The 72,089-nt window shown below is 36.6% G+C and overlaps 1 protein-coding gene and 1 non-coding gene across 3 annotated transcripts; one reads left to right on the plus strand and one right to left on the minus strand.

Moving 5' to 3' along the window:
* Positions 1-22,611: 22,611 nt before the first annotated feature.
* Positions 22,612-22,718, minus strand: LOC120272765. Its single transcript, XR_005540302.1, has one exon. It is a non-coding gene; the product is annotated as a small nucleolar RNA R71 (small nucleolar RNA).
* Positions 22,719-40,342: 17,624 nt separating this feature from the next.
* Positions 40,343-44,926, plus strand: LOC120271832. Of its 2 annotated transcripts, XM_039278513.1 has the most exons (7): positions 40,343-40,531; positions 40,625-40,856; positions 41,401-41,515; positions 41,658-41,780; positions 42,556-42,724; positions 42,934-43,139; positions 44,104-44,926. In XM_039278513.1, exons 1-6 carry the CDS (start codon positions 40,418-40,420, stop codon positions 43,117-43,119), a joined length of 939 nt encoding a protein of 312 aa, XP_039134447.1. In that variant the 5' UTR covers positions 40,343-40,417; the 3' UTR covers positions 43,120-43,139; positions 44,104-44,926. The 2 variants fall into 2 exon arrangements, with proteins under 2 accessions (XP_039134447.1, XP_039134446.1); XM_039278512.1 differs by lacking the exon at positions 44,104-44,926 and having other exon boundaries at positions 40,344-40,531; positions 42,934-43,294.
* Positions 44,927-72,089: the final 27,163 nt, after the last annotated feature.

Raw genomic sequence — 72,089 nt, forward strand, 5'->3', positions numbered from 1 at the left:
AGAGTTTTCTTTCATTTTATAAAGCATCTCTCTTTTTCTTCTTAACCTAAGACGGCATCATGTTTTGCATTAGTCCATACTTTTGATCTAGATCTTTAAAGAGGAGTCCTCAATGAAATCCCTGTGAGGGTCAAAAGTCATGGGTGAGAAAACTCTTGAAGAAAAAGTCCATCTTGCATTAGACCTCAAAAAGAAAGAGAATTTTCAAGGACCTCCCTATGAGCGTCAAGTGGTAAAGGTGAGCAAACTCTCAAAAGAGATAATCTACCTTGCATTAGACCTCATAAGTGGGTCAAAAGAAGAGTGAAATTTTCATAAACCTCCCTGTGAGAGTAAAGAGGCAAAAGTGAAAAAACAAATCTTAAAATGACTTTTCACCTTGAATTGGACCTCATCAGTAGGTCAAAATCTTTACAGAGAGTTTTCAAAGACCTCCTGTGAGAGTGTTAAGAGTCAAGAATGAGAAACCTCTCAAAAGAGAGAGTCCACCTTGCATTGGACCTCATCAGTGGGCCAGAATAAGAGTGAAATCTTCTTAAACCTCCCTATGGGCGTCAAGACACAAGAGTGAAAAATTCTTAGAGAAAGTTTTCACCTGCATTGGATCTCATTAGTGGGTCAATGAAGGAGAGGATACTTCAAAGACCTCTCTATGAGTGTCAAGAGGCAAATTAAGAAACTTTTTAAAAGAAGTCTATTTTGCATTAGACCTCATTAGTGGGTCAAAGAAAAAGAGAAAACGTGAAAGTGCTCCCTAATTTTCTCTTTTTTCGTATTTTAACCATTCTTATTTTTCTATAAATTTTATTAATAAACTATAAAATTTTCACTTTTCACATTTTTCATCATTCTTGTGAATAAACACACCTTTCAATTTTTTCAAATTTTGCGGATGTGTTCTCAAATATTTCTCATTCATTCATAAATTTTTCAAATAAACTCCCATATTTGTACATTTTAATTTAATTTTTCTTTTTTATTGAATTTTGCAATAAATCCTCCACTTTTCACTAATTTACATTCTTCAATAAATTCCACCTGGTAACCTAAACCTTCCGCACCTTATATTTTTCATACCTTGTCTTTTACCTTAAACCTTCCGCACCTTATATTTTTCATACCTTGTCTTTGTACCTTAATTCCTACAAGTTTTTAATTTTTAAGTCCGGATTACTTCCATTGACAAGCCATATCTTTATTTAGCCTTATCATCCTACTCTATGGAGAGACTATAAAACCAAGGTTCTTGGGACTAGAGCTGTCAATTCGGGCTTTCCCCGCCGGGCCAGCCCACCCCGCCAATAAAAATGGGCGGGTTGGGTTGGTCTTTTATAGGCCCACCTGGAGGCAGGCCTAAACGGGCCAACCTGCGCGGGTCGCGGGTTGGGCGGGGCGGGTCGGCCCGCCTCTAATATATATATAATATATTATATATATAATATATATATATTGATATTGACATATTGTTAAGGATTTAAATTAAAAAATAAATAAATAATTTTAATGAAGTTTAATATGCATTTAATTATGTTTTAAAAGAAATATGGAGATAACAAAACATTTTAATGACTTGTTGATTTTGATGAATATTATGATTGTAATGGATGTTTTTATTTTGTGCTTTTGTTAATTTTTGTTAAATTTTTGTTGATTAGTAATGGATGAATGTTATAATTGTAATAGATGTTTTATCTTGTGGTTTGTTGTTTTTAAATTTTGTTGATTGTAAATTTATAATAGTGTTTTTATTTAGAGATTTTGTAATTATTGTTGATTTTGTTAGGTTTTGAATATTATAATGGATGTTTTTATTTTGTTAATTATTGCATGTTTTAATTTTTAATTTAGTTTTTTTTATGAATTTATAATGAATGTTTCAATGTTTTATATATTACAACATCTATAAAAATAAAATAAATTAATTATTTTGATTTTTTGGCTGGCCGTGCTCCAACCCACAACCCAAAATCGGGTCGGGTTGGCATTAAATGGCGGGCCGGCCCGCCAGTCAACCTGTTTTGACTGCTCTACTTGGGACTTCACATCATCATCCTATAATTGTTAAGATATATATATATATATATATATATATATATATATATATATATATATATATATATATATATATATATATATATATATATATATATATTAGAGGATTATATCCTATCTCCATTCGTTTTGATTGTCATGACTTGTGAGACTGAATAGGCCCTATTGTAGCCACTTGTTTTCCTAATACATGCTCATTTTTCAGTACACTTCGTCCACCATTACGAGCCAACAAATAAAGGTTGGCAGCATAATATACTTCAAATAATACTTCCATTCAGAAGATCAATGATCAACACTGCATGGTCGAAAATATACGGATAGAGTTGGGCATATTGGAAAAGGGAAAAGAGAATTAAATTGGGATTTCTATTAATATATGGATTGAGATCCAAGTGGTGTATTCATTGGAGATCTATCAATGGCCAAGCATTTGGATAAAGGGAGTTCCAAGTGGTGTATTAATTGAAGCCCCCTCGGCTCGGGCAAACCTACCCTTCGTAATGAGGGATATTCAAAAAATAAATGATTTTTTTTTTATATATTTAAATCATTGAAATAATATTTTGTATAGATATTTTAAATGTATAATGTGGTGTATTTGAATGGTTAGTGGGAATGATTGAGGGTTATTGACGTGCAAAGATTGAATTCTACGAGTAACTTTGGTTTTAAATTTAGTTTAAGAAAATACAGAAAATTCAATAAAAAATTTAAAAATTGCACATTAATTTTTTTTTTAAAAGTTTTAGTAATTAGAAAACTGCTTGCAAATTTGTTTTTAAATTTAATTTTTAAAATTTAAAATTTACTTTTAAAAAATTACAGAAAATCCAATAAAAATTTAAAAATTGAATGTTATTTTTTAAAAAAATTAATAATTAAAAAAATACATAAAAATGTGCGATAAATAACCAAAACCGTTGCATTAAGAACCAAATTGCCTCGCAAAAAAAATAACCATCCAAGAACGTCGTAAAATATGTCTCAAAATTTTGGGACTGGCATGTAATTGGTTTACGTCACATATTGCGATACAATATTTGCAATGATCTATTTTCATGTCACAAAATTTTGCAGTACTTGGCTTGCGACACAGATTGCTATTTGCAACGATCTCAAAGCTTAACAATAAAAAAATAATATTTTTCCTCGCCAAAAAGGTGGGTTTTGGTTTGTGGGTAATTGCAAGACAATGTTTTCCTAGACACCCTTTTTAACTTCCTTCACAAGTTTTGATGATTTTTTTGACAAATAAGCATGACTATTTGGTATTAAAAAGGATTTTTTTTGTGTCGCAAAAATGTTGCAAATAACGTTTTTTGTTATAGTGTGTCAAATATATTGCAAGTTTCAAAAATAATTTATAATTTGGTTGTTTATATTAAAAAGGATTGATTCTAGTTTTTTCAGAAAATACAAAACTTAGAAATGTAGTTACCCCTCACTTATATATCTCATATGATCGGCACCACAAATTGTTTTAGTTCAAATTGTGGTTTATGTTTATATAATATATATATATATATTCTAATTATTGTTATATTTTCATACTAATTTTAATTATTTTGTTGGGAATTTTTTTTTTTACATTATACCTTCAGTCCCCCTACTAATCAGTCCTAGTTCGGCCACTGAATATACATCCAGGACTGTAAACTTTTTGAGAGAACCATTAATTTTCATAAAAATCCTTCTCCTTCAAATGATTTACACATGTATGTTTTCCATGTGGGGAAGGATGCCATACCTTAGCCGGATTGTATTTCGCGCTAAGCTCTTTCTTTTAGTTTGTTCCTGTCTCATCCCCCGTTCATCCTTTTCTTTTCTTGTTTTTTTTCCGTAGTCCTCATCTCCTCGACCCTCTCCTTCTCTCTCTACCTCTGTTTTTTCCGTGTTCCCGACTTCCGAGATTTTTTTTTTCAAAAATTTTCCATTATCCCCTCGATTTTCTTTTTTTTTTATCATTATCTTTTTTTATTTAAATTTTTTATATTTTTTAAACCCTTATCAGTTCTTTTTTCTCATTTTTTTGAAAATTTTTCATCGTTATCCTTCATTATCTTTTATTTTATTTTGATATTTTTTTATTATCTTTATTTTTTTTAACCTTATTATTTTAAATCCTCCACAAAACACATATATATATATATTTTCTTTTTTGAGAAAGACGACAAGCGTCAGAACCCAAAGACGAACATGTGGGAAAGAGCGCTCACCACCGAACCATGCCCTCACCTTACGCGAGATGGGGATCGAACTCGGGGAGTCACGCTCGACACTCGAGACGAACATCCTACGCAAGGGACCAGATGCCAATAGACCAAATGGTGATTGGCATATATATATTTTTCTTTTTTACATTTTTTTTATTCCTACTTAGACAAGGTTTTTTTCTTTGTTTATTATGTTTTATTTCTATCTGAAACAAAATCATATTTCTTTTCGAATAAAAATAATTCAAGCTTATTATCTAGGGGGTGAAGAAACCTATATAAACAAAGTGCCTCTTTTTGTATCTTTCTCATATAGAATAGTTGAGTGAATAAGGTACAGGGACTTCAAAAATGTTCATCCAAGGTAATTATTCTATTTTGATTTTTTATGTTTTCTTATTCCAACTCCTCTTTTATTGTTATCTTTGCCATATATGATGTTTTCCTTTATAGATTCAAATAGTGATACTTATATAAGCATTATTTATTTCATAGATTTTTTTTAACAAAGGAAACATGGTTGTCATTTCTATCTCTTTTATTTCATATTTTTTTAATTTTTTTAATTATTATTATTATTTTTTGGTTTGTTTTTTTCCGATACAAACCATAGTCCTCGAAAACACACGGTAGCACAAAATCCACGACTAGCATGGACCGTCCCTTTTTTTTAGTTGTTTTTTATTTTTATTTTTGATATTTTTTTGCTAGCTATGTACTCATGTTGTTTGCTTTCAAAACATAGGCATTAGGTATATGAATAGCTATTTTATTAACTTTTCATTCAAGTTTTTTTTTCTTCTTAATTTTAATTTTTTTTTTTTTACATCAATGCCATCCATAAGCCAACATCTTTTTAATTTTTTTATTTTTCATGATAAGGGCTCTCTTGTTTTTTTTCTTTTCGAAATTCAAAATATATTTTTTTTAACATCCTCAAATTATTTTTATTTATAGATAGTTTTTATTTTATTTTGTTTATTCTTTTAGTTTTTCCATCAATGGCTTCAGCCATAGAAGGCCAACTAGTAGCACCTTTTTATGGGCCAAACAATGACCATACTAAAGCCTCAGATGAATTAGCCCTTCCAAGATATTACTTGTTTATTCCAAATGTTTAGGGAAACATATCCAATATCATGGTAGCAAGTTCAATGAATGGACTACTACACCAAAGGACATTTATGACCTTGGTAAACTTATACAAGCTAGTTTTGAGAGGAAAGGAAGCGATACAATAATTTTGTTAAACCCACACAAGTCAATGGCACTAAAACTTGACTTAGATACCCTTGGATGTCAAGTTAATGCCAATCTCACAACAGTCATATGGGTCGAGTGGTTCCGTTCGTCAAATATACTCCTTGCCCTGCAGCCTATGGGAAGATGGCGCTTTTAAAATCATAAGGAAGTCAATAGGTAAACTTAAACAAGTCAGTATCCTAGAAGGAGTCACAGTATCAGCATGATCCTACAATTTTGATCCGTCAATAATAAAGGGAATTGTGGAGATGTGGTGTCCCAAATTAATATCTTTATCATTCCTTTCAGTCAAATTGGCATCTCTCTATGGGACTTAAGATGCATAGGTGGATTACCTATTATTGGATCTCTTTATTAGGAGTACATCCATCCACAATGAACTTTATTCTAAAGATAATTTTACTATTTTGAGGGCTCTACTTAATGTTTATCAATGGATCCGCCATCATATCTAAAGGATGAATAACATAGTCACCTACTCTTAATAGACAAGCTTTTTTTTAGAGGATTGCATGCAAAGAAGACTCAACATTCACATATTGACACCCACTCCGCCTTTCCCATTACAGAAGAATGCAAGTTAGCCGTCTTCTTATCTTTGTGGTTGTGTCGCTTCATCATGCCACACAAAGGATTTTTTATGTCTAGAAAGCTTCATAATGACAAACAAATTAGCTCAAGGAAAGAGGATAGCTTTGGCCCCTGCAGTACTAGCATACATTTATACAAGTTTAGATGCATTGGTCTACTTACCATATTCTAGAGGACGATGTGGTGCTCCAATCTACCTATCATATCATTTCCTTTATGCATGGGTCGAGTCAAATTTCGAAGTGACATATGCTCCCCTTAATAAGCCAAAGGACTACATCATAAACATAAATGGGTCACTGGAAATCCAAAGCATAGCTTATATATCTAGCGTAAGAGCAAGCACCTTTACTCTCCAAAGAGTTAGAGCATACTAAGGGATGAAAAATACCTTAAATAGTGGCCATTCACTTGTAATGAGTTTAAGAATGAGGGTTGGTTTGAAGATCACAAGGACCCAAATGATAAAAATAGACTAGGAATGACTCAAATAGAATACTTTGTTGCCGTTCGTTAAAGTATAATTCCTTTTTGTCATGGGAATGACCTCTATGCTTAACAATATAATCCTCATAGATTTGCTTGGCAATCTGGCTATGATCAAGGGTTTCCTAAAGAGGTTCGAATACCTAAATGCCCTCAATTTGCTAGCCTTTTGGTAGGCTGCTGGCATGACTTTGGTTGGAGATAAATAATGTTAAGCTTTTACATCCCATCTCACAAGCATGACGGGCAACCTTTGTACACATATGTATGTTATTTGTCAGCCAATCTGCACATAACTTTGAACCCTATTTATGACTGCCTTAATGAAAATGATCAATCTGTACAAATTCTCAAGAATAAGGCTTTAGTTGAAAAAGAAGCTTCTCCTTAAATAAGGAAATTAGATAGTCATGGAATTCAACTAGGGAAAAACCACACCGGACTTTCTGAACACAATATCTTTTCACCAGTAGAATCAAGGAATTCTCCAAAAAGGATTCGAACTAGTACATCAGCAGGAACTCATTCTATACCATTGCATAATCCTCATCAATCACCTCCTCAAGGTTTGCACTTCATATATTATTTTTTTAATACATCTAAAACTTTATTAAATGTGCACTTTCTTTTCTATAGGAGATGTCCCTTACATAAGTGAACATGAGGGGTTTAAGCTAATAAATTACTCAACGAATATTTCTATCCCTTTTTTTTTTTTTTTTTTTTTTTTTTTAAATTATCAGCTTTATTTATTTTAGCTTTTTTCTACTATCGATTCTCATGGAGCTGCATCCCCAAAGGTGGGTCCTTTAGAGCATGACTCTATCTTCAAATTTCATAAATGATGATGACTACACACCAATCCTTGATGCTAATCCTCCCGTGGAAAGCCGTTTTATAAAATAAGCTTCAAAATCACCACAAGCCATATCTTCTTCTCAACATGCAAAAGAAGACTCTACTCCAAAGCTATATTTGCCGATGATCATCCTCAATCCAGAGAAGATTCAACCTCAAAGCTAATAATAGTCCTCCTAAACATGAGGAGAACTTATCTATAGGATTTGTGTCCATGAGTTCATTTCATCCTCAACTTGTTGGAAAAGACACTGGTTTGGAGCCTATTTTGGATAATAGGCTCCTTTAAAAGTTGAAATCATCACATCCTCATGAATATAAATATTTGAGGGAGGAAATTCCTTCTTCTCAACATACAAAAAAAGGCTATACTCCAAAGCTATATTTGCTGATGATCGTGCTCAATCTAAGATGATACAACGCCCAAGGCTAATAGTCCTCCTAAACATAAGGAGAACTTAACTATAGGAGTTAGGTCCATGAGCTCATCTCATCCTCAACTTGTTGGCAAAGACATTGGTTTGGAGTCTTTTTAGATAACTAGGCTCTCACAAAAGGTAAAATTATTAGATCCTCATGAATATGAATCTTTGAGGGATGAAACTAGAAAACTGCACGAAATTTTGATGATGCATGGAGTTAACATTTTGGTCACGAGGGACAAAATATATAAGGTGTTTGATATAGCAAAGATTACCCATAACTAAACAATGCAGGAAATAACCCCAATTTCAGTAGAAAATAAGGAGTTGATGAAGAAAGCAAGGAGTATTAAAGAAACTAAATTGTCCCTCACAGCAATGTCCCAACATGTAGATGAGGCTAATATGAAGCTCATTCAAATAAGGGTTAAGTTACTATAGTTGAGAGCTCAAGAAAAAGAACAAGAATAACTCATCTCCTCAGGGATGGAACCAGGGACGGAGGGACATGGGGGAGGGGGGCACCGGCCCCTTATCATCGACGGGGTCAGTGGATCCCGTTGCCCAAGATGCCCTCCACCCTCTTTCCCGCCCAAGCTATCCCCTTCCCTTGGAGGTCACTGTCCCTTCTATAACCATGTTGCTTCCCTCCTCTATTGATGTGTCACGCGCAAGTGAACGGGGTCGTCAAGTAATACCTCATGCATAAACACGAGGATCGTATTCCTCGAGGCCAAGGAGCTACTATTCCTCCTTCATCACTTATTTCCTAACCTAACAATCAATTGGTGAGATAATAATTAATTAACTAAAGAAAATAGTAAATGAAGGCCAAGGGGAGCTAACACAACGATGGAGGTAAGAAATCGATGGGAGTAAGAGGCCACGGATGTGGATCCCCTTGGGGGGTCATCATGCCACAAGGATGATACTAAAATTGGTGGTTTGGACTGAGAGACTTCTAATATAGATTAACCCCAAATTCCCTTGGAGATTACTCCCTAATCCCATGCAAGTATTGATCGGAATCCGCTCCGAATCAAATCCTCCAACAATGGCACTACACAAAGGAAGTCTCTAAATAAAATTGAACCTAATTCTAGGTCTAGGCCTAAAAGTCAGAGGGCTACCAACACCTGAATCCCTTAGTGTGTCGGTACAAGGAACCCCTTTTAATCTATCCAGGATCTAGAACAAGTGAGCATCCTGCATCTACAAGTACAATTCAAACAAGAATTATGAAGGTATACATATGTAATTCAAGGCATGAAAGCATGATAGATCAAATCACAAACCACTCAAATGCATTAGAATTAAAGAAATAATCCAAGATACATGCTCCCCCAAAAAGGTTCACCGACATCCAGTGGCCTTGGGGGTTTAGTGTGCCATAAATTGAAAATCACAAGAAATGTAAACAACACTACACAAATAAACCATAATGGAACTCCCTTGTTGAGTGATGATAATGGTGAGGAAGGATCTCTCTTTTGAGCCTTTGATGATGTCACCCAAGCTTCTCCTTGGAACACAGCTCTTCTTGACAATGCTTGAGCCTCTAAAGGTCATCGGTGTGGTTTTGGCCAAGGATATTCCAAATGATGCTTCTCCCCTTGAAGTTGAGAGCATTGGAGACTTAAAAATCCACGGAATCACCTCCAAATTGCGTTGCCATCATGGGATTTCCCTTTCTTCTTTGATGGCCAAAAGTCCCTTTTTAACCCTAACTTTCCGCTTTTATACCTCCCTACACCTTGTGGGCTGCAAAGAGGCCACAAGGAGGTCAATTTGGTTAGTTTAGAGGTCCAACCCATGCCTTACAGGTGCCTTGAAGGTGTATTAAAGGTCAATTTGATTTAGCTAAAAGTTTGGATATTTTTCTTGCGGTTTCCTTGTGTCTTGTGAAGAATCCTTGCTGATGCTACAGTACTGCTACAATAAAACGCTAAAGTATTGCACCTCCACATGACTTCTTCATGCCCTAAAAAGTAACTAACACAATATTAAGTACGAAACGGGAATCAATTCTATAATAATCACATGCAAAGTGCATGAAATTAAGTACATTTAGGCACTTATCACTTGTCTGCCCATCCGCCCCCCACCACAGAAATTTGTGACCCGTTCGTCGGTGGCAAAATCAAGGAGTGCTTTTGGGATTAATAAGGCTGACAATGGACAAGGGTGAAGAGTCTAATCAATTTTAAAACACCCAATGAAAACTGGAAACTTGGCATTTTAGTGGAGAGAAGTATCCTTTGCACTATTGCACACTTGCACTTACACATATCAAGTGCTATTAAATATATACATTAGATATATATATATATATATATATATATATATATATATATATATATATATATATATATATACAGTCAATCATATTAACATTTTTACACTCTTTCTCAATCCATTTTCATCCATTTTCAAAGAGTAAATAATTATTTATGATAAATAGGGCTTGCAAGTTCCAATCTCTCATCCATTTTCTTTATCGCAATTCAACGAAACTCGGACTTTTATGATCTTTCTCTGCCTTTGGCGAAGCTATGATCTTTCTAAGGAGGTGAAGCTTTTGTTAATCTTCTTGTTTATTTACTTATTTTTTGTCATTTGTGAAATAAGTTTTTTGGATGTTATTTGAGTAAATTTATTGAAGTGTTTGTAGATTGAGATTAATTAATGTAATATGTGGATTGATATCATTGATTATTTGATTTAGAGATGTTTAATTTAGAGATTTGAGTAGTATTAAATCAAAATTTGTGATTTACTAATAAATAAAAAGATTTTATTTGTAAAAAAACTTTAAATATAACTTATCAATTTCAAATAAAACTTCATCTATAATTAATAAGACCTTAAATTTAAAAAATTAATACAACTAAAATTTTCAAAATTATTGAAATAAATTCAGAAAAATTATTTAAAACATAGTCATTTAAATAACATAATTCTTCTAAATATTTTTTTAATTTAAAAAACTATTTATATTTATATAACTATAATTTATGTCCATAATAATGATAAAATGTAATTATTTCTTTTTTTTCCTTATTGAATGTTAACTCATCATAATTCTACTAAATAAGAAATTTTTTTAATTTTAAATATTATTTTCATTTGTATAACTAGCATAAGTTATAAATATACACGTGGATAAAAATATTTATTTTAAGATAATGATAAATTATGATTATGCCTTTATTTTATTGACTGAATTCTAACTTATTATTCTCCAAAATTTTAAATTTATACTATAGTTTTATTTAAAATAAACTCAAAGAGGGGGCGCTAGTTCTCCCTCTCTTAATAATATCTTTCGTATCTAAAGAAATTGAATAGCATAGTTATTTAAAATTAATGTTATAAGCTAACTAGTTATAGTATTTGCAAAACAAGTTGAAGTTATGATAAAGAACTTATAACCTCATATTTAGATAGTGTTATTTATCCATGTTTATCAATATATGTATATAACAAAAATTCTATTATGAGTTAATGTGTAAACCTAGTTCAATTTGTTGCCTACCTAGGGCTTCAAAAATAGGAATAAGAGATCAAGTAAAAAGAGAGTACTTGTTAATGAGTCCATATTAATCAGTTAGCCACAATTTTTATCAAAAACAACAAGGAAAAATTTGAGAAGCTTTAAAGAAGTGTGGTTTTAGAAAGTTGGAATATAGTGTGGAGAATGATGCAGCTTATTTTTTCTATTGTTATCTTTTTAAGCAGCCAATGGGTGATAAACTTGGGATTGATGTCTTCACGAAGACAGGGTTTAATAATTGGAAAAAGCCAATGGAAGTTTTCACTGAGTTATTGGTGGGGTTAATAGCAACCACAACAATGCAAGATGACATTGTGAGGATTTCAAAAATCAGAGGCAAAGCATGCCACATATATTCTCTTCTCATAGTAGAGAGATGTAGATTGCATATAGAGCTCGTGTCACTGTTGTTTTACGTGTTAGATTTCTTCTGTTGCAAGGTCTTATTTTTTGTGGATATGATGAATTTTCTAGTTCCACAAATAGGGGCACCTTTCTAGAGATGCTAAATTGGTATGGGACAAAAGTTGAAAGTGTTGGTCATGTGATGAAGGAAAATGCTCCTGGAAATAATCAAATGACTTCTCCACAAATACAGAAAGAGTTAGTAAGGGTTTGTGTAGAAGAGACCACGAGGGTCATTATTAATGAGATTGGAGATAATGATTTCTCTATACTTTTTGATGAGTCTCGTCACAAGTCAATAAAAGAGCATATGGCTGTGATTGTGAGGTTGGTGAATAAGTAAGGGCAAGTAATTGAAAGATTTTTTTGTTGTTGAACATGGTGTTCATACTTCAACCCCTTCATTAAAGATAGCTTTGGATGGCTTATTTCCTCATTATGGTTTATCCATTTCTAGATTGAGAGGGCAAGGATATGATGGAGCCGAAAATATGAAAGGGCAATTTAATGGGTTGAAGACATTAGTTTGGAATGAAAAACCATTTGCTTTTTATGTCCATTACTTTGCCTACCAATTGAAGTTGGTTATCCTTTCTGTTGCTAGGAGCATTTTGGCTCTTAGTGATTTGTTTAGCTATATCACTATGATTGTGAACTGAAAATGCCCCTTGTGTATGTCCCACAAGTGCACGGGTTTATCGAGTAATAAAATCCCAGGTGAGTGGGTATCGTATCCACAGGGAGTAGGGAGTAAAATACTTAAATTGTTTTTTATCCAAGTGAAGATGAATAATGATTATGTTGACAAGATGCAATGTAAACAAGAATAAAAGAAACAAGAGAGAAAAGCACAAGTAAGTGAGAGATAAGGCAATCTATATAAATGGGGTACTCGGATATTGTTCCGCCTAGGACAATCGCTTCAAGTGCAAAACTGACTATTATGCCTCCCAACTAATGCATTAATGAGTCATGGAAATCCTTTAATACACGGTCCCAAATCTAAGGTCAACCGTGACTAACTCTATACCATGTCCCGGAGGAGAAATCGAACAATCTTAACACCTCGCACTTAGATAGAATCGCATAGAGTTCTAGGGATTCCAAGTGATAAACCCTTTTCCTAGAAATAGACCTAATTCTTTGGTCCAGGTGAGAGGTCTCTAGTCACAATTAAGCCCTAGGTGCTAAAATCCCTTCAACGCTTCACTCCGTTGCCTCTACAACTAAGCCCCAGTGGAAGGTCATCCCTTAGACCATTCACTCTACTATGACCGCAAAGAGATCAAGGAAATGGAGGTAGGATAAATCATATTGGAAGGGAAAGGGGATGCTCCGCTACATCTCGAATTACCCTCTCGACCCTCTCCAAACTATCTTTGTCTAACCCTCGTGGTGTGTCACTCACTCACAAGGGTTACCAATATGAACTCATAATCCTAGTGTCACTCTAAGGAAGAATTCAATCAATCAAGCATTCAAGATTGGAACTCATATAAAACATCAATTGATGAAAGCATAATAGAAGGTTTAATGATACAAATACATCATAGGGTTCACAAATCCAAGTACCCACTAGGGGGTTTAGCTCTCCATGGAGCTAGTTACAATCAACAATGAAATCGAATGTAAAAATAAGTAATCCATAGAAAACCCCCTCGATAGTCGTGACAATGGTCTTGTGGAGAAGCCTCATCTCCTCCAAAGGTCTCCTTGTTTGGCCTAGGACACACCTCGACGGATCGCTGCCGACGAAAGCTCTCCCAATAACCTTCTTCCAAGTGGAGCGCGAAGTCAAAGCCGAAAAACCTCTCCAAAAACCCTATCAATACCTCTCAAAACCCTAGCCGTAGCCCCTTCTCAAGTTTGGGAAAGAATAGAGAAAAGAATCCTAAAATCGAGGCTGAATCGCGGCTTAAATAGGGCGGGAATCGGGCATCCACACGCCCCTGTGGATTTGCCATACAGACCTGTGGAATTTCCGCACAGGCGTGGATAATTTCCACATGCCCATGTGAATTCTCTGGAATTCTCTTTTTCAGCCTGCTGTGAACAGTACATGCTACAATAATTTGCTACAGTGTTTGCTACAGTACTATGCTACAATACTGTCCCGAAAACACTCCCAAATCCATGTTTTCATCGAGGTAACATCAACGGGAACACGTTCACGTCGTAGATCGCTTTGCTTTTTTTCAATAACCGGTCTCATTGGTGAAAATCTTGCTATCAATGCACAAGCCGGGATACTCGAATGTGACTGCCTTTGTGCCTCTCCAAACCATTGTGCTAGCTTGAGTATACTGAGGTTGGCACACATTCTCGCATCTTGAACCCGACTTATGTCTTTGCGTTTGACCCTTCTCAAGATTTTCTCCAAATAATGCGTTCACGATCTACATTGGCTTCTTTATTTAACATTCTGCTTCACAACCCTATATGCATGAAAGTAACACAAATGCACAAGTATTAGCGCTAAAACCTGATAAAAGTAATGCTCATCATAAGGAAAGAACACTTCGCATTCTTATCACACAAGCACTTATCATGAACATTGTGGGTGCTTCTTACAAAAAGAGAGTTATGTTCCTTCAAAAGCCCATGATAAGATTGTGAGAAATGTGAGATCTTTTTAGGAAGAGGTCAGCATCCAGAGACTAATCTTTTCAAGACTCGGTAATACTCTGTGGAACTCACATTATACATCTTTAATCCGCCTATTTACTATGCAATAATTAGTATTAGAGGTGTTAGAGGATGTGTGAAATAATGGAAATATTGCAGAACAAAGAGGCATTACATCGGGGTTGATACAAAGGATAGAGAGTTTTGAATTTTTATTTATCTTTCCTTTGCTGATCAAAGTATTGGGATTAACTTATGACTTGCCAAATGGCATGCAACACAAAGATCAAAATATTGTTAATACAACCAGGTTGATTGTTACTGTGAAATAACTTATGCAAGACTTGAGAGAAAATGGACATGATATATTTTTAGAAGAAGTCAGGAGCTTCTGCGTTGTAATGCCAGTTTCAATACCCAATATGGAAGATAGTATACCAATTCGAGGTCGTTCGAGATGTGTAGGGCAATCGGTTACTTATTACCATCATTATCATGTGGAGATCTTTATTGTTGTGACTAATTTACTTACTACTGAGATGAATACCCTGTTTAGTGAAACTTCTACAGAGTTATTAAAAATCACTTCTTGTCTTGATCCAAGAAAATCTTTTTCCAAATTTGATTATGGTATGCTTGTTTCACTTGCACAGATTTACTCTGATAACTTCTCTACATTTGATTATCTTATCTTGAAAGAGCAACTTCACATATATACTCATAATGTGAGAAGAAATTCTAATCTTTCAAGTTGTCATGATCTTGCAAGTCTTACTATGAAGATGGTTCAAACTAGTAAACATTTGACTTTACCATTGGTTTGTTACCTTATTGAATTGGCATGGATCTTACTAGTGGTAACAACAATAGTTGAAAGAGTATTCTTAGCAATAAATATTATCAAAACAAATTTGTGAAGCAAAATAGGCGAAGAATGGTTGAACAATATGATGGTATGCCATAATGAGCAAGAAATGTTTGCTAAAATTGATGAATAAATAATATTGCAATGTTTTCAAAACAATCTGAATTTATAAAAATTTTGATATTTGAATTTTTGTTTTTTTAAATTTGTATCTTGACCCCCCTACAATTTCTGGCTCCACCCTTGGAAGGAACTACTATATGATGCTCCTTCTATTAAGGAAGTGGACAATTCCCTAATTATTGTTCAGAAGATTAACTAACTTGGAGGAAGCCGCGATGACTTACAACCCTCATTGCCATTTGAAGGTGCCCTTGCCAACTTTGAGAGAGTGAAAGATCAACTTTAGGTATAGCTTATTTTATTTTCATCACTTAGTTTTAGACATTAACTATTCTAGTTAATTCATTCTTAGCAAACTGTTATAAATGGATCAATACTCCACATCTTTGGAACATTTTATTTTCTCTTTAGTAATAAAGTTTCTTTTTCTCATTTTTTTATGAGTATGCAGAACTTTAGGTATAATCTGCACCATTGTTATTGAAAAGAACTAATTTATAATTTTTGATAAAAAATTTCATCAAGATCAGAAAAGATTATACTATTTGATCATCAACTTGAATATGAACAATTAAAACAAAAATGATTAATAGATTCTATTCCCGATTTATGGATTTTTTTATGAGAGATAAATCAATTTAAAAATCAATCTCCACCATTCATATTGAAGAAAATTGCTTCATAAAAAAATAGAAAAATTTTCAAAAGCATCAAAGAATGTTTAATGCTTTGATCATTAGCTTGATGACAAGTAGTTGTGACAATGTAATCAGAAAATTTTACATTTGATTTACGAATTTATCCTGAAAATGGATGAACTTTAAACATGATCATGACCTTTAATTTCAAATTATAACATGTTTTAAGGCCTCAATAAGACTTTCAAGTCAATTGGAGAAGGTATCATTGTCTGATTAATGCTTTAATTGATGTTAGTCATAGAAAGATAAATTCCTGAATATTTCTTTGATGATTTAGCTTTTTTTCTAAAAATCATCTGAAATTCAAATTTAATTTCAACCATTCAGATTAAAGATTGACATGTGCTTGTACTTTAACTAAAATTTTCGGATGACCAGAGAGTCATTAAGTATCCGATGACTATTTGATTGATATAGAGATTGCAAGCAAGAATTGCTGATTTTACCTTCATGATCCACACCCTTTCTTTGATTTTCTTCTTTTAAACTTTTTTTTTTATGTTTTGATCTACTATATTTTTTATTCTTTTTATTTTATTTAGTTTTTGTGTTTTGGTATATGTTTTTAATGAAATAGGGAAACCAATTAATATTACAATGTAGTCAATCAACATGAAACTCATAAAAGCACTTGAAAATTTATGAAACTTGTCTTTATTCATAGTGAAACAACATAATGAAACTCATGTTTTGCCTCAATAAGCATATAAAATTCTTGTCCAAATTTCTCAAACAAGGGCACTAGACGTTCTGTTATAGACAAACACAAGCTTTTGAATTTTAACATACTTTTATATCATGAGTTACATATATCATGGATAATATTTCTTCAAAAACCTAGCGTTGATAGTGGCATATGACTCCTTCCATCTCAATTAGCTAGCTGATAAACTCCTCCTTCGTAAATGGCCACTATAATGTATGTGCCTTCCCAGTTTGGCTTGAACTTGCCCCCTGCATGCTTGTTGGTGATGATTGGTCTTATCAACACCCAAACCATCTCTCTTTTATCAAATGTTCCAATGCAAGCCATTTAATATTAAGTTCGTGCCATCCATGTTTTGTAGACTTTAAGGTTTTTTTGAGCCTCTAGCCTTTTCACATCTAAGGGATCAAACTCATCCAAATATAAGTAACCTCTATCTTCATTGGTGAGTTCATTTTGCAAGGTGATCCTCAAAGTTGAGATATGGATTTCAAGTAGTAGAACAACTTTTATACCAAAAACTAATTAGTATGGTGTTCGGTAAGATGTGCGGTATGCCTACAAAACTTCAAGGAGTCTTTCATGCCAATCCCTTTGACTTTTTAAACCTACTTTCTTCAGTAACTTCGATAATGTTTTGTTGAAGGCTTCTGTAAGGCTGTTAGCTCTACCATTATAGATGGAGGAGTATCTCCAATCTATTTTATGATGGTAGCAAATCTCCTAACTTTGAAACTTCTTAATTCTTATCTGTTATTGGAAATAATCCTTTAGGTGTTCCAAACTTATATTGTAGATGGTCTTTGTTAAAGTTGTTAAAGGAATAGCTTCTACCCAATGGGAAAAAAAGTTAGTGGTAGCTAATATGAAACAATCCCTTCGTGATGATGGAGGCTCAATCTGACCTATAACATTAGTTCTCTACATGTCAAAAGACCATGACTAGATCGTAGCATATAAAGGGTTTAGATGTTGATAAAATCCTTTTTAGCTTGAAATAACTTACACCATCTTGCATACTCTAGGAAGTCTTTGATCATGCTTACCCAATAGTATCAAATATGCTTGATCTATAGCCTCATCTTAGGTCCTGACTGGTGATCATTGCAAATACCAGAATGAACTTCATGCATCATTGCTTCGGATTTCCCCTTCGAGAGACACCATAATAATAGGTGATTATAAGATCTTCTATAGAGGACATCATTAACAAGGGTGAACCTCATCACTCTCTTCTTTAATTGCATCGCCAAAGACTTTTCTTCTCAATGCTCGCAGTACTTGAAACATTTACTAAAAGGCATCCTCAAGTCATTTTCAACCATTGTTAGAACTTGTTCTCTTATAAAATGTTTGGCCTCTAACTCTTTGACAAACGCCCTTTGCGTGTGAACCGCAAGTGCATGGGTTTGTCAAAGTAATAATACCCTGGTGAGTGAATAGTCATATCCACAGGGAATAGTGATCAGAAACACAAAGATTACTATTTAACTAGAATAAAGATGAATCAATAGTAGTGTGAAAAAAATCAATATAAAAAGAAATAAAAAGAACAAGAAAGAGAGACGGTATAAAAAATAAGAGGAAATGTAATCGATAGAAAGTGGGGCACCCGGACATTGCTCCCCCTAGGACTATTGCTTTCAAGTGCGAAACCAACTATTATGTCTCCTAACTGATGCTTAATGAGTTGTGAAAATCCTAAAATACATAGTCCCAAACCTAAGGTCAACCGTGACTAACCCTACACTATGCCCCGGTGGAGAGATCGCTCAGTCTCAACACTTCACACTGTACAAAGTTACTTAAAGCTCTGGGGACTTCAAGTGATAAACCCTATTCCCTAACATAGATCTAACCCTTTGGTACAGGCAAAAGACCCCTAGTCACAATTAATCCCCAGCACTAAGGATTAGTTCAATGCTTCACTCTATTGCTTGCGCAACTAAGCCCTAGCAGAGTTCCTTTCTTAGTACTTCACTATATTGTGACCGCAAAGAACTCTTGGAACACGGAGGTAGGATAAATCACACCAAAGGGGAAAGGGGACGTTCCGCTACCTTTCGACTCACCTTCTCGACCCTCTCCAATCTTGCTTTGTCTAATAGTTATGGTGTGTCACTCACTCACAAGGATTACCAATGTAGGCTCTCAACCCTAGTGTCACTCTAAGGGAAAACCCAATCAACAAGCATTCAAGATTGGAACTCAATTAAAGACATCGGCTAAAGAAACATAATAGAAAGGTGAAAGAAACAATATCATCCTAGGGTTTACAAGTCCAAGTACCCACTAGGGGTTTAGCTCTCCATGGAGCAAGATATAATCAAAAATGAAATCGAAAGTAAGAACATGCAATCCATATGTAAAACCCTCTTGGTGTTCGTGTCGATGATCTTGTGGAGTGGCCGTGTCTTCTCCAAAGGTTCCCTCGTTAAGCCTAAGGCACACCTCGCCGAATTGATGGCGATGAAAGCTTCCCCCAATTACTCTCTTCTGAAGGAACGCGGTGTTGAAAGCCGTAGAACCAATCTAAAAGCCTTGCCAAAACCCCTCTAAACCTTAGCCACAAGCGCCTCCAAAGATGGTGATGAGATGGGTAAAAGATAGGAAAAAGATTCTCTAAACGGCCTGAAATCATGACTTAAATAGGGCTGGAATCAGGCATCCACATGGGAGTGTGGAATTTCCACACGCCCATGTGAATCTGCAGGAATTGATTTTTCAGCGGCTGTGAAGATTAACTTCTACAGTTATTTACTACAGTGACCTGCTATAGTACTCTGCCAAAATACTGCCGAATTCTTACTTTTTTAGAGGCCACATGAATGGGTACACATTCATGCAGTAGATCGCATTGCTTCTTCAATAAAATCACATTTGACGACAATTTTGCTAGCATTGCACAAGTCAGAATACATGAGTATGATTGCCTTTGTGCCCCTCCAATTTGTATGTTCATTCAAGCACAACAGAGGTTGGCACATACTCATATTTTTTTGAGCACAACTTGTGTCTTCACATTTGTTCACTCTGAGATTTCATCAACGAAGTGCATTCACGATCTACTTTAGCTTCTTTCTTCCATACTTTTCTCCACAACCCTACATACACAAAAGTAAAACAAATACACATGTATGAGCGATAAAATCTGAGAAAATTAATCCTCATTATAAGAAAATAATACTTAATATTACTATTACACAAGCACATATCAAACTCCCCACACTTAAGCTTTTGCTTGTCCTCAAGCAAAAATAAACATTGAAGCATAAAAGAAGGCAATATTGAAAGTGCTAGAAATTTTTTTTCTCACTTCAAATTGGTTAGCCAAATGAGAAGCAAATGAGAATAAGAAAGAAAGAAGAAGAATGAAAGAAGGCCGAAGAAGATTCTGGACGCTACAGTACCAGGGCTGGCATAGTAATAGGCTGCTACAGCTATAGTGTCAGGAGGCTACAGTACGGGAGATAAGTGTCTAAATGTATGTATTTTAGTATATATATTTGATACCTCTAGCATGTATTTTTATAAGAATTGATGCCCGTTTCATGTTTAATCATGTATTATTTGCTTCGCAAGGCATGAAAGAGCTATGGAGGACACTAAGATATGATTTGGGCGAAAAAGAGAAGAAAACCAGGTCGCAGTAATGTAGAGTAGTCACTGTAGTTGATTACTGTAGATGGAATACTGTAGCATAAGTAATGTAGTTTCAACACTGCAGCAAGATCACTGTAGCACCTAGATGATTTTCGAGTCAGGAATTGATCCAAGGCATACGGCCGTAATGCTGCCCTGGATTGAGCCCGGGATAGGTACTGTAGCCAGAGAAGAAAAGAGCTTGTTTGAAGGCATACTGCCTCAATGACTCCCTCATTGGGGCAGTATGAACCCCCTCATTGACCCAGTATGGACCCCCTCATTGTGCCAGTATGGACCCGGTATGGAAGGCTTTTAGTGGGTTTTTGAGTCTCATTTTAAGCTCATACGGCCTCGATTGGGGGGAATATACTTGCGGGTTATAAGAGAGGATTTGGGGATTTCTTGGAGACTTTTTTGGGTAGCCAACACATAGGGAAGAAGAGGAAGAACGAAGACATCTTGGTAGAGCTTGGCTTGAGGCTTGGAGGTGATCAAGAGCTTGAACTTCAAGGGGAGAGCTTCATCATCATGGGAGGAGGAGCATTTGGCATTCCTTGGGCTAGAGGAAGCGTCATTCGGCTGGCATTGTCCTTCTTCATCATCATTCGGACTAGGGAGTGCCTCTTATGCATTTGCTTTGTGTTTTGCTTGAGTTTGTTATACTTGTTTGTTTGATGGCACACTAGACCCCCAAGGTCACCGGATGTAGGTGAACCTTGGGGGGTTCGTCATGTATTTTGGATGCTAAACCTTTATTTGAGATGCATTTGGGTTTATTTATGTCTTGGCTCATTGTTCCTCATGTCTAGAACTATAAAATGAAGAGATCCTTAGTTCTTTATTGAGTTGTACGTGTAGATGTGACCTACTCACATGTACTAGATCATTAATGAGCTAAAAGGGGTATTCTTGGATTGACATGCCGAGAAATTGGATGCGGTAGCCACTTCGAATCTTAAGGATATACTTTGGGTAAGTGTGTCTTTATTGCGGGATTTCCCTACACTTAATGCGATCGTAGGAATGTAATTAGGGAGAGATCCTTATTGACATTCGTTTGCGATTAGGGTTCAATCACCGAGAAATTGGGATTGGACTATTCTTGAGGTCCTTCAGTGCAAATCACCCTTGCTTTGCTATTACTGTGCATCCATATATCATGATGACCCCTCATGGGGATCCTCATCCCTAGGCCGAGTTATCTCATCATTGCTCTTGTGATCTCTGTTATTGCCTTGGAATTGTTATCTTGTAATTTATTTGCATTCTTACATGTGTTAAAGTAGTATACCATGTTTAAGTTGTGAGGTTAGAAAGTAAGTGATGGAGGAGTAATAGGAGCTCCTTAGCCCCGTGGAATACGATCCTTGGGCTCTTGCACAAGGTATTACTTGGCGACCCCGTACACTTGTCGGTGAGCACACCAAGTTTTTGGCGCCATTGCCGGGGACCTTAATGAATTCTAGGAAACTTCTAGCTTATTTCTCTAACCATTTTTCTTTTCTTTTATTTCTTTTTTTCATTTGTCTTATTTCTTTTTGAGCTTAACTTTCTTTATATTAATTGACTTTGCTAGGTACTCTGCATGACAAGAGCAAATCCATCAAATCTAGTTACACCTGACAGTGAAATTGAAAGGACCTTGCATCGAAGACTTAGAGAAGTTTGTGAAAGCACTAGTGAAAAAAACATAGAAATTGAGGATAGAGAATCTATAATCATGGTCAAGGAAAGACATACTTTATCCGAATATGAAAGGCCATAGTTCACGGGCAAAGAATCCAGTGTTCAAGCACCATCCATCGCCACAAACAATTTTGAAATCAAGGCAAGAACCATCAGCATGATCGAAAATTCAGTCCAATTTAACGGTCTTGCAAATGAAGATGCCCATGATCATCTTTCCCGTTTTCTTCAAATATGGTCCACTTTCAAGATGAACAGGGTGACAGACAATGCGATACGGCTATGACTATTCCCATTCAGTTTGAGAGATGGGGCATACCAATGGCTCACATCCTTACCGCCGGGATCGATCAAACATGGAAAGACATGGTTGAAAAATTTTTGGGAAGGTATTTTCCTCCTAGCAAAGCGGTGAAGCTAAGGCAAGAAATTTCGGCGTTTAAACAAGGAGAGTTGGAGACATTATTTGAAGCTTATGATAGATTCAAAGACCTCCTTCGAAGATGCCCCCATCATGGCTTTGCTTCTTAGATACGAGATCAGATCACCTACAACGGGTTCAACTATGCAACTCATCAATTAATTGATGCCGCAGTGGATGGATCTCTTAGTAACAAGTACCCCGATGAAGCTGAGCAACTCCTTGAATCAATGGCAAGCAATGAGTCTCATTGGGCCTCAAGAAGTGCACCACAAAAAGGGGCCAGAATTTATGAAGTCAGTGCTAATGATGCTCTTACCGCGAAGATTGATGTGTTATCTCGGAAGCTATACATGCTCATGGGTAGTAGCTTGAAGTCAGAGTTAGTTATGAGTTGTAGCACTTATGATGGAGGAAATGGAGTTGCCCAATGTCCTATTACTAGCTCCTCCGTCGTCCCAATTGAGAACGTTGATTATATTGGGGGACAAAGGCCACAAGATATTCCTTACAACTCAACTTATAATCCGGGGTGGAAGTACCACCCAAACATTTCATGGAATCAGGGACAACAACAAAAAGCTGCACCACCTCCACAAGGCTCCCAATTGCAACAACCAAATTTGAGAAGAGATTCACTACTGAAGATGTGCTCGCCAAGTTCATGATTAACATTGAATCAAGGTTCAATAGCATAACCAGCAGTATGGATACTCAGTTTAGTAAGGTGAATGCTCATCTTGCTCAACACGGAAGACAGTTCAATGAGATAGGCTCTATTTTGCGGAACCTTCAAGCTTCTATACAGTCCCTTGAGCACCAAGTGGGGCAGCTTGCTAAAGCAAATTCTGAGCGACCTTCAAGCAGTCTTCCTAGCAATACTGAGGAGAACCCAAGAGAGCACTTGAAGGCCATTGCCCTTAGAAGTGGGAGACAGGTTGAGACAAGGGTCAGAGTTGACCCAAGTGTCAAGGAAACTGGGGTAGCCGAAGTGGAAGACCCCAACACAGCTGAAAAAGTTATTGAGAAAACCAAGCAAGGTGAAAACAAGAAAATTCCACAAAAGGGTTCATCAAAGCCGTCTGAATACAAACCTCCAATTCCCCATCCGGCCAGATTGAAGAAAGATAAGGAGGATGCTCAATTCAGAAAATTTATCAACATCTTCAAGCAACTCCACATAAACATCCCGATAGTGGAAGCGTTGACTCAAATGCCCTAGCACGCCAAGTTTTTAAAAGAATTGCTTACAAACAAGAGGAAATTGGAAGAAGAGGGCACAATTGCACTCACGGGAAATTGTTCGGCTATTTTGGAGAAGAAGCTCCCATAAAAATTGAAAGATCTGGGAATCTTCATAATTCCATGTGTACTTGAGGGTGGAGTTTAAGAAAATGCACTAGAAGACTTAGGGGCAAGCATTAATTTTATGCCCTATACCATGTATTTGAAGCTTGTTCTTGATGAACTAAAACCAACAAGAATGATTTTACAATTGGCAGATCAATCAACAAGGAAGCCTCGTGGGATTGTGGAAGATGTAATTGTCCGGGTGGACAAATTTGTATTTCCTGTGGATTTTGTCATCATGGATATTGATGAAGATGTGGAGACACCGTTGATTCTTGATCGGCCATTCCTCACTATCTCTGGTGCCCTAATTGACCTTAAAGGAGGAAAATTAACATTAAGGGTTGGGCAGCCATGAAACACTCATTAGACTATGATGACATGTTTTACTTTGTTGATGAAACTGAACTTTTAATTTCTGATTGTGTGCACGAGTGCTATCATTAAACCCAATGGATGAATACTTGGGAGAGCTAGAAAATGAAGATCAAGAAGAACCTCACTCTCCTCTTCCAAGTTCCAATTTAAAGAAGCCAAAGGAGAAGGTTATGTGTACCAATGCCAAAGAAAGAAAAAAGAGATTCAATGTTGAAAAAAATTTGGAGGGAGGTCCGGGGAAAGAAGAAGAAAGGTATCACTCATTCTCATCCAACACCTGAAGAAAAGAAGGTACAATCTTCACCTCCCTTTACTCATGAAAAATGTGAACTTCATTCATTGATGTCCTTGAATTTACCGGGAAGAAACAACAACAATTCGAAGATGACAGGGGGTAATTTCAAATTATTCGAACCCTCGTAAGGTAAGTAATAAGGTACATCAGGCTCGTGACGTTAAACAAGCGCTTCTTGGGAGGCAACCCAAGCATTCGGGGGTTTATTTTTATATTTGTCTGTTCTTTGTATTCATGTTCTTGTCATTTTTCGTATTCTCTTGGAGTTGTGAATTTGAATAAGTCCATGCTCTCATTGCTTTGTTTATCATGATCATTTTCCATCTGGTTGTTTACTTGTTTTCATTGTTGAGAAGCAATTGTTTTGGCTATCATTTCATGCATTTGATTGAAATTTTGAACCATTATTTCATGGTGGAGATGATTTTAGAACACCTTGTAGCCATACCCATGCATTTGGAGGAGTGTCTTTAGGCTTAAAACTTAATTCAGGGTCCAAATGGCCTCAATGAGGACCTCATTGAGACAGTCTGGATTTTCCAGGACTTTAGCCTATTCCAAACGGCCTCAATGAGGTCCTCATTGAGGCCACCTGGATTTTCCAGAAATTTTACACTACTCCAAATGGCCTCAATGAGGACTTCATTAAGGCCGTATGGAGTCAAGATTATCATGCCAACTTGCCACCTTTTCTCCCTCTTTACTATTCTTCTTCTCCAAACCGAGTTCCATTCTCCACTATCCATAAAACCATGGCCGAATATCACCATTTCTTGTTCTAAATCATCTCCTCATCTCTTTGGGAAGTAGATCTGGTGTTTGTCTTCAAGCTCCACTCAAGTGTTCTCAAACTTTTGTTGGTAAGAAACTTGATGAAATGAATTTATTTTCTTCTTTTCTTCTTGCTTTCTTTAGCTTTTGTGTGGATTGTTTCAAGCGTTTAGCTTGTCTTGTGTGGTTTGAACATCATGGTTTTGAATTCTCTTGAATTTATGTACAATTTTTTTCGAATTCATGTTGATGGGAACCTCTTGCAAATTGAATAGTATCCATACATATTCTCTTGTGTTTCTTCATGTTTTTACCCATTTTCATGCTGCACTTTGCATTCTCTTGGATTCCTTTAATTCTTATTTGAATTATTATTGATGTAGGAATGACGCACGTCAAGAAACTCGCTTCTAAACGACCACGGAAAGATTCTCATACCCCGAAGAATCCCGTTTCTCTAGTTCTCTTCACAAGACTCGTTATGAAAGTTTAAAGACCAAACCCTTTGGTACTTTTCATCATATTGAATGGAGTATTCTAGGAGAACTCGGGTGGGATGAGCAAGTGAAAGACTTATTAACTCATAATAGTTGGACGGAATTATTTTCAATCGATGAACCCACTTTTTGCCAACTTACATTGGAGGTGTTGAGCACATTTGAGGCGAAGCAAGATAAAAGGAGTGTTATCACTCTAAGACAAGGTGCCATTAGATTCCAAGCTTTTGGAAGAATTCATGAAATGAACCACATGGAATTTGCAAAATACTTGGGAATTTATGATGATGAATTCATTAGCATGTCGCTGCTTAATTGGCCCCGCATTGATTATCCGTTTGGCATGAGTGCGAGCAAGTATTGGAATTCTTTAGCGCCTAGTGACACCAAAAATACGCGGAAGGCTACTCGTTTGGTGAATCCCCTCCATAGATACATTCATGCTCTCATCACACGCTCTATTCGAGGTCGGAAAGATAGCACGGGTGTAGTTACACAATCCTACTTGTTCACCATGTATGGCATCATTAACCATTATCCTATCTATCTTGGGTACCTTATTGCTGAAGCTTTCCTTCAGCAGGGTCAGTTTGTTCATCTGAGATCCATCTTTGTAGGGCCCTACATCACCAGATTAATCCGTGATATGAATTTGTTGGACCGCACTCGAGGCATGACTGTAGTCGGGGATGTGGTGCCTCTTGGAGCGCCTATCTTGTCAGCAATTGGTTTGTTAGAAAAGAAGGGTGGCATGTACAGACTTGCTTCACACTTGACCACAGGAGAATCGAGTCAGCATGAACTAGATGAGTCAGAGTCTGATCCTGATGAAGTGCCCACTCAGGATCCTCCTTGCACTTCATTCCCATCAGACTTTGACACTAGATTCAAGGTTATGGAGGATGACATTCAGGCTATCCATCACGAGCAACGCGATATGCGAGGATAGATCTACCAGATTTTAGAGGGTCAGCGCAAGCTCAAAGAACATTTCCATCAGTTCGTCATCTCCTCCCGTGGATCATCCTCACAGGCCACTACTGTTTCCTGTTCCATCACCCCGCCATCTGCAGCACCTTTTGATGATCTCTTTCATTTCTGAGCATGGACACTTATTTTATTTCTGCAGTTTATCTATGTTGCTTTACTTTCTGCATGTGTGTTTGTTTGATTTTAATAAGTTGGGATGGGGATGCCCTACCAACCGTGTGTAAGACCTTCTTTACTTTATCTAGTTTGTGTGTTTGACTACTCCCTAGTGTTCAATTCTTGCAATTTAAATTTTTGTTTTGAATGATGATGTCCCTTTTTGCCTTACAGGGCATTAAGGGAGCTTGGTGAGTCTCTTCACATTTCATGGAAGTCGGACCAGACATGTATAGCTCGCCATACTTTGTGTTCGGGTCATTCCTTGCCATTTGCACAAGATGAATCGGGGAAGTTTGTTTTCACCGCCCCTCAACCCCCACTTTTGTTTTCATTGCTATTTCTACCATGCTTTTCATGACAATGTACAACACTAGGTGTGGGGATGGGTGTATTTCATGTATTAGGGTCATTATTTGCATGCTAGTGTTACCCATGATGGCTTGTTCATGATTGTAAGCCTCTTCTAGCATGGATTAATGATTGATGTGAGTTACATATTTGTTGTTGTACTCTATTAAATCTTGTTTCACCTCTAGCATTGTCTTGTGCACTGAATCTTGTGTTGATGCCTTGGGAATAGCCAACATGACTACTCTATCTCTCTTGTATGCTTAACACACAACTTTGAGTACTTGGCCTTAGAATTCTAAGTTCCTTCTTTTAATGAACTCTTAAGAACTTCTAAGTCTTGTGATGCTAGCCCTAGTTTTGTGGCATGTAGAGTAGTCTTAAGACGTGATCTAGGGTGAATGTAAAAAATAAAAAAAAACATGAATGAAAAGAGAAAAAGAAAAATGAGTCTATGTCTGTATTCCTCTGCTAATGAAGCATGAATGCGTCTATGCAGACTGTAATCGAGTAGTTGGGTGGCTCTTATGCCTAACCAACATGTGCACCCTCCAGAAAGATTTTTTTGTGCAGTCTATGTTAGTCGGACTCGGAAAAAAAATGATGAAATGAAATGAAAATAAAAACCCTAGTGATCTTTGTGACTGCCTACTAGAGGTTCTGAGAAGAAAAAGGGAGTTAGTTCAAGTTTAAGAATTAGAAGGATCTTACCTGTTCATTGAAGTAGCACTTAGCACTCTAAGACTCAGTACTCTTTGCATGTGGAGTGATTAGCATCTAGAGCTGCACTGATTGAAGTCAGTAGGCTAGACCAGGTCAGGATAGATGAGATAGAAGATTCACACACATGGCACAGACATATAAGAGGTGAGACATGATCTTTCTTTTGTGCTTACTGTTTGTAACTCAATATCTGTATATCATTATCCAGTGCTTGTAGATTCTTTTATTTTGTTTGAGCTGGAGGTGATACATTTAGCCACTTATCATTATTTTTGTTTTTCATGATTTGTTTGCTTGGGGACAAGCAAACGCTTAGGTGTGAGGATATTTGATAAGTGTCTAAATGTATGTATTTTAGTATATATATCTGATATCTCTAGCATGTATTTTTATAAGAATTAATGTCCGTTTCATGCTTAATCGCGTATTATTTGCTTCGCAGGGCATGAAAGAGCCATGGAGGACTATACTCATACGGCCTCGATTGGGGGGAATATACTTGGGGGTTATAAGAGAGGATTTGGGGGATTTCTTGGAGACTTTTTTGGGCAGCCAACACTCAGGGGAGAAGAGGAAGAATGAAGACATCTTGGTAGAGCTTGGCTTGATGCTTGGAGGTGATCAAGAGCTTGAACTTTAAGGGGAGAGCTTCATCATCAAGGGAGGAGGAGCATTCAGCATTCCTTGGGCTAGAGGAAGTGTCATTCGGTCGGCATTGTTCTTCTTCATCATCATTCGGACTAGGGAGTTTGTTATACCTTTACTTGAGATGCATTTGGGTTGATTTATGTCTTGGCTCATTGTTCTTCATGTCTAGAACTATAAAATGAAGAGATCCTTAGTTCTTTGTTGAGTTGTACGTGTAGATGTGACCTACTCACATGTACTAGATTATTAATGAGCTGAAAGGGGTATTCTTGGATTGACATGCCGAGAAATTGGATGTCGGTAGCCACTCCGAATCTTAAGGCTATACTTTGGGTAAGTGCGTCTTTATTGCGGGATTTCCCTACACTTAATGCGATCGTAGGAATGTAATTAGGGAGAGATCCATATTGACATTCGTTTGGGATTAGGGTTCAATCACCGAGAAATTGAGATTGGACTATTCTTGAGCTCCTTCAGTGCAAATCACCCTTGCTTTGCTATTACTGTGCATCCATATATCATGATGACCCCTCATGGGGATCCTCATCCCTAGGCTTATTTATCTCATCATTGCTCTTGTGATCTCTGTTCTTGCCTTGGAATTGTTATACTTGTAATTTATTTGCAGTCTTGCATGTGTTAGAGTAGCATACCATGTTTAAGTTATGAGGTTAGAAAGTAAGTGATGGAGGAGTAATAGGAGCTCCTTAGCCCCGTGGAATACGATCCTTGGGCTCTTGCACAAGGTATTACTTGGCGACCGCGTACACTTGTGGGTGAGCATATCAACGGGTTGTTATAGTAACAGTCTAAAAATAGTATTGGCTATCTATAGCTACAGGCTTCTACAATACAGTCTGCTACAAGAACAGGATGCTACAGCTAGAGTCTGCTACAATAAAGGGCCTCATATAGCTACAGTGAACTAGTTCTAACAAGGGTAGCAGCAGAGCCCAAGCTTTCCTCCTAGTTTTTAGTAGCATCCCACTTAAGAGAAGAAGACCAACTTGGAAGAGATCTTAGCAAAATTATCAAAAACCTTAGAGACCAAATTCCAATAGTAAGATGTATGTATGTAGAACATGGGGACCACAATACAGAACTTACAAGTTTCCATTCACAATCTAGAAAACTAAGATGGTCAAATTACAAAGCTACCATTCGAACAACCCCAAGGAAGTCTCCCAAGTAACACAGAGACCAATCTTTATTAACATGTTAAGGCAATTAGTTTGATTTCTGGTAAGGCCCAAGAAATAAGTCTAGCTGCACCTTTAGATAAATATGAGCTTGGAAAAGAGAAAGGTAAAAACAAATTAGCTAAAACATCACCAATACCGGAGTACCAACCTAGAATTCCATATTTGCCTAGATTGAAGAAAGATCAGTTAGATAATTAGTTTAAGTGCTTCCTCCAGTTGTTCAAGCAGTTGTATATAAATATCCTTTTCATAGAGGTATTATCTCAAATGCCCAAGTATGCTAAATTCCTTAAAAAAACTCCTCATGAACAAGAAGAATCTTAAGGAAGAGTCTCCACTGTTATTTTGAGTGAGGAGTGTTCAGTTGGCCTATCAAACAAATTGCTAAAGAAAGTGAAGGATTCAAGAATATTTACTCTTCCATGTGTGATTAGTAATTCAACTGAGGAGAAAGCATTGCAGAATTGGGGGTAGGTATCAATGTCATACTATTTAGTACGTTGGTTGGTTAGTTTGGCATTCTAGGGGTATGATCGAGGATGTCCTTATGAAAGTGGACAAGTTTATCTTCCTGGTTGACTTTGTCATTTTGGACATTGAAGCCAATGTTGAAATGCCCTTAACTTTGGGCCGATCATTCTTGTCTATCTCCAGAGATCTAATAGATTTCAATGGAGGTAGAATGGTGATATGGGTAGGCGATGAAGAGTTTGAGTTCAAGCTACCCAAGGCCATGAGACACACTTTGCCAACGATGACACTGGTTACTCTTTAGATGCCATTGATGTCATTGTGTCTAATTGTGTACAGGAATTTCTCCAAGGAAACCCATTAAGGGAAGTTGATGAGTAAATGAAGGAATCTAGTGAGGAAGAAGATGCAACAACCCTTAAGAAGAAACCCCCAACTCACCGTTGTAACGCTCCTTGCGTGTGACCCGCAAGTTCACGGGTTTGTTGAGTGATAAATCCCAGGTGAGTGGGGTATCGTATCCACAGGAAGTAGAGAATAAAAATACTTAAATTGCTACTTAACCAAGTGAGAATGGATAATGATTGTGTTGATAAGATGTGATGTAAACATAAATAAAAGGAACAAGAATGAGAGGCACAAGTAAGTCGGGTACTCAGACAATGCTCCCCCTAGGACTTATTCTTCAAGTGCAAGACCTACCATTATACTTCCTAATTAATGCTCAATGAGTCATGGATATCCTAAAGCACACGGTCCAAAACCTAAGGTCAACCGTGACTAACCCTACACTATGTCCCGGTGGAGAAATCGCTCAGTCTCAACACCTCACACTGAACAAAAATGCATGGAGTTCTAGGGATTCCAAGTGATAAACCCTATTCCTATGTGTAGATCTAACCCTTTGGTCCAGGCGAAAGACCCTTAGTTACAATTAAGCCCTAGATACTAAGGTCACTTCAACGCTTCACTCTGTTGCTCGAGCAACTAAGCCTCAGCTGAGTTCATCCCTTAGCACTTCACTCTATTGTAACCGCAAAGAACTCTAGTAAATGGAGGTAGGATAAATCACACCAGAGGGGAAAGGGGACGCTCCGCTACCTCTCCACTCACCCTCTCAACCCTCTCCAATCTAACTTTGTCTAACCCTCATGGCGTGCCACCCATCCAAAAAGATTACCAATATCGACTCTCAACCCTAGAGTCATTCTAAGGGAGAAATCATTCAATAAGCATTCAAGATTGGAACTCAAATAAAAGCATCAATTAAGGAAAGCATAATGGAAGGTCAATGAAATAATAACATCCTAGGATTTACATAATCCAAGTACCCACTAGGGGGCTTAGCTCTCCATGTAGCACAATACAATCAACAATGAAATTGAAAGTAAAGATAAGCAATCCATAGGAAAACCCCCTCGGTATTCGTGTCAAATGTCTTGTGGAATAGCCTAGTCTTCTCCAAAGGTCCCCTTGTCCGGCCTAGGGCACATCTCGCAGGATCAGTGCCGACGAAACCTCCCCCAATAACCTTCTTACAAGCGAAGCACGGTGTTGAATCTGGAGAACTTCTCCAAAGATGTGCCAAAAGCCTTTCAAAACCCTAGCCGACGGCCTCTCAAAAGATGGAGAAAAGTTGGAGAGAAGGGGGAAAGAAGATCCCCAAAATAGGGCTGAATCACGGCTTAAATAGGGCTGGAATCGGGCATCCACACGCCCTTGTGGATTTTCCACACAAGCTTGTGGAATTTCCACACGGGCGTGGATAATTTCCCCACGTCCGTGTGGATTCTCTAGAAATCTGATTTTGACCGGCTGTGAACAGTAACTGCTACAGTGTTCCACCGAAACACTCCCAATTCCACACTTTTCGTCGAGGCAACATAAACGAGCACACGTCTATGCCGTAGATCGCACTTTTCTTCAATCACAAGCTCAATTGGTGAAGATTTTGCTATCAATGCACAAGTCGGGATACGCAAATGTGACTATCTTCGTGCCCCTGCAACTCATTATTATAGCTTGAATACATGGAGGTTGGCACACATTCACGTATCTTAGAGCCCCACTTGTGTCTTCGCGTTTGTTCCTCCCAAGATTCCACCAAATAGTGCGTGCATGATCTACTTTTGGCTTCTTTTCTCAATACTTAGCTCCACAACCCTACAAACGCAAAAGAACACAAAAACACATGTATTAGCGCTTAAACCTGATAAAAGTAATGCTCATTGTAAGGAAAGAACACATCGCATTCTTAGCACACAAGCACTTATCACACTACAAGGAGGAGAAGTATAGAAAACCAGAGCATAAGGCAAAGTTTAAGATGTTAAAAAAAAAAAATTCAAGAGCACAAGGTCCAAATGATTACTATGAGCACCACCGCTCACATGAGTGAGTCACTTATTTCTTTTTCAATATTGTTTTAGCAGATTACTATGTAAAGGCTTGTAGTAGAAAGCATTGTTTAAGTTTTGACCGGCCATGAGTAGAATCACAAATACGTCAAACTAGTGATATTAAACAAGCACTTCTTGAGAGGTAACCCAAGTTCATGTTTTTGCATTTTATTTAGTTTTAATTCATTTGTTTCAATAAAAGTTTCTTGAGCATGCTGCCTATATATTTCGTGGATCTTGATCTACATAAATAAATGTTGATGTATCAACTCCTTTTGTTCTAAAAATGCTTGCGTGTAACATTGTTGTGTAAAGTTTTACAGGAAAATAATGTGGATAGGTTGCTGCAAAGTTTGGGAGTATATCCACACCTTATCCACGCTCTATGTAAATCCACTCCTATTGATATCCTATTGTTGTAAAATGAGTAAACAGCAAAAAAATCTACATTACTCATCTACGGGGTAATGGATTGCCATCATGGGCCATAGGGATGAAGCAAGAGGCCATAGGAGCATTTTTGGGTAAATTTCTCATACAATAGAAGGAACCAAAAGATAAACCATGCCTCAACCATGGGAGGAGGGCCCACCAAGATAAACACCCACAAAGCATTAATGCCTTGTGGAAGTGGGGGGAAACTCCTGCTAGAGGCAACGAAGCCCCTAATCATGGGGGGTGTTGATCGAGGGGGATTATTTGTAGTAATAACTATAGGGTCAACCAACCCCTATTTAAGGGGGTTGGCATTTACTTTTACCCTATCTTTTGGTTTTCCCTTCAAACCTTCTTCAAATCATTGCATCTTACCCACTTTTTCACATATCAAAACCTTATCTTGCCCTATCCAAGCTTTTCTTTGAAAGATTTTGAGTTTTTATATGCCGATCACATCATTAAGGTACTCATTTTTCATGTTATCACTAGCTTTTTAGCATCTTATAAGTCATGCTTAGTCTCTATCCCCTAGACCTCATTAATTTTTCCAATGCTCTCACAAGTTGCGTGATGGATAGACCAAGAAAGATAATGCGTATACGAGTGTCCAGAGCCTGGTGTCTAATAAACTTTGGCAAGGTATGACCAAGGTGAATCCAAACCCTGCAGCAAGCTATAGACATAGCATATGTCATGCTTGTTGATGAGCATTGTACTGTCTATGTGTCCAAATAATGAATAGATAAGGACGACATGGATGATTCAAAGAATAGATTCCTTCAACTTCGACGCCTTTGAAACCCCCCAAGTGGTATAGAATACCTGTAGCAATCGTGTACCAGTACGAGGATGCTTGGTATGGAAGATTAACCATCAATTGCTTGTACTCTTTGATTAATGTGTACTCCTTATTATAAATGTCCATCAACACTGAAAGCTGGCGATAACTCATCTAGACTATGTCTTCGAACAATCTAAACTGTATCACCTCTATGCTATTTATCTTAAATGTGCCAAAAAACTTCCAAGGTAAGTTAATAGTAGATCAGCTTTATGATGCTTAAAAATTGATCCCAACCTCTTTGAAGCAGCTAACTAAATCTATTTGCAATTCCAAGCTAATCAACTATTGACTAGTTAATTAATCGATATTTGCCGAAGCGAAGTCACTTGAGATGGTTATATCGATCGTGAAGCTATGGGTGAGTGAATTGAGGGGTGAAATAAGTGTCTCTGGATGATGCTTTGCCTCTGTGTCACTTGTGAGATAGGTTGGTGACTTTCCCGGTGCGCTCCATCTTTGTGGGGAGAAAAAAATTAAAAATGCGCCAATAGTCAACAAAACAAGGGATTTACAGCCTTAACCATTGGTCATGGATCCAAGCAGGGGACCGTGGATCCAAGTCCTTCTAGTTGTTGGTAGACTCAAGAGAGCTATCCTCATGATTTTAGAATCTACATGGTCTAAGAAAACATACCTCTAAATCAATATCTATAGTTGATTACAAATGTAATCATAGATGGAACCTTGTCAAAATACCCACTCCATTTATTTGATTAACTCTTCATCTTTGATCTTTAGTTTTAGAGTTTTTCTTTAGGATTGTTAACCTTCATTTTAGTTTTACTTCACTTTGTTCCAAATTAATTTTTAGGATCGATGGCAAAGAAATAACAAGTACTAGGACTTCGTAAAGAAAGTTGTTATATCTCTTAGAGACTATAAGTACTAGTACTGTGGTACTTCAACTTCTTCCTACTTCCCCATCATGTTTTGACTTGTTTTCTTGATTATATTTCATGTGTAGGAGCTTTCGGAAGTGTCCCAAGGTGTTAGACCAAAAAGGGGGGGGGGAGGTCAAAAGACCTCCAAACAGGTTGTTTAGCACTGATTTTGCATGGGTTGAGAGTCCGTATGGGCACCCATACGGGCTATATAGCTACCTGGATGAGAATTCATAATTTTCTGAATGGTCATGCGGGCAACCATACTGGCCGTATGGCACCCCTCATGGGGCACAATTTTAGGGTTTAAAGGCTCTTTTCCCTTGATTTCTTCATTCCTTTTCAAGCTTTCCTTCTTCCTCCACCCCTTTCCTCTTCTAAATTTCATTGTCTTCATTCCAAACACTCTTTTATCTTGCATTTTGGTTAAGAGAAAACTCAAATAAGATCGAATTATCCTCTCCTCCTCTTGATTCTTGAAGGGTTGAAGATAAGTCTTCTCATTTCTTCTCCTTTCATCTTGCTGCTTTCTTTGGATGGAAATGATGGGAAATCCTTAGTGTTTGTGTGAGTCTTGAGTTTAGAAAAATTTTGTGGTTGCATTGCTTACGTTTTGTTGAGGATTGAAGGAGTCTTCATCTCCCAAACTAGGGTTACTTTAGCACCGAACCAACTATGATTTTCTTTGCCATTTTTGTTGCCATTGAGTGTTGGGAGAGGTTGATTCTTGTAGGATCTTTGAGGGGAGGTGCTTAGTGAACCCTAGATGCTTGTTTTCCATCTTTAGGAATTTCCCATATCCTTGTGTTGAGTGATCTTGGCTTTAATCCATGGTTTTACTTGGATTGTGTTAAGAGGCAAAACATCAGCCAAAGGTAAAGGACCAGTGGAGGAGTAACACCTGAGTTGGGTGATTAGCAAAGTTTGTGGGTGGGATTTATCGATTTCGTGGACTATAATATCATCCATACTTTTGATATATTTTGTCTTCATTTCTTTTGAATGATATTTTATATTGTTAAAAGATTTTTGAATTTTGTTTATGACTTTGGAAATCATTTTGGATCTTGAATGAGTTTATTAAAATGTTTGCAACTAGGTATTACTTGTGTTTGAAAATTCGACTCATGAAAGGTATGTTTCAAAGATTAAATGGAACTGATATTTGTCTTTGAGAAAAGGTATTGTTTCATGATGAAACTTGGATTTATTTGAGTTGTTAGGTTCAAATTACTCACTCTCGGAGTAGGGGTTGTTCATGTGAAAATTGTGAAATCTTGTTGAGATTTTGGCATGTTATGTGGTTTTACATATATTGTGCCTCAAGGCAGTATTTTGGTTTATCGTATTGAACTGAGCTTTCTAACTAATTTGGAAAGGTTTTCCATGTGTTGGTTGCATTATGAAATGTTGTTATTTGAGGGAATATGTGAATGATCATGCTTGTATTTTGAAATGGATTGAACTTTGAAACCGTATTTGTATACTTTTGTCTTGCCAACAAAATTGTGGAAATGATTTCCATTCCTGGCTTAGGGATGTTTTCCTAGATCTAGACTTTTGGTGTATCATGTATTCCTCATATTGTTGAGTTTCCATAAGTTTTGATTGTGACCGGGCCTAGCCCTTCCCTGCTGTAGTGGGTGGTTTTCATGGCCAGCCTGTTGAGGTGGCTTGAAGACCAGAGTTTGCTGTCCAGTTCAAGTGGTGTGTAGAATCCTGGTTAGATATACATCGGAAATCAAGAGTCACCACACAGATTCCCGGTGGGTCAAGGGCATAAGAACCTTGACAGCTATGAACTTAGCCGCCGTCACGGCTAGGATTTATAGAGGTTTTTAGACCTTCACTTGTTGATTGAGATGTTGATTTTATACTTTGAAATATTCGGTATTTTCATGCAAAGAAACTTTGAAATGTGGTAGCTGGTATAACTTTGGTTTACCGTTTTGTCCAAACATTTTACATATTAGAATTATTAAAACTTGTGTTATGCAACTTCTTGGGTTTTGAATTGTGAAAGAAAATGATTCTATTATGCTATTCATGTCTTTCACAAAACTTTGATTTTATGAGTTGTTTGGAAAATGATGTTTATATGAGCTAAAGCCTTGCTTTGATCAACTCATGTTGTAAAATACTGCTATTTGTGTACATTATTCTTTGCGAATATGAGTGTCACTCTATACTTAGTATTTTCAAAATTCTCTGTATCGGTAAGCTTTTATAGCATTTTATTTGTTATATTACCTTTATTTTTGAGTTGTATGATTTTATAGTTCCATGCTAATAATCCTCTCACTGAGTAACCAAGTTACTCATCCTTCTTTCCTCTCCTAGTGATAGTTCAATGCAGTGGTGTGGACGCGTCGTGCTTGGTAAGAGTTTATTTTCAGTGTATTTGCTCTAAGTTTGTGTATGTATATTTCCAATCCATGGCATGTATTAATTGGCATTCATTAGGGTATTTTGTTGACTTATCTATACTCATTTCCCTTCCTTGAGAACCCATGTATTTGGTGTTGTCTAAGTGTTGTATGAGAAATCATACTCAGGGTTTGGTTTGTATTATGAGTTTATATCTCGAGTTGTCCTGTGTTTCCTTATCTCCTTATTGTCATAATGGTCTTGTATAGAGAGTTTGTTGTATAAGTGAATTGTTGTGTTCCTCCTCGTTGTCATAGTGGTTTTATATAGGTAGCAGGTTAGCCTTACGATGATCCAGGATTGAGATAGGGTTCGACCTCCCTTGGTTATCAGGCCTGTATTGTCATATGTAGGGCCCACCGGTTGGGTCATGACAAGTACTTCGAGTATGTACGAGATAGTACTTCTTGCCTCTAAGAGATACAACAACATTCTTCACCACTATATTACTTGTCTGCTCCATGCACTTGCACGACCTTACGGTCAACACACATCATAAAAATGCATTATAAACAATTGAGCATATGCAGATTTATGCATTTCATGTTAATATTTAGTAGTCCTTTAACATATTTAATTTTGACATAAGAATGTCTAACTTCATGAAAGCCAGAATATTTTGAGAATTGTCATTTTTATAAGTTTTTATGTACTTTTTAGATAGAATTGTATTTTGTGTTTGTGAATAATTTGATTAGTAGAATACCTAATATATTAGGGATGCTCATAATTGTAATTATTGAGTTTTTTTTTTGTGTGTGTTTTGTGTCTTTTTGTCCAAATATTACATATCTAATCTAATATGCAGAATGCTAGTTAAGAAAAGACACATACTCTAGTAGTTATCCTAAAATTTATCATGATTGCTCACATGTTATTATAAATAATGCAAGTTAGTGGATGTAATTAATAGAGATAATATGATCATATAAACACAAGTAGAATTTAATAGAGTTTCATACAACTTGAGGTATTGTTCAGTACTTTCCAAAAAAAATAATATTCCAAAAAAAATGATTGATGGGAAGGTGATTCTTTGAAAATAAAGTTATGGGGAAAATAAGATTATAATGTTTGGTATGCAAAGAAATGTGGTAATTAAAAGCCGTAGAAAGTCAGTCATATTCTAGTATTTGATAAGTTAGCACTTTCTTGATAATGTTTTATTAATGCCCAATTTACCTTTTAACAAGTTAACTAGTTAGCCAATGAAAAGTTAAGATTTAATTGTGTTAAATGGAATGATATTTAACCCTCTCTGAATTCAACACGTTAGACTTCAAAAAATACCAAAGAAACCTAAGTTCATAATCGAACCAAACTCAATTTCTCTTTTCTCGTAGAGAAAAACAAAGTATAATTTAGAAGTAGGAGAGGAGGAGGAAAATAAATTGGATAAAGAGAGTGAGAAAGAGAGAGAAAAGAAGGCAATCAATAAGGTAGATGAAAAAGAGAAAAGGAGCGGTAGCCATGTTTTAGTTAGATTTTTATTCCAACACAATCAAAGGTGATTCTACTATACTTAGGAAAGTAATTCTATTGTGTACACTAACTTTTCCGGTGACAAAAATCATACCAAACTGCGTAAGGGATTTTACCCAATTAAATTATATAAAAAGTTCTTACTTTTCATCATACTAAACGAACCCCATTAGAAAGGTGGAAAATGATTGATATTTTGATCAATATGTATTTTAGTCATTAGCAAGTTTTGAAATTTATATATTAATAGTTCTTTTTCAAATACTTTAAAGTTAATTATGACATAAGTTTTTTTTTAATCATATTGCTTATTTCTCAATGATAATTAGTGATTTTAACTTTGAGATAATATTATTAAAATACGTAGAAATAATATTTCTATAGTTACAAGCACAATCCAATAGAAGGTAAGTTGAATGCTACCAATATTCAACAACAAAAGTAATTTTTATTTTTTTTTAACTAATGGAAGGCGCACTCCAACATTTTTTTTAATATCTTTTATATGTTTTATAAAAAAATTGTATTTTGTTCAACATAGTCGGCAGGGACAACCCCAATTCTATAAAAAAAATTCTCTATAATTGTATAGCTCGATTTTTCTCTCTCATGACTTTCTTAGGTGAAGCACGATATAACTTAATCAAAAATGTGACATATTAAATCAGACCATGTACAACATACACAATTTTACATTACTACTTATTTTTTAAAATTTAAAATGTATTTCAAATTCAAAAATTATTTCAAATTATATTAAAAAAATTAAATATATTTTTCATTATCACTATGCTTATTATTCATATAAAAACTTTTTATTTTGTTTAATCAAATATTTTTCATAGTATTAAAATTTATCGGTATTGTTATTAAAAATAATTTTTTTATAAATATGATAAATACAGTCTCGGTATTGTACTAATGGGAATCAACAGATTATGAAACCTTTGGTGTAAAAACATAAATTTCATTTATATAACAAATTTTTTTCCACCGGACAAATTATTTTACATCTAAACAAATATAAAATTATAGATTTTTAAATTTTTTTTAAATATATCAAAAGGGTCATAGCTAACGGTACTTGATCTTATTATGAAAAACAATAGTGAAACAATAAAATAAACTAGAGTTCAAAACTCGTTGGAAGCAATAATACTAACAAGTCGGCGATTGTGCATGCAAACTCACAACCCAAACCCTTTGTTTTGCTGAGAGTATGTAGATTGGATGATTAATTTTTAATATGTGTACATAGCTGTTGTTGATTTTAATAAATAAAAAAATAAATATGCTTGAATAAAAAAAATAGCTTTTTTCAATACTGAGAAAGGCAATTCTCAGTGCAAACGTTAAAACCATGACAAGACACAGACGGGTCCACACTACTGGTGCATATACCAGCATCGTGTGTCTTGTTTCACCGGCACTCACTCACAGGACCACCAAGCGAATGTGGAGGATCGCTTGCCGTATCTCCACGATTGTTGTTGGTAATGGGGATTGGGATTGTCTCCGTCCTCCCTTCCCCTTGCTCCTCCTCACTCCCTGGCGCCGTCGCCGGCACCAGCATCTCCACTGCCACCACTCGCCCTGCCGTGATTCTACCAGTTGAGTCTGATTATACTTCTCGTCGACTCTTTCTCTCTCTCTCTCTCTCTCTCTCTCTCTCTCGCGACTGGTAATGGTTCCAAAATTTTCAGGGGCTTGGGAATAACACCGGAGACTATCAAAGACTGGTATCAACGCTCGGAGAAGCTCATGGCATCCCTTCGGTAGTCGCCAAGGTGTCGCGGGTCGATTGGCTCCGGAATGCTGCTGGTGTTCTTGACCGTAACTATTGGAAGGGTACCCTCCGCCCTCGCCCAGTGCTCGATTGGTATCTGGAAAGAGTCGACCAAGCTGTATCTGAAGCTAAGATGCTCTGCCCGCAAGGTATTCTGTGTAATGCCTTGATCAACTTATATTCATGAGCAAATGATGAATCTCTTTGTTTGACATGCTAGCAATTACTTTCTGTATCAATGAGTAAATTAATCTGTCTGTAGTTGTTGTAAACTAGTCTCTTTGTTAGAAATGCTAGTAGTTACTTAAATGTGGATGATGAATCTCTCTCTTAGACTTGCTTATATCCGTATGAGTAAATGAATGTCTTTGTCGAACATGCTAGTGATTACTTTTTGTATATTTATATGAGGAAATGGATCTCTTTGCTAGTGATAATAGATAAGCCCTGCTTGTCCCGCTGATTTCCTATTGATCCTTTATGCTAGCTTTCTGTTGTAACAAATTTGAATTCTGTGACCTATATAGTGAAGTACTAATAATGAAAGACAGGTTTCGAGGGTTTGTATTCTTTAGTTTTAATACTTTCATTAATTTGGTTCTTACTCTTGATTTTTTTTTTCTTTAAAGACCAGCTTGGTTTAAGGCATTTATTTTTAATTATTTGTATTTCTAAAGTGCATATTTTGTTTAGGTGAGAGGATTTCACTGATCGGTCATTCAGCTGGGGGATGGCTTGCCCGTGTTTACATGCAAGAATTTGGTATTTCCAATGTGGCTTTGCTGCTGACCCTTGGAACTCCTCACTTGTAAGTCTAACCATGTAGGAGTGATGTGTGGGATAATGCCTTCTTCCCAATACCTTGTTGTGCACTCCCAGTATAGTCTAGATTGAAGAATTAAAATTTCTACTTTCAGTTCACAATTATTAAATGTTGTGGCTTCTCTCAGGCCACCTTCAAAGGGTTTCCCTGGAGTCTTTGATCAAACCAGAGGCCTCTTGGATTATGTTGAGAAGCATTGTTCGCCAGCTGTTTATACACCAGAACTGAGATATGTATGTATTGCTGGAAGGTAAATTATACTGTCTTCTGCTTAAGCTTTCCTACTGATTTTTATGTCATATTTTTGGCTAGTATAAGCACCATCTGTTATCTTCTCGCTTGTAAAAATGCATGTCTCTGTTTTGGTGGTCATTTGGTCATTTCACTCAAACTTGTCCATATTGATTCTAAATTATCTTTAAAGTGAGTTTAGTACTTGAAACATTATGAGTTAATATGGTTCTTATAGTATTCTTTGTGTAGCATAAAGCATTATACAAATGATTGGATTGAACATATCTATAGTTGGTTTATTTTGTATTAATGTGTTTTATTTGATCTTTGTCACCATGATAAATTTATTGGTAGATTTTCCATGTCGTCATGAAATTGGCATTGACTTTAAATTTGGCAGCACCAAAATTTTGTAAATAATTAGACTGAATGAAGACCAAGTATTGTATTTTTTCCTGTAGTGAAGTCTTTAGAAATTCTTCTCATTTATTATGAAATGTGGATGTAATAATTATACAAACCAATTAAATTTAAAGGTTCACAAGATTGACAGTCATTACAGGCAAAGGGTTTATGCACATTGAATGCAGGAAGCAACATTGTGATACTGGCATTTTTGTAACCATGATTGAAATTTGGTTACAATTGTTTGATTACCATGCTCTAAAGTTTTACAAATTAGTTTTTCACAATAAAATTTGTAAAATAAGTGTTGCTTTCACTAGACTACACCATCATCATTTGAGTGACAAATATACAAGCTTTACAGATAATTTATTTTTTCTTCACAGGTACATTCAAGGAGCTCACTTCGGTGGGGATGATAAAATAATTTCAAATGAGATGGTTGAGGTCGGGAAACTTGGGGGCACATTTGAATTAGCAATGGATAGTGGCAATCAGCCCCCCTCAGCTGGTCCTACCCTACGTGCCCGTCTCATTGGTCAGGGATACAAGCAGGTAATCCATAAACCATTGAACCTCATTGATGAATATGCTGTCCTGCATTTGGCATTCCTCCCTTCAACAGTATTTCCATCTAAATGTTTAGACATGTAATTGTTCGATCAATGTTCTATGTTCTTATGGAAAAATCTGTTTTCCCCTCTTAATTTTCTCTCGACCTTTGCATATTGTTCCTGCGATAAAATGTTACATGTTAATTTCAGGTGTGTGGGCGTGCGGAAGTGTGGGGAGATGGTGTTGTTCCTGAAATTTCGGCACATCTGGAAGGTGCACTAAATATTAGCTTGGAGGGGGTATACCATTCTCCAGTAGGTTCTGATGACGAGTCACGGCCATGGTATGGATCTCCGGCTATAGTTGAAAAATGGGTGCACCATCTTCTTGCTTGATGGATCCCTCTATTCTTCTGGTGATTATTAAATCAAGTTTCATTTAAATTAGGTGGATGATTGAATGATTGACTGCATCCCCAATTCATTGTGCTTGGGTTATAATAGGCGTAGATTATTACACATATATCACTACAAGAATATTTCAATTTATGACAGTTATTTTTGTTTTTAATCCATTGCTAATTTAGTTTGAAATCGTCCGTGTCTAAATTTAAAAATGGATTAGCAGCGAAAGTAAATCCGTTTCTACATTTGGTTTTCAATCGTTTCAAATTTTAGAAACAAATTAAAACCAGAATTATATATATATATATATATATATATGTTCAGATGGAAAAGATGATGCTGAGTAGAGGGTAATTGAATTGAATATTTATTTGCGAGCTGGAATTTGATTTAAGGTGTGCCCTGACATGCTGGCCAGTGAAAAACATGACCATGAATTTGAAATTACGTGAAGGACTAAGTTTATCTCTATATGTATCACTAACAATGGTGTGAAGTGGTTATTTGAATAATAAATAATGAAAACACCAAAATCGACCTGATGATTTTGACATTTTAATAATTTTTCTACTACAGAAGACCCCAAATAATTGGGATAATTGGATAATGGCTTTTTGTTATTGTTATTGTAGTAGTTGTACTATATTTTTTTATTTTTAAATCAAATAAAAATTTTGAAATAAAAGTTTGTTGTAGAAACCCTGTGTAAATGTTGTTTTACCACGCGCAAAATTTTGTTTTTTTCTTGATTGTGCTAGGATAATGAGAGGTGATAAGAGTTGTGATATGTTTCTCATGTGTAAATGGCTATCACCCACAAAATTTGTCGGTTTCTTAGTTGTGATAGGGTAATGATAGGTGATTAGAATTATGATATGTTTCTCATGTGTAAATGGGGACAACATGATAGATTACAAATTTTTTTTATTGAAATAAAAATTTGTTGTAGAAATTTTGTGTAAATCTTGTTTACAGATTATTATCACTTCGAGAGCCAGTTTTCCGCACATTAACGCTGGAGGTATTGGTGTCCTTCAAGTTCGATCAGTCGTATAGGAGGTTCGACAGCATTGATGTCATACAGTTTAGGGCATTCAGACATCAGTTCAGCATGAGTGTCACTGAGTTTTCAGTTCGGATGGGCTTGTATGGTGGGAGTATTATTCGCTGGCTCTTACATCACTAGACTCGTTCTGGGGATGGGCCTAGTGGACGCTATCCAAGGTACTGAAAAGACGGTAATCCTCTCCCCTCTTGGACTTGATACGATAAGGATGATGGGGTTAGTGTGTAGATATGGGCCTGGAGTATACATTTTGGCTATGTCTACCCCAGAGACTGCCGAAAGTAGAGGAGACGCAGCAGAGGCTTCACGGCAGGCCCCTGAGCCTCAGTTTGCGCCGTGGGAGACCGGGGCATCCTTCACAGCACAGGAGATACCCTAGCGTCCCGTACACATCGTTACTCATGCTCGAGCCCATGATAATTTTGAGAGGCTCGAGAGTGCTGTGGATGTGCTACGGACTGAGATCGCTGAGGTCAGGGCTACACAGGTTGCGCAGTACGCAGGAATGATGACACGTCTTGACACCATACTGCAGTTATTAGAGCGAGACGCGTCCTCACCTTTCATTAGGAGACTGAGCACCCCTCAGACACCGCTAGCATCACCAATACCAGATCCACCGGCACCATTCGGCCTGACACCGACAGCAGCAGCAGAGCCGACCGCCGGCAACACTAACACTTGATGCATCTTTCATTTTTTTATTTTTGTATTTTATTTTGGACTTGTACATTCTTAAAGGATCTTCCTTCTAAGTTTATCTTTGATTTTTGTCTCAAGTTGTATTTTATTGCTTTTTCTTTATGTACTCGAGTTGTTTTGTTTTTATTGAGCTTCATTGAACCCCCTTGTGTATGCGTGCAGATGGTCTTATCAGTATGGGAATTGAGAACTAGTCATGGACACGGCCAATGTGGGGCGTGTGTGCTTCACAACCTGTTAGAACTTTACTCCGAAGGATTTAGCTCCATTAAACGCAACATTAGGAGTCATGGGAGTATTGTTTCAATTGCCACTCCTACATATTTGCTTGATTGCTATACTTTCTATTGTGCTTGCATGTGTACATCTTAAGTGTGTGTGTGTGTGTGTGTGGGGGAGTTCACTTTGCACATGTCTTTTACACAAGTTTTGATGGCGGTTCACCTTAGTTGTAATGTTTGTATTCTTGAGTTTAGGAGAAGTTTTAACATTATATGTTCTCATGCTCTAGATTTTACTTGAATTTCTAGGAATTTTCGCCCGATTAATATTTGTGCACCACTCACTCATGAAATTCTTTTGGAAACTCAAGTTCGATGTTTAAGGGACTAATTAGTTTTGTTTCTTGTTCTATTTTGCTAAAAAAACGGAAAACGAAAAGAAAGAAAAAAAAATAGATTGTTTAATTGTGTATTTGGGGTGGAAAGAGCTACCACCTATGAAGTATGAAGCTACTCTCATAAGTTGGATACTAGTTATGCCTTAATGAGATAAAGAGTTATCTCATAGGATGAGTGAAAGCTACCACCCCGGTAGAAAATGCTCCATCTTGAAAATGCGAAAGCCACCTTAGCGGCCACTTCAGAAAGGGCTAACTTAGAGGATATGTGAAGCTACTACCATCCTTTTGTTTTGTTATACTTGTAGGTAAATAAGTCCCTTGTACTTAGAACTTTGAGGAGTATGCTTTGGGTTTACTTGAGTGAGTTTACACACACTTACACGATGTCAAGTTTGTTGTCCTTTTTTATTCAAGTTTTTAGCTAGAGCATTGATTTTTCGTATTCAGTGTTGAAAGTTCCCTTTCTTGTAGAATGCTCTCCTTGCATGCTTTGGTGAACCTAAGGCCAAGCACTTTCAATTTTTCCTTCTTCTATGCTTCAATGTTTTATTTTTTGCTTGAGGACAAGGAAAAGCTTAAATGTGGGGGAGTTTGATAAGTGCTTGTGTGTTAAGAATGCGAAGTGTTCTTTCCTTATGATAGGCATTACTTTTATCAGGTTTAAGAGTTAATACATGTGTATTTGTGTTCTTTTGCACATATAGGGTTGTGAAGCTAAGTATTAAGAAAAGAATCTAAAAATAGATCGTGAACGCACTATTTGGTGGATTCTTGGAAGGAACAAACGCGAAGACACAAGTGGGGCTCTAAGATAAGTGAATGTGTGCCAACCTCCATGTATTCAAATCATTACAATGAGTTGGAGGGGCACGAAAGCAGTCACATTTGCGTATCCCGACTTATGCATTGATAGCAACATCTTCACCAATGAGGCTTTTAATTGAAGAAGAGTTGCGATCTACGGCATAAACGTGTGCCCGTTTATGTTACCTCGATGAAAAGTGTGGAATTGGGAGTAGCAATACGCTATAGCTATCTATGACAGTTACTATTCACAGCCGGTCGAAAATCAGGTATCCAGAGAATCCACACGGGCGTGTCGAAATTCCCTACGCCCGTGTTGAAATTCCACAGGCCCATGTGAAAAACCGACAAGGGCATGTTGATGCCCTATTCCAGCCCTATTTAAGCCGCGATTTAGCCTGATTTTTGGGGGAATCTTTTACCTTTCTCTCCAACTTTTCTCCATCTTTTGAGAGGCCGTCGGCTAGGGTTTTGAGAGACTTTACCAAGTCTTTGTAGTAGTTCTATGGATTCAACACCGCGCTTCGCTTGGAAGAAGGTTATTGGGGGAGCTTTCGTCAGCATCGATCTGGCGAGGTGTATCCTAGGCCGGACAAGGGGACCTTTGGAGAAGACGAGGCTAATCCACAAGACCATCGACACGACTATTGAGGGGGTTTTCCTATGGATTACTTGCTTTTACTTTCGATTTCATTAATGATTGTATCTTGTTCCATGGAGAGCTAAACCCTCTAGTGGGTACTTGGATTTTATAAACCCTAGGATGTTAATATTTCTTTGACCTTTTATTATACCTTCCTTAATTGATGTTTTTAATTGAGTTTCAATCTTGAATGCTTGTAGAATGATTTCTCCCTTAGAGTCACACTAGGGTTGAGAGACCATCTTGGTAACCTTTGTGGATGGGTGACACGCCATGAGGGTTAGACAAAGCTAGATTGGAGATGGTTGAGAGGGTGAGTCGAGAGGTAGCAGAGCTTCCCCTTCCCCCTCCGGTGTGATTTATCCTACCTCCAATTCCTAGAGTTCTTTGCGGTTACAATAGAGTGAAGAACTAAAAGATGACCTCCACTGTAGCTTAGTTGCGCGAGCAACAGAGTGAAGCGTTGAAGTGACTTTAGTATCTGGGGCTTAATTGTGACTAGGGGTCTTTCGCCTGGACCAAAGGGTTAGATCCACACATAAGAATAAAGTTTATCACTTGGAATCCCTAGAACTCCATGGAACTTTGCACATTGTGAGGTGTTGAGACTGAGTGATTTCTCCACCGGGACATTGTGTAGAGTTAGTCATGGTTGACCTTAGGTTTGGAACCGTGTGCTTTAGGATTTCCACGACTCATTAAGCATTAGTTAGGAAGCATGGTTGACCTTAGAGTTAGTCATTAGTTAGGATTTCCACCGGGACATTGTGTAGAGTTAGTCATGGTTGACCTTAGAGTTAGTCATTAGTCCTGGTTGCCTTTCCACTCACTTACTTGGGCCTCTCATTCTTGTTTCTTTTGTTTCTTCTTACATTACACTTTATGAACACAATCATTATTCATCTTGGCTTGGTTAAGTAGCAATTTAAGTATTTTTATTCCCTACTCCATGTGGATACGATACCACACTCACTTGGGATTTATTACTTCGACAATCCGTGCACTTGCGGGTCATACGCAAGGTCCTTGTCAACCAAACTTGGACCAAGTTTGGAAAGAAGATTAGGGAGATCTTTGGAGGCCATCTTTAGTGAGATGGATTCACGCCTTGGGGGTGCGGTCCTCGGGAGAGGGATCTGCTGATATGACATGAGGAATGAGGCTAGTTACTGGTGGTAGGAGCTCGGGAGGAGTGGACTGCATGAACGTAAACTGAAGCAACCTGGAAGGTTGGAGGTGTTGTAGGTCGTATTATATATGGAGCTGGAACTCAGTCAAGCTTAGTAGGTGGGCTGCATTACATGCTTGGTTGCAATAAGAGTTCCAACGTCTAACTTTGGAAGACGCCCAAGTTAGGAAGTCTCGGAGAGTTTAAAAAAATAAGCTTTTGAGACATAGAGATGTCTATATAACATACCCTGCTTTGAGATTTAGGATGAGCTACGAGTGAGAGATCCTAGTGTGTGGGTTGAGGAGAGTGGGCATCGGGCAATCTAGAAAGGTTTATTATTTGTCATTTTGTGAGCAAGAGAGAGTGGTGTACTCTTCATTCTTTATTTCTTTTAGTGGGTTGTTCTCTTTGGGCTTGGCCCCCAGACGTAGGCAAGTTGTGCCAAATTGAGTAACCAACTTGTGTCTCCTTTCTCTTGCATGTTTGATTGTGTGTGATTGCATTAGATGAGAGGTTGAGTAAAACATTATCACACTTTTACCCCTCTGGAACTAACAATAATATGATGAAATGCCACCACAAGAATTTGCTAGATTTACTAATAAAATTCCATTCAATTTCTAAATCTAATTTTCATGGAAAATGAATAGCTAAGTCAAATTTCATACAAATCATTTTAAATATAAGTTGTTTGGAAATTTTATAAATATTCTCAAATCTATAAACATTTACAATAATATATTTAAGAAAAAAAAATAAAAATATCTTTATTTAATGGTACACCTCTAAATATATAGACTATAATTTTATTAGGGTAAATTACCTAGTTGGTCACTAAAGTATTGCACAATTCCTATTTGGGTTACTGAACTAAAAAAAAAAATTCTATTTGGGTCACTTAACTAAGTAAATCATTCTAGTCAAGTCACTATCACAGATGGCGTTAATGGAAGACTGAGCTGGCTTGCCACCTCACCATTGGCCTCGGCTCGTCAGTAACACTTGCACACTGTTCATCTCTCACCATTCCTCGCTTACATCCAAACAACTCCATCTCCTTCCAAACTCCTCTTTTTCTCTTGTTATTTATTTTCTCCATCTCTTTCTTCATCCTTTCAACCTTCATTTCCCCCCTCCTCCTCCATTATCATCACCTTCTTCTTCCTCTCCTTCTCACTACTACTCAGCTCATCTCCATTAATGAGCATCTCTCTTATCCTCATCTGCCCAATAAACAACACTTGAGCTACAAACCTCATTGGCAATCTCTCATTTTGTGCAGCATACACATAAGCCTCTTCAGACATTATCTTATAACTCCACACTCTGCAAACTTCCTCTCCGTCCATTTCATTCAAATCCCCATGAGCATCCAAGTATATACCTATTTCTCTATAAACTCCATCATAACATCTCCCAAAGGATCCAACAACACTCTCATTCTATCCATAAACTCCACAAACTCATCCTTTCCCAAAAACTACCTTCTCTTATCATATCTCTTGCATACTTCTTTATGATCTCAATCACAACCTCTACTTCTTTTGCATTTGATTCAGTTTCACTGCTTGCAATAAAGTAACCAAATATTCTCTTAATGCACTCTATGTCATGGGATAAAATATTTTCAATGGAGACTTCAGTGAACTGCATGGCTATCATGGACTCAAGCCCATGAATGCATGACTTATTTGCATGCACGTCAATGGTGCAATATAGAATTTGAAGGCAATTTGATGTATGCATTGATCCTCTCTTTTTTGGTATTAACCCCATAATTGATTCAATGATCTTCTTGGTTTTACTTCACAATTTGAAAGAGATTGTTTTTTGAGGTTGAATTGCCAATGAGGTTTCTAGCTCGAGTGTTGTTTATTGGGCATTTGAGGATAAGGGAGATGCTCATTAATGGAGATGAGCTGAGTGGTAGTGAGAAAAAGAGGAAGAAGAAGGTGATGATAATGGAGGAGGAAGAAGAGGGGAAAGAAGAGGAGGAGATGAAGGTTGAAGAGATGAAGAAGGAGATGGAGAAGATAAAGAAAAAGAGAAAGAGAGGAGTTTGGAAGGAGATGAAGTAATTAATTGGATGTAAGAGGGGAATGGTAAGAGATGAACAGTGTGCGGGTGTTGCTAACGAGTCTAGGCCAATGGTGAGGTGGCAAGCCAGCTCAGCATTCCTTTAACGCCGTCTGTGATAGTGACTTGATTAGAATGATTTACTAAGTTAAGTAACCCAAATAGAATTTTTTTTTTAGTTCAACGACCCAAATAGGAATTGGCGCATAGTTTAATGACCATTTGAGTCATTTACCCATTTTATTATTATGTAGAATTTTATAAACATCTACAATTATTTAAACTTATAAAAGCTTTTTAAATAATTACAATAAGAATCATAAAATAAAACCTTAAAAAGTGGCTCTTATTTTGTAATAACTTAGAAATGAATTATGAGTTTGATTATAAACTTTTAGAAATCCTTTTTCAATTTTAGAAACACATTCTTAGCCTATTTCTAAATTAGAAAAGAAAACTGTGCCTTTGTTTATCAATTTAGAAATTCTTTTCCAATTTTAGAAACACATTTTTCTCCTACTTCTAAATTGGAAAAAGAAATTGAGTCTCTTCCAAAGTTATATTTCGTGAAACAAATATATTTTAATTTAAAATTATTTAGAAAATTTATACATAACTTTAAAAACATAAGTAGTAAGTATTTTTATTTTTAAAATATAAAATATATATTTATTTATGTGTACATTTCTAAATACATAAATTATAGTTTTGTAAATATTTAGAATAATGTCATCATGTAAAATTTTTATAAATATATTACATTATTTTAAGTTATAATTATCCTTTTGGGCCTGTTTGGATAGGCTAGAATTATGTTATAATCCGTACAATATGCCATAATTTAATATTTTTTGAGAATTATGCCATATTACATGTTTGGGTACTTATTTAAGAGTATAAAATTATGGCATAATATAGGTATTATCGTATAAAAAATATTCCTCTTAGTGGAATATTTTTTTCATTGTAAAAAGTCTTTATCTTTTTTCATTCAGCCACCAATTACCGGTCAACCGGTGGTCCGGCTAGCCTTTGGCAACCGGCCACCGGTACGGCCGACCTCTAGCGACCGGTCAACGGTCCACCAGCGGTCAACCACCTATCCAACGGTCTCCGGTGACACACCAGCGGTCCACCGGTGGTCCAGCCAGCCACCGGTCCAACTGAACTCGACTGATTGGTCACAGGTCCATCGGTGGTCCGGCCATCGGTCTACCGGTCTCCGGTGACTGCCCACCAATGGTCTGATCATCGGTCGGCTGGCCTCCAGTGACACGCCGGTGGTCCATTGGTGGTCCTGCCAGCCTCCGGCAACCAGCCTCCAGTCCACTGGAGATTTAGTCGCAGACCGGCCGATCTCCATAATTTTTCTTTATTTTGCTAACTAAACACTCATTCTGTAAAAATAAAATATGTTACAATTTCTGTAATAATCAGTTGCACTTTCTACATAATAAAATTATGCCATATTTTTTTTTATTTTGCTGCCAAACAGGCCCTTATAAAATTAGAAATAGAAGAAATTTCATAATTATCTCAATATATATATGTATGTATGTATAAAGTGAAGTAGCTACAGTGCCATAAATCCATAGTTGTGGTGAAGCTCTAAAGCATCTGCAACTCCTACATAATTGTGCGTAATCTTGCCACCTTTTGTTAGTGCACATGCACCTAATTCTTCTGTATTGTACAAACAAGTATTCTTCCTTTAGTTCTCTATCTACATAAAATTGAATATGTAGGGGAAGTCGCTTATTATCCACATTAGAGTAGCACACATTTGAAAATTATTCTTTACCACATGATATGTTTCATCTCTAATTTTCCTCAAATGCTTTAACTTTGAATGCACTTCAAATACACATCTAACATGTCATTTAGATTTTTGGGATTAAGAACTGTTATACTTAAAAACATATCTTTCTCCTTTATACACAATCAAAGAGATGAATTGTATGATGTGATAACAGTTAGCCAACATGAATATTGCTTACTTGATTACCCAAATGGTTTGAATCTATTAGTGCATAATCTCGATATTATTTTCTATCTTTCTGGTGGAAATGAAGAATGTGTGTCATTGAAATGCTTCCATGAAAGGATATCAAAACAATAATGCATTGGGAATTTCCCATTTGCATTTAAAGGTGTGGACAGTGTTTTATGATTTTGCATATTGAGTTGCTTAAGCAAATTTGTAGTATATTTCCTTTGAGAGTTAAATATTCCATCACTGCCTTGAAACACTTCCAAACCCAAGAAGTAATGAATGGAGCATAGATTAGACATCTCAAAGGCTTCTTTCATGTCTGTTCTGAAGGTATTGATGAGTAATTGAGAAGACCCAAAGTATATCATGTCATCAACATAGATATAGACTAATAGAATATCACCTTCATAGCTTGTTTTTCTATAGAGTGTATGCTTATTGGAACTTCTCACAAAGACTTGTGAGAGTAAGGCTATCAATCCGATTGTACCACTCTTCGGGGGATTGTTTAAGTCCATACAAAGCCTTCCTCAACTTGTAGATCTTGCTCTCACACGCTTTTATAATGTATCCGATCAGTTACTTAACATAAACTTCTTCAGTTATTTCTCAATTTAGAAAGGTAGACTTGAGATCATGACAACGCCCCTTGCGTATTACCCACAAGTGCACAGGTATGTCAAAGTAATAAATCCCAGGTGAGTGGGGTATCGTATCCACAGGGAGTAGGGAGTAAAAATACTAAAATTTCTAGTTAACCAAGCAAAGACGAATAATGATTGTGTTGATAAAGTGTAATGTAAGCAGAAATAAAAGAAATAGGAACAAGAGGCCCAAGTAAGTGAGAGGAAAGGCAATCGATAGAAGTGGGGTACTCGGACAATGCTCCCTCTAGGACTAATGTTTCAAGTGCAAGACCTACTATTATGCTTCCTAATTAATGTTTAATGAGTCATAGAAATCCTAAAGCACACGGTCCCAAACCTAAGGTCAACTATGACTAACTCTACACTATGTCCCGGCGGAGAAATCGCTTAGTCTCAATACCTCACACTGTGCAAAGTTGCATGAAGTTCTAGGAATTCCAAGTGATAAACCCTATTCCTATGCATAGATCTAACCCTTTGGTTCAGGCGAAAGACCCCTAGTCACAATTAAGCCCCAGATACTACAGTCACTTCAACGCTTCACTCTGTTGCTCGCGCAACTAAGCTCTAGCGGAGTTCATCCTTTAGTTCTTTACTCTATTGTAACCACAAAGAACTCTAGGAATTGGAGGTAGGATAAATCATACCGGAGGGGAAAGGGGATGCTCCGCTACCTCTCAACTCACCCTCTCAACCCTCTCCAATCTAGCTTTGTCTAACCCTCATGGCGTGTCACCTATCCACAAAGGTTACCAAGATGAACTCTCAACCCTAGTGTCACTCTAAGGGAGAAATCATTCAACAAGCATTCAAGATTGAAACTCAATTAAAAACATTAATTAAGGAAAACATAATAAAAGGTCAAAGAAACATTGACATCCTAGGGTTTACAAAATCCAAGTACCCACTAGGGGCTTTAGCTCTCCATGTTGCAAGATACAATCAATAATGAAATCGAAAGTAAAAAACAAGTAATCCATAGGAAAATCCCGTCAGTATTCTTGTCGATGGTGTTGTGGAGTAGCCTCTTCTTCTCCAAAGGTTCCCTTATCCGGCCTAGGGCACACCTCCCCTGATCGGTGTCGACGAAAGCTCCCCCAATAACGTTCTTCCAAGAGAAGTGCGGTGTCAAATCCGTAGAACAACTCCAAAGACTTGCCAAAAGTCTCTCAAAACCCTAGCTGACGGCCTCTCAAAAGATGGAGAAAAGTTATAGAGAAAGGTGAAAGATTCTTTTACAAATCGGGCTGAATCGCGGCTTAAATAGGGCTGGAATCGGGCATCCACACACCCCTGTGGATTCTTCACACGAGCGTGGGGAATTTCCACACGCCCGTGTGGATTCTCTAGAAACTTGATTTTTCGGCCGGCTGTGAACAGTAACTACTACAGTGTATTACTACAGTGATTTACTACAGTCCTGCTATAATATTCCGCCAAAACACTCCCAATTCCACACTTTTCATCGAGGCAACATAAACGGGCACACGTTTATGCCGTAGATCGCAACTCTTCTTCAATCAAAGGCCTCATTGGTGAAGATCTTGCTATCAATACACAAGTCGGGATACGCAAATGTGACTGCCTTCGTGCCCCTCTAACTCATTGTAATGACTTGAATACGTGGAGGTTGGCAAACATCCATGTATCTTAGAGCCCCACTTGTGTCTTCGCGTTTGTTCCTTCCAAGATTCCACCAAATAGTGCGTTCACGATCTACTTTTGGGTTCTTTTCTTAAAACTTAGCTTCACAACCCTATATGAGTAAAAAAAAACAAATAGACATGTATTAACGCTTAAACCTGATAAAAGTAATGCTCATCGTAAAAAAAAAAAAAACCACAAGCATTCTTAAAACACAAGCATTTATCACATCAAAATGGAAGACTTGCCACCTTTTATGAGCTGCTAGAGCCAACAACATCCTAACAATCTCCATTTGGCCAACTGGAGAGAAGATCTCCTCATAATTTACTCCTAGTTACTGGACATAAACCTTTATAACTATTCTTGCTTTGTGCTTCAAAACTTCATTAATGGCCATCATGTAAATCCACTTCGAGCCTATCATCTTTTTTTCTGCATGTCGATCAGTTATGTACCATGTCTCATTCTTATTGATTAGTGCTAGTTCGGCATCCATAGCATCTATCCAATGTTTACTCTTGTATGCTTCATCATTTAATTAAGGATCAATTTCACTGAGGGGAAAATGTGCAAACTTCATACAAGTTTATTAGGAGCTGGATCTTCCTTGTTGGTGAGTCTTGAGGTTGTAGAGCATCTAATGAGACTTGTTCATTAGTTGAATTTTCACTAGGAAGCTCATCTAAAGTATCAGTAGTATCTTCAGCTGACACTCCTCTAGGTTGATCTTCTGAGGCTTCTCCTTGCTCCATGCTGGTCTTAGCTATGAAAAGGTTGTTACTTTCCTTCCCTTTTACTTCTTCAGCAACCAGAGTTTCTCTTGCTTCTGAGTCTCTATCCTTGTACCGGCAATTTACCTTGATATGTCTATACTTCTTATAAGCATAACATTGCATGTTCTTATAACTCCTCTGTTCACTGCTTGCTTGATCTTTTCTGTGTATGTGTGTCAGGAGAAGGGGGGGCCTTCTACATCCTCTAGAGTTGTTTCTCCAATGGATGAACCCTCTTCCAGGTCCACATCCTCTTCCCCTTCCGTGTTTGAAGCAAAACCACATTGTGTGCTTCCTTTAGCCTTGAGAACTCTCTCCCTACTTTGAACATCTTCAAGATCAAGCCTACCCTCGTGTCCCTTCAAAGAAGTAATGAGATATTCCACTAAGAGCATAGTAAGGTCCCTTGCTTCAATGATGGAGGAGACAACATGGTTGAACTATGTGATTAAACTCCGAAGAATCTTCACCACCACTAACTTATCATTGAGATCATCTCCCAAGGCTCTTATGTGATATACTATAGTTAGCAACTGCTATACTTTCGGTGTTTCCTTAATGTTTAACTTTCAAAATATCCTAGCCTTGCTTTGTTGTATCTGCTTCTGAGATCCTGATGAGAAACTTCTCCTCCAAAGCTTGTTGAATGAGAAACAATGCTTTTGCATCCTTCTTTTGGTTCTCTTCAAGTTGATCCTGGTTATCATCTTGATTGTATCCATTCTCTATAAACTTCCAAAGATCCTTAGAACTTAGGAGAGTTTTCATCTTCAACACCCAGAGACTGTAGCTCTCGCCGATGAAATTAGGGGCTTTAGACTGTGAAGAAGATCTGCTACTTTCCATGGGTGATGATTTTTGAGATCTCTTATACCAGTGTTGGTGATTTCAAACGATTGAAAATACACAATGCTATAGATTAGAACTCTCAAAGTTCATCCACTTTCTCATCAACTTTTGGACAAGAGCTAATACAAACATATATATTGTTCAAACTACCAAAGTAGTTTGAAAAGTAAACTTAGAAGTATTACAAAAAGTTGCCACCTTTTTTAAAAAGAAATTATAATAATATCTATGCCTAGTTATACTTGATCCCATTGGTTAGATAAGATCTTGGAGCACATCCATTTGGTGCAGCCTTTGGTCACATCTAATCAAAGCTTCCACTGTGATCCTCTTTAGCTTGAATTGGCCAGTCTTCACTTGATTAGTCAGGAAAAAAACCAACTTCAAACCTTGACTAGTCAACTAAACACCTGATTTGCAATTCAATCAAGTTTAGCTCCAACAATTATTGTATGTAAGTTCTTTTTGGATAATTGCTTCTTCATAATTTCTTTGTAATGAAAATATGCTTACTTTAATTAATGTGTCTAATCAATAGTTTGGCTTTTTGAAGAATGTTGAGTTGGAATTGGAAGGCGTTCATCACTCAAGTGACTTCACTTGATAGGAATAGTATGTTTCTAATAAAATATAGGCAGTTTGAATTGATTATATATCTGCATCCTAATTCTATACCAAACATAATTTATTTAAGAAATTTTTACAGGGTATCTAAGACAATGTTTAGGTTGCAATTAGATATGGTGTTTATTTCAAGTACTAAAATTTTGGAAAACAAAAAACTTTTCTTGTGGATATTGAGTACTATAATTGCAAAATTTTAGATAGGAACTTGAAGCTTTGTTCAAGTGGAATACTAATCAAGTTGTTATATTTTGGACTATAAAAAGGATATCTCACATAAGAGTGGATACTAGCCAACAACTCTAATACTTTTAAATTATGTAAAGATATAAAACAATGTAGCTTTTTATGAGTTTGGAGGATGCCACGCCTTTGGATATGATTGAAGAAGATACGGAAAATACAAGCCAAACACATGGAACAGAAATATCATGCAAGTATTGTTGGAAAATAAACTTAGTTTTGGAATATGAAATATATATATATTATTATGAGTATTGTAATATGAAAAGGTAGTGGGCTAGTAATGGGTAAGTTGTTGATCTCGGTAATGAGAATTACAAATGCTCCTTGAAAATCTTTCCAATGTTTAGTTAATGTATTAAAGTGTGTCTTGTAACAAGGAAAAAGTATGATATAATGAAATGAAAAGGAGAAAGAAAGTGAAGAGGTTCTATTATCTTTATCATCTTCTTCTCCATATTCCTGTGTGTGTAAGAGAAATAGATGATCCACCACAAAACTATTATCTCTTGGTAAGTTTGACAACAAGTATGCCATATCAAAGGGTTTAGAGGAAAAAGGAAATTTGCATGAGTATTATACATTGAAAATGTGAAACTTCTTACATAAGGATGCTTGATTTCAAGGAGGAACTATTAGAAAGAAACCTTTGGAGAAATATAAATATTAATTTGGATTATGTGGGTGATATGTTACATAAAAGGATCATTGTTTGTCGCAGAGTTGGTAGAGAAGCGTTCTTAGCAAGATGCTGACTTTTTGATGGTTTGGATGGCGGACATTGAAAAGAATAAAATTTTAATTCTTGGGAATAGTTTCTCTTAAGCCTGTATGAAGCGATAGGAATGCCGCAAGCCTTGTTGTATCCTTTGGCAAGATACAGTATTTGTAGTAGTGAATATATATAAGAATTATAGAAATAAGTTTGATGGGTACGTATTTGAAAGATTAACATGGGTAGCTGCAAGCTTATACACAATATCTAGGAGATCATCAGCATTAGAAATTATTTTCAAATGTTAGTCCGGATGCATGCCAATGGTTTTTTTAATTTGAGAGTCAAATTTAGAGCTGATAACAATTTAGCACAATTGTTAAGTGCCATTATATTACAAACAACTTCAGTAATTTTTTTTTCTTTGGATGAATGTGGAAAAATCACTAACCCTCAACTATTGTTATGCACAAAATTATGATCAAAATCATAATCACATTCATGAAAGATGTAGGGTAGCTTTAAATCTTCCTAACATTGTTAGGTACAAACTTATGACCAAAATAGTTCCAAGTTGTGTGATGAAACATATAAAAAAGTTGAGTCAATGGCTTATGGGAAGATTCCACCTACCGAAAATTGGCAAGTAAAAGTTGCATAAAATGTTAGATAATTAAGTTTAATATGCTATTTATTCTAACACAATCACATACACACTTTCTAATGTAGGCTTACAGAAAAGAATAGTGTATGCTGGAAAACTTCAATGTAACATGATGCAACGAAAAAATTTGCTGTTAACTATCTCTAAAGAATAGCATTGAAGAATATTTAATTGATTGTTTTGTTTGTAGTACAAGAGTATAGGCCTATTTATACACAATTATTTTAGTTTTATTAGAAAACTACAATTAAAGAGAATATTTGTAAAGCAATTATAACATAAGAAGATGTAATAAAATCTTTTAAAAGTATGTAGAAATTTTCCAAGAATAGTTTTTGATATAATCCCCCTCAAATTCAAAAGTGGAACAATCATGAGCTTATGTCGACGAAAGTTATCAAAACAATATGGAAGCTAAAGCTTTGGACATGCTGTCAACAATTTGAGCCAAAACAAATATATGACATAAATAAAGCATTTTTGGTGACTAAATCACAAAAGAAAATGATATCAATTTAAATGTGCATGCTTTGTTCATACATGTGAAATGGGATTTGCAGCGAGCAAAGTAGTACCAAGATTATCACATCTTAAATGTGGCTTGTTGGTTTTTCATAAACAAATCTCACTAAATAGTGAAATGACCAATAGAGTTAAGTTGTGGTGAGGGCAATGGTCCTATATTTAGCTTCTGTGATAAAATGAGCAGCATATGATCAGTTGTTTCTTGGGACTCCAAGAAACAATGCTAGAACTAAAAAAATTCAATAGATAGAGGTCAAGAAAGAATCATCAACACAATAAGTCCAATTAGCACTAGAATAGTCAAGAATGGAGTATCTTTAATTAGATAAATGCCATAAGAAGATGTAAAACAAAAATTTTATAGAATTCATTTAATCGCAATCCAAAAAACAAATTGGTACACTATGTTTATGGAAAATTGTATGGTAGAATGAGCAAAACAAAGGTACTGAAAGCATTAATGATGATACAATATTCAGTAGGATTAGAGACAAAGGTACCATATTTTAGATACTAGTATGGTTTGGTGAGAGGTGTAGGCACAAGTTTAAATGTTTTAAGATGTGTAAGGTGAAGAAGGTTACTGATATAGTTAGTTTGGTCAAGGAGTAATCCAAATGGCATTGGTATAGACTTAATGTCATAGAAATAATGAACAAGGTTAAACTCATTTATCAAAAAACTAGTGTTAAGGTCATTTATTAAATATAAAATGAACAATATGAAGAACCTATAACCACGATATCATCCATACAAACTAAGATGAAGATATTGTAAGAAGAAATGGAGTATATAAATAGTAAAGTATCAACTTTGGATGGAGCTAAGTTGAGATCCTAAAGTTTTTGAGAAGTGATGAAACCAAACACAAGGAGATTCCTTATGTTATGCCCCGAACCCGGCTCGTTGGACCCGGTGCGCAGACAAACGGCCGCAGACCCATAGGGCGGCAACCCAGTAGGCCTACAAGGCCTCAGAACCTGATTCTGGATAGACAAAAATAAAGCAACCAAGTGAGTTACAGTGTTACATACTCTACAGAGTAAACAATGCAAGGATCCAAGAAGTCCAAAATTCAAAGTACAGGAATACAGGGATAGACAATAGCAAGAAGTCAAATTTTACAATAGTACAAGCAACATCTATAGACATACTTTCAAGATCCACACCGGTCTACCACTCTTGATCTGAAAAGGATTTAAAACAAATCCATGAGCTCACTAGCCCAGTAAGTAATCCAGAAATTGATTTAAAACAACAGGGTTTATAAATCTTGATTCAAACATTACGAATAATTCAAAGTTTAAACATAGTTTAAACAATACAAAATAAATAATTCAACAGAGGTATAGTTCTCCAGTAATACCACCATTCAAAAATACTGTAATCAAAAGAATACCATATTTCAATGCTATAAATCAGAAATATAGAAAGTTTTCTAATTATGAGCATGCGTCTCCAAACCATAGTTAGACTAAACCAGAAATTACAAAAGTGTGTTTTCAAGTATACCAAATTTTGAGAATAATACAAATCTCGGAAATTATAATTTAACAAAATTCAAAGTATGATATTCTAATAAAAGAATATTTCCAAATATGTCATTCACCAAAAATTTTAAACTAGAAACGTGATATCAAAACTACAGAAACTTCAAATAAGGACAAAAAAGTTTGTCTTTGCAGAAAATCAAAATCAAAAGGACAAAACAGAAAATAATTAACAGATTCCACTATACTTCTCCAAATTCACTATAGATACCAGAGGTCATTTGTTTACCCTCTGTGACCTGAGCCAGAATAACAAAGGTCATTTATTTACCCTCAGTGGCCTGAGACTGAATATCAGATGCCCGTTGATTATTTCACAAAACGGACAGGGTGCGAAACTGCAGTCTTATTTTCTAGAATTTCTTGTCAACAAGGTCAGGGTTTAAACCCCCACTAATATGGTTGCACATCGCTCATTTGGAGACCAAGACAATTAGATACAAAATATTTGCAGAGTACAAGTTCAAAAATTTCTAAATTTACAATTTCACATATACTCAGAAATACTGATAAATTCCAAGATTTTTCAAGCACACATGTACTTAGAAATATTGATAAAAGATTCAATATCCCACTTTAGGGGCAATGAAAAGATAAACAAAAATTAACTATAAAATTAAATAAACAAAATTTAAAACCTTCAAGCATCAACCATTATTCAAAGCAAAAAGAATATATTAAAATACAAAGTATAAAATCAATGGTAATCGAATAAATCAAATAAGAAAATACTTATACTCCTCAAATAATTAAGCATAGATAGAAAATAATTAAAATCTAAATATACCTCTTATAAAATTTCATAAATTTTATAATATCAAAATACGAAATTTTACCAATGGATTTCTTACAATATTCATAACAAATTGTTTTGTTGGCTAAGTTTAGATTTTTCGACATATCCATAATTCAAATATCAAGAATTATTGAAATAATAATGTAAAGTTTCCAAACATACCGAACTTATTTACTCAAATAATATCAAAAATTTTGCAATTAAAACTTGTCACAATAATAGGTGTGGATTACTTACCTGCTACTTGTCAAAACTCCAACACATCTGAACCCCAACTCAAACCTCATCAAAATCCTAGAGACATGAAACCAATTCTAAAGTCTCAATAAATACTCCTAAATGAAGTTCCAACATACATGAAATTCTCATCACAACCATTCAAAAAACAAGATAAGGCACAAGGAAATCCTCATCAAGTGTAACAAAACTGATCATCATAATCCAAGAGTTTCAAAAAATACACTCCTCTGCTAGGATGTAGTAACATTAAGGCATGCATATTTGTATAGGTTCACTACCATGAAAAAGAACTTCAAATTGAACATGACTAATGAGAACCAAAGATCATGATTCCAAAATAATACAGGACACGATGACACTAGTGAGAGTATATGAATATATACATATATGTGGGTATAGACTGCAGGACATGCATGCATTAAGAAATGAATTTCAAGGGATGCAAAGTCAACATATGGCTTATATAAATACACACAACCATGCTCAACAGCTAAGCTATAGGTCAAGTATGAGATCAAAGGTTTACAGAAGATCAACTATTATGTTAAGCTTAGTGGATAAGTCATCAACATAAATATGCATCGGTTGAACACCCTTGGATCAAGGATACATCATAAAGCAAAGATATGGGGTCAAAGAGAGAACAAACGATCAGCTCGACCTCGCAACGAGATAAACTCAAGGAGAGTGAGAGAAACCGGAGAGTTCACAGTGTTTCCCTTCGTCCATCCTGCCGAGACACTAGCTCCACCTCTGCAGGGCGGCTAACAAGTGAGAATGAAGATGGTGATGATGAAGAAGAAGAAGAAGGAGACCACATGAGCAGCCAATCATGAGTTCCAGTGAAAAAATCAAGGTTTGGGAAGGTACAATAGCTCGACGGATCATGGAACGATGGTGGCGAGGATGGTAATCAAAAGGGAGAAGATGGCTGCTCAGCTCAACACTGAATAATAGAAATTTAAGGCTTAATCAAGGGTTAACATGGGATTGATAAATAAGATATACTAGCTCACAGGAATCCAGGCTTTGAAGCCTTTTATAAACATATGAAGCCAAAGAAATTGGGATCCACAACAATATGAAATTCAAATGTAGTGCTACAAAAACAAGGCTTAGCACAAACTTTTCCATGCGAAGAAGGCTAGGAATCCGGCTTGAAAAGTGTCTTACAAACAAATGGAGACGAAAAAAGCCGGGGCCCATAGCTTGAGCCTATAAAGGTCTTTGTGAAGACAACAAACATAATTTGGATGATGAAAATCATCAAAGCAAGGAGGTTTAACCATGAAAATAGGTTCTTAAAGATTTATATGAAGAAAGGTGTTATTGTCATCAATGTAGTTATCAATGTAGTTTGTATTAGGGTATTGATAGTTTCCTTTGGTAACAAGGCGAGCCTTATTTTCTTTTTTAACATTATTGGCATTGAGTGGTTGAGGAACAAGAGTGCTCATTTTATTTTAATGAAAAGCATTAAACTCAACATGCATAGCTCATCATTAGTGTGAAAATTTGTTAGTTTCTATGAATGAAGTGAGATTAGGATTAGATGATTTGTAGGTGGCCATGTTATAGGTAACATAGCTAGTAAAGTTATGAGAAAGATGGGTGGCATCACAGGTGCATGTGATCATGGGTTGGTTGGAATAGGGAATGGGAGGAGGGGGGTTTGGTTGGTATTGGAGTTGGAGTTACAGTTGAAATTAGATTTGGCAGAGGTGAGGTGATGGTTGCATGGAGAATGAGATAGGAAGAGAGGCAAATTAAGTGTAACATGAGAAATTGTCGGGAAAAAGAGGAGAGATGGAGTTTTGGTTTATCAAAGGTCTGTTCCAAAGAAACGAGCATTGTGTAAGATATAGACTTTGGAAGTAAGTTGATCAAGACATTGATAGCCTTTGTATTGAGGACAATAACTAATAATGACACAAGGTATTGGTTTTGGAATGAGTTCATTATTGTGAATGGGGAGCTAAGGAAGGTAAAACAATTACACATGAAGACACCAAGATGGGAGAGATTATGCGGAGTAAGAAAAAGAAGCTTTTGTTGAGATTTGTTTAATAGAGTAGATGTGAGAAGGAGATTAACAAGGCAGATGGCAGTGGCAAAGGATTTAAACCAGAAAGATTTAGGATGTTATATGTAGAGATCAAGAATTAGCCATATTTCAGTGGTATGATGGATATTATTCTTAGTGACTCCATTTTCTTAAAGGGTATGGGTGTAAGAAATGGGTTAAAAATTGACATAGGAGGTAAGGTAATTAGCGAATGCCTTTGATAAGTTCAAGGAAGCCATCACATTAAAATATTTTAATAGTAGTATGTACAAAAAAGATTTTCAGTTGTGGTTTTAAAGTTTTGAAAATGGGTAAGATTTGTGAGTAAGATAGAATATCCAAGTGGAAAAGCTGTAGTCATCAAGAAAAATGATAAAGTATAGACAACCATAAAAGGAAAATGATGGAGAAGGCCCCCAAACGGCAAAATGAAAAAGTGGTAAAGATTTGGTGGAATCATGAGTAGATCAAATGAAAGTAAAATGAGTACTTTTTCTTTGGAAACATGGTGTAAAAGATCAAGAGAAGACAGAGGATGTGCTCATAGCAAAGCCAGATTTCACGAATTATCAAAACATTGATGCTATAGATCAGGAGTAGTAAAGTAACCAATGAGAGCAATAGGATTTGTAAAAGCTGAAGGAATCTTGAAGGGAAATAGATTTTTGTGGATGTTACTCATGAAAAATGGGTTTTTTTTTAATGTCATTCACAATATAACCTATGAGATTAAATTCAATGAGATATAAGTCACATCCTTGACAAACTCAGCAGTGGATAAAAGGTCAGTAGTAAGGTGAGATATAATTAACACATATTGAAGGTGAAGTGGTTTGCATAGTTAGTATTAAGTTGTCAATAGAAAAGATGTGTAGTATATTACAGCAACTAAAGATCACTTAATTGAAGTCTCGGTATGGGGCCACTAATTTTACTTAAAACTGATTATAAGTTATTCGAGCAAATGCATCAATGTTAGAAAGCCAACCAATAATATTGTCATAGAAGTAAATTTGAAAATTTTTAATGTCATGTTGAAGTTTGAGGGCTGACATTGGTTCATTGTTGTGGTCAAGTTAGGAATGAATATGGCTTTTTTAGGATCCAGATCATTAAAATTAGCAATGTGATGCGTGTGTTCCTTTTTCTAATAAATCAAATATTGTGGTGAGCTTTTTGTGTGATTAGATCGATTTGATATGTTTGGGCTAAAAGAGGGTGTTGGGTTGAATCAAAAGAGGTTTGGTAAAATGTTCTGAGCATAAGAAAATTGGGTTTGGATTGAATCGATTAGGCTATGATTTAGTCTAATGAGGTCACTCAAGCTAACGTACTTATTGAAAATTCTGAAAATGCGAATTAGAGTTCTGTGAATTTCCAGAAGTACTTCGATTATGACTAGGTCCATAACAACCATATTGGTTTCGGTGCTAGAGAATGTGTTCATGGTAGAGACAGTTTCCCTGGTAGTGGTTATTAGAAGGTGAAGAGACGCCACTCGTTGAGTAAATGATTTGCCTGAAGCTCAAAGAAAGTTGGTGGTGTTTTGCGGTTTTCAATCACAAGGACTTATGGCTCATAGTCTGATGGAGGACCATTAGAAACAAAGAGAACAAGGTCTTTATTGGTGACCTAATCTCCGATTAGAGCATAGTCTTCAACAACGGTTGAGAGAGTTTGTAGGTAATTGGTATTGTAGAATTGCCTTTGTGTGTAGTATGAAGGCATCAATGAAGTAAGGTAGGGCAATTATTTTTTGCAAAGAATGGTTTTTCAAGATGGTCCACAAGCTTCAAGCAATGTTACAATCAAGTGCAAGATGAGCCACCACTAGAGAAAAAGTTGATGTTAAGCAACAATAGACGATGGCACAATAGTAGGCATATAAGTAAAAATAGATGTTGATTCATTGGGCTTGAGTCGAGTAAGCACAATTCCACATGTTGTAATAAAGTTAATAATGTTTTGAACGGGCAATGACATTTGTATTGTTGGTTGGGATTGTTGTCTAAACATAGGTGAATCGAATGTCTTATATAGAATGGTTGTATTGTTTAATATTATCCAGTGTTTAGCTAAAGTATGTTCATCTGATGAAGAAGAAGGAGGAGGGTAGTGGGTTCTTGATACAATGAAAAAAAGTAGCAGTGAAAAGGAATTTCATTGATCGTCATGTTTGTAGTACAAAAATCTAAGACTATTTATACACAAGTATTCTAATTATATTATGAAATTACAAATTAAAAAATATTTGTAAAGTAATTATGCCACATTTATGTATAATGTAATCATCTAAACATATGCATAAATCTTGTGTATAATATTTTATAATATCAGTAACAGTTTTTGGATTGAAAAGTTATTTATGAACATCATATTTTATTTTTGTTAGGTGGTTTAATGAAAAGAGCCACTAGGAGATATTAGGTGGTCTCTCACCCTTAGACAACAACAATAATAATTTTTTTAAAAAAACACTAATAAAAAATTTCAATAATATCAAATGATTAATAATATTTGGGTCGAATGGCTAGTTCAAACTCACATGCGAAATGATGTGGACGTCCAGTTGACATCCACTTCATTTACTCTCTCTTTACTCATCATCTTACAACAAAAAATAAAATAAAATAAAATAAAACTCTAATCTGCATCCCCACAGCCGCCTTTCCCGTAATGTCGCGACCTTCGATGCCGCCTGCCCCAGTTGTTCTCTTGCCAGTGTCCTATTCGTCATCTAATATGCATTGAATCCATCCATTTCCACTCGTGTCCGCTGCCTCCATCTTTTCGACAATTCACATCGTAATGCTTGAAGCAGCTTTTCTTATCCTTGCCATTTTCTTGGACACCTCCATTAGCTTGCTGCCTTCCCCTTCCCACCATTTGGTATCCGCTGCTTTGACGGCACCATGGCCTGTGACGAGATCTCCTCTATCGGCCGTGCCCTCAACTACTCTTTCATGCTCCATCCACCATACTATCTACCTTAATTTAAATCTCACTACTGTGAAGCTTGCCCAAGAAAGTAGGGGATCACGCCATTCGGAGAGGGCGTAGGTGACAGAACCACTAGGTCAGGTGGCATCAAGGGCCATGAATTGTAGGAGAGGCAGTGACTGAGATTCAGCCTAAGGTTTCAATGTTTTTGTTCTTTTTTTAAGATGATCAGTAAGGGAGTGAGAAAATGATGTGGATGCCCAATCATGTCATTTTGCATGCGAGTTCGGCCTCGCCATTCGGCCCAAATATCATTACTCGAATAAAATAATGATATTACTTTAAGATTGTGGGCACACCAATTTTTTAAAAAAATTTTAATGTTAGGCAATTATGTTTAAGCCCTTATTATATTTTATGTTATTAGTTATTTTTTTTGAATTCCTAGCCATCTCTTCGCCTCCTTCTAATTTAGATCGCCGTTTAAAAGTGAGACCTAGCCTCATTTTTTTCTCCTTGGTTGCGTGTGGTGTTGACGGCAAGGATGGGAGAAAAATCACATTATCAAGGGTTTTGTTTCACTTTTACTATTGAGGTGAGCACTCTCTTCCTTAGATCTAGGTCAAACTGTAGAATTTTCATTGTTGTTTTCTAAATTTTTGATATGCTAATGTATGATGTTATTGGTTGTTGGATTAGTTTGTTTTGTGTAGAGGTATAGATTTATTTTGATGTTTTCTTTGAAGCTTTGGTTCCACTGTAATTATTTTAGATTTCCGAACCTTGGTTTAATGTTTAGGGGTTGAGTTCTGCATAGTCTTGTGTGAACTTTTTCCTGAAATAAATGCTATGTTCTACGATTCTTCCGTGCTTGTGGATTTTCTTTGAACATTAATATTGCTATTGCTAGGAAAATGGGATTTCTGACAAATTTTTGAATCAAAGGGAACAATTGTATCTGGGCTAATGTTGAAGACACATGAGGAACTAGTTTCCATGAATGGGATTAATGGTTTAGCTACTATTAGGGATCTGTGCATTGCTATGCATCATATTTTTTTACCAAATGATGTGAGGTTCCATAAAAGGGAGAGTTCTGAAAAACAAATTTGGCCATGCTTGCAAGAACCGTACTTTTTTTTAAAACTTGGCATAATTATAGGCTTATGTATGCCACTAGTTAGTTAGAGTGGGTGTTTTCCTTTAAATTGTGGATCAAATCATTGATCTTTACAGCTTGATTTATTACAAATTTCAATGCTCTATAATGCTCTTAGGATTTGGTATGTAATTCCTTAATCATTTTGGTTTGGGTTGGCCTAGTTTTAGCCATTTTGTTAAGGAAGCCTTATGTTATTTCTTTGACTTTGTTTTTGTTGTCATTAGAATAGAACCCATGGTTGTGAGTGTACATTGTTAGTTGAAATTATGTCTATTATTAATTTCCTATAGAATAAAATGCTCTAGAAATTATGTCTAGTAACACCCCATTAAATCTTGTTATTTGTGCGGAAGGAGTTTTGATTTCCTTGAAATTTAATCTTAATATAGGGTGTGTCAAAGAAGTTTGATTCAATGTAAGACATAGAATTTGTTTGGACGCTAATCAAGTAAATAAACCACATATAAATATTAGTATATGTATATACTTTTTGACTTTTGATCAATTGTCATTTTAATTTGTTCACTTATTTATTTTGGTAATTACATTTTTATTATTTATTCAGTTATTTTTTAATTTAATATTTATTAAATTTCTGATAATTTATATTTTTCTAAGTTATTTAATTATCTAGTTATTATTTCCTGGTTTATTTAATAGTTATCAAATTTTTGATTATTTATACTTTTCTGACTTATGTTATCATTTATTAAAATTTCTTTTTATTTAATTTTTATCAAATTTACGATTGCCATATTTTCTTTTTATTCTTCACCGATGGAATGGTGTAAAACTATAATTTCTATATCAGAAGTACATGTCGACACTATCAGTGTTTAACCCCCAGGGACAGGGTTAGTGCATAGTCAATTAAGGGATCCTTTGTCCGGCCTAGGATACACCTCGCCTGATCGATGCCGACGAAAGCTCTCCCAATAACCTTCTTCCAAATGACGCGCGATGTCGGAGTCGTAGAACCTCTCCAAAAACCTAGCCAATACCCCTCAAAACCCTAGCCGAAGACCTCTCGCAAGTTGGGGAAAAGATGGAGAAAAGAATACCAAAATCGGGGCTGAATCGGCTTTAAATAGGGCTAGAATCGGGCGACTCCATGAGTGTGGACGGTACACGCGCCCGTGCGGAATTTTCACACGGCCGTGGATAATTTCCACACGCCCATGTGGATTCTCTGTTTCTCTGATTTCTCGGCCGGCTGTAAACAGTGCTGCTACAGTATATACTACAGTGCTCTGCTACATTTCGATCTGAATAACTTCCCAATTCCATATTTTCATCGTGGTAACGCAAATGGGCACACGTTTACGTCGTGAATCACTTGCTTCTTCAATGATATACATGTTGGTGGAGCTCTCGTTCTTATGTGCATAAATCGGAATGCTCGAGTGTGACTGCCTTCGTGCCCCTGCAAATGGATGTCCTCACTCGAATGCTAGGAGGTTGGCACACACTCTAGCATCTCACACCTGACCTATGTCTTCGTGTTTGAACCTTAGCGAGATTTCCTCTAAAATAAGTGAATTATGATCCACATTGGCCTATTTCCTTCATACTCGGCCTCACAACCCTACCTGCATAAAAGTAACATAAAAACACACATATTAGTGTAAAAACCTGAGAAAAGTAATGCTCAACATAAGGAATGAACACTTCGCATTCATATCGCACAAGCACTTATCAAACTCCCCCACACTTAAGCTTTTGCTTGTCCTCAAGCAAACATTAAAACATTCTGTGCATCAATGAAGAAAATATTGAAAGTGCTTGGCCTTAGGTTCACCGAGGCATACAAAGAAAGTATTCTACAAGTAAGGAAAATTTCAACACTAAATACGAAAAATCAATGCTCTAGCTAAAAACTTGAACAAAAAAGGACAACAAACCCGAATTTCGTGTATGTGTCTGAACTCACTCAAAACAGCCCAAAATATGCTCCTCAAAGTTCTAAGTACAAGGGACTTATTTATCTACAAAAGTGACAAAAATTTTAAAAGATGGTAGTAGCTTCACACATCCTCTAAGGTAGCCCTTTCCAAAGCGGCCGCTATGGTGGCTTTCACACTTTCGAGGTGGTAGCTCTTTCTACTTGAGTGGTAGCTTTCACTCATCCTATGAGATAGCTCTTTCTCTCATTAGGGCATAACTAGTATCCGACTTGTGAGAGTAGCTTCATACTTCATAGGTGGTAGCTCTTTCCACCCAACAAATACAAATAAACAATAAAACTATTATGTTCATTTTTTTTTTAATTTAGCAAAAGAAGTAAACCTAACTAGTCCCTTTAACATCGAACATGAGTTTCCAATAGAGTTCAGAGAGTGAGTAGTGCACTAAGTGTAAATCGGGCAAAAATTCCTAAACATTCAAGCAAGAACTAGAGCATGAAAACATTCAATGTTAACAATTATCCTAGACTTAAGAATACAATCATTGCAACTAAGGTGAACCGCCATTGGCTATGTGAGCATATATCAATCAAAAACAATAGAAAAGATGTGCGCATTATGAAACTCCACCCCAAACTTAAGTTGTACATTATCCTCAATGTACACATGCAAGCTCACTCAAAATATATCATTCAAAAATAGATGTGGGAGAAGCAATCAAAACAATACTCCCATGACTCCTAGTGTTGCATTTAATGAAGCTAATTCATTGGGAGTAGTGTTCCAACGGGTTGTGAAGCTCACACGGCCAAGTGCCGAAGCACCTTGGCCGTGCCCATGACTAAGTCTCATTTCCCAAGATGACAAGACCATCTTCACGCATACACGAGGGGGTTCAGTGAAGCTCAAGAAAAACAAAAATAACTCGAGTATATAAAAGATGAAGCAATGAATACAACTCGATAAATGCAACATAACATAAACTCAGAAGGAAAAATCCTTTCGGAGTGAACAAGTCTAAAAACAAGAAAATAGAATAAAGTAAAATGCACTAAAGGAAATAAAGAGTCAAGTGTCGGAGTCGCCCTTGATCTCCTGTGCTGCTGCAGCTGCTGAAGTGGAATATAGTGGGTCCTCCGGTGCTGGAGTCGAGGATGGAGGTGCTAGAGGAACTGAAGATCTGGGTCTCAGGAAATCTTGAAGGAAGTCGAATCGGGTCATAAGATCTGTGTACTGAGCCGACTGCATAGCCCGGAGCTCCACTATCTCAGTCCGAATCTCTCTAACATCGATCTCCAGCCTCTCAATATGGTCATAGGCTCTAGTACCCGGTGATACAGAAGATGGAGGAGTCTACTGGACACCCCCCGTAGTATCTCCTTCACTCCTGGTGGTCTCAGCGGTAGCTGTAGTGAGAATATAAACCCCTGGCCCAAACCTCCGTACCAACCCCATCATCCTGATCGTATCAAATGCAAGAGGAGTGGGCACAACTTTCCTCTCAGCACCACGTAGAGCGTCGCCCAAACCCATTCCCAGAATGAGTCTGGTGATATAAGGGCCAGCAAATAGTAGACCCACTCTCGTCGAATGACCCACGGTACTCGCAAAAACATCTGCTAGAATGCACCCTAAGTGAAGTGGTATATTACGGGCCATGGAGTATAAGAAAAGCGAGATCCGACTGGTCAAAGCGGGCACGTGTTATCCGCTCGACCATCACGGACCTGCGATGATCTGCGTGTACGTATCAGAATCGAACCGGGACAAACTAGAGGCCTTCGACAATCCCGGTTCAGTACTCCCCACGCCCACAAAAATCTCATGACGCATGATATCTAGTGATCGATCATCGAAAAAAATCTCATCGGTAGTCGACCATACTCCACGGTACCTGTATAAGCGACATCGTAAAGGCCCGTCCTAATCGAAAACTCAGTGACGCTCATGGAGAATAGATGTCCGAATGCTCGAAATCAGACGCCTCTGCAGTGTCAACTCTCCCATGCGATGATCGAAACTCAAAGGATGCTAAAAACCTCTAGCGTAAGTGCGCTGTAAGTCGGCTCACTAATCGTCAGCAGCCTCCTCCAGCTTCCCACTGCCAGCATCTCATCAATCTCATTAATTACCTCGTCACCCTTCTGGATATTTCGAAGCACTTGTACATCCGCGAAGCAAGTCTGACCAAACCCAAGTGCTGAATGTCTCTCGAAGCGAGCCTGATGCTCGGGGTTCAAGAATTCCACATGAATCGGCTCGGGTGAGGTGAGTCTGAGGCGCTTTACTTCGTTCTTCTTCACGCGAGGTGCCATATCTGTAGTGCAAAAGAAGAAAACAATCAAAAATCTCAGAAGCAATTTACTACAAAATTCTACACGGGCCTGTGGAAATTACCCACGCCCGTGTGTATCTGCAAAGCGTGAAACTCCCGCACGGGTGCACAACAAATCTTAACAATTCAATTGAAAACCACTTCTAAATGCTTACTACACATCCATCCTGCATGAAAATTCGCATTTAAAAGTATTCAATCCGTG

The sequence above is a fragment of the Dioscorea cayenensis genome, chromosome 11, assembly GCF_009730915.1.
Source record: "Dioscorea cayenensis subsp. rotundata cultivar TDr96_F1 chromosome 11, TDr96_F1_v2_PseudoChromosome.rev07_lg8_w22 25.fasta, whole genome shotgun sequence".
Taxonomy (NCBI): Eukaryota; Viridiplantae; Streptophyta; class Magnoliopsida; order Dioscoreales; family Dioscoreaceae; genus Dioscorea; species Dioscorea cayenensis.

Bases quoted from the DNA above. Each gene is read 5' to 3' on its own strand.
- LOC120271832 (XM_039278513.1), top strand. From the start codon at position 40,418: ATGGGGATTGGGATTGTCTCCGTCCTCCCTTCCCCTTGCTCCTCCTCA. The intron at 41,781-42,555 runs GTAAATTATACT...TTTTCTTCACAG, and splicing joins TATGTATGTATTGCTGGAAG to GTACATTCAAGGAGCTCACT. The intron at 42,725-42,933 runs GTAATCCATAAA...TGTTAATTTCAG, and splicing joins TTGGTCAGGGATACAAGCAG to GTGTGTGGGCGTGCGGAAGT.